The sequence below is a fragment of the Lissotriton vulgaris genome, chromosome 1_1 (genome assembly GCF_964263255.1).
Source record: "Lissotriton vulgaris chromosome 1_1, aLisVul1.2, whole genome shotgun sequence".
In the NCBI taxonomy this organism is placed as follows: Eukaryota; Metazoa; Chordata; class Amphibia; order Caudata; family Salamandridae; genus Lissotriton; species Lissotriton vulgaris.
In genome coordinates this window covers 141,935,646-142,007,734 of record NC_141685.1, presented here as the reverse complement: position 1 = coordinate 142,007,734, position 72,089 = coordinate 141,935,646, and the positions used below count along the sequence as shown (strand labels likewise).

Below are 72,089 nucleotides of genomic sequence, written 5' to 3'. Positions count from 1 at the left end.
GAACAACACTCACCCTCTTTTCCACGTGACTTTTTGCCAAGGGAAAGAACAGCATCCCACTGGGAATAGGGTGTTGCCATAGAACTGTGGGTGCCGAGCATAAGGCGCCACCAACCGGATTGTTTAGGGAACAGGACTGTGGTCTAACAGCAGAGGACTGACCGCACCCTGCAACGCGTAAGGATAAGAACCGAGCTGGACCTATAGCTCCACCGCCGGTGCTCAACAGCGCCAACGAAAGTACTCGGACTAGAGCCTACCAGTGATGGCTCACTGACAAAAAGACACTGGGACGAAGAAATATTATGTATTGAACTAAATTCCGCTCTCAACTACCTGGTCAAAACTGTTCATTGGTCACATTTTTTAAGTCGGAAAGATTTTTGCTATGTAGTGCGTTTAATTGTTAGGAACCCAATGAAAAACAATTTTCTATGTACTGCATTCTGCCCATTACCTTAACTGTCTATGATTACACGCCAAATGTTAGTATCGACAAAATGCTAATTCATCAACGATGCCTGTCTACCTGTAAACCCATCAATTGCAAATATGACTGCTGCTATGTAAAAAGGGGCGACTGTGAAAGTTGAAGAAATTGATGTACATAGACAGCATTCATTCCCCTTCTTCCCCCACTCCTCTCCCTGTGAGCACCATGAATACCGTAAACTATTGACCGTATCACTCGGCCAGTAAGAGCCCCTACCCCTATGCATATGTACAGCCAGTTTAGGCACCATGGCCTTTTTACCCATTGGGATCCCCGGCTTCCCTCCTGCGCGTATCTTAACCCCCCCCCCCTCTCTCAGGCATAGACTATGGAACCCTCTCCCTTTGCGCGACCCCGCTGTGAAAGGCAGCTCTCCCACTTGACTCGCACAAACCCCCCCCCCCATTCCTTCTTGAAGAGGCATCCTTCGCCTTAGCTGACGTAGCCCTCCCCAGCTGCACCTGACTGCCCCCGCTCTCTCATATACGGGTCATAAGATCTCTCTCTCTCTGTGTGACTCTGTCCCTGTGTCCACCCTGGCTACCCCTCCCTTCTCCTCACGTGGGCAGGTCATAAACCTTCTTCTTCTGCAAGACTCAGTCCTTGAGAGTCACGGCCGCGCCTGACCAACACCTCCTACCCTTCCATGAATGCCCCTCTGTTGACAAGCCTCCCCTCTGCGCTCGATTGTCCACACGGCATGAATACCACTCCTTTGATGACCCTTTCCCTCGAGTCCGGCTGACCACACATGTCCGAGGCCATCGCCTGGGCCAGGAGATACCATTTACTGCCCTTATTGTATGAAGTCACTCCCCTTCAAAGGATCCTCTATTGGTCTTAGCCACCCCACCCCCTGGGCTATGATCAGGCGTACACATCCTACGAAACACTCAGCTGCGTGATTGCCCTCCCCTCTTATCAGCAGGTCAAGGGTCCCCATTGTGAATGTATGTGGGTAGGATCACCACGAGGATTATAGGATCACCACGAGGATTATAGGGATGTCTTTCTTTTGCGTCATACAGTCCTGATTGTGTTATCAAGTGTTCTGTAGGGTATAAAAGCAAGAGTCTCAGCTCACTTGTTAGAGCACCTCCCGAAAAACACTGTGTTTCGTGTCCGAAATGACTGGCTCTCCTCATGAGAAATAAACTCTGTTCTTGACTCCTGCTTCCAGCGCCCGTCTCTTTATTTTGGTAACTATTCAACATGGGAACTAAGAGGCGGTTTGCGCCAGCGGCCTGGGCATCGATAGGATTATGGGCTCGTTTTCTACACCTGTTCTGCCAGTTTTAAAGCGTACTGATCCTTCACAGCCACCTGTCTATAGATTTGTGATTGACCTTAGAGAAGTGAACAAGATCGTTGTGCCCCAGTTTCCAGTTGTTCCTGATATAACTGCCCTATTGACTATGGTTCCAGCTTCAGCCACTTGGTTCTCGGTGATTGACTTGAAGAATGCTTTCTTCAGCATCCCGATTGCTGAGAAGAGCAGAGATATTTTGGCTTCAATTTAGGAGGTCGAAGCTTCCGCTTCAAACGCGCTCCTCAGGGCTACTGTGAAAGTCCATCTATATTCAGTCAGGCTCTGAAATCACAGCTTGACACAAGTGTTCTACCTGATGGTGCGACACTTATTCAGTACGTAGACGATTTGCTACTCGCTGCAGATACTGAGGAGATTTGCAAACAAGCCACTTTGTCATTGTTGCGTCATTTATGTGACATGAAGCACAAAGTCTCTCTTTCGAAATTGCAATTTTGTCGACAAGAAGTGACCTACTTAGGTCACATCTTATCGAAGGAGGGAAGCAAACTGACCCCAGAGAGAATACAGACAATTGCAAAGTTGGGTGTCCCAAGGACACAGAGAGAAGTGCGTGCGTTCTTGGGCATTACATCATATTGCAGGCAATGGATACCAAATTTCTCATTGGTGGCCAAACCTTTGGTGGCATTAACTTGCAAGGATACACCGAAACCCATCCGTGGTCTGAAGATTGTCAGAAAAGTTTTCACAAATTGCGTGATGCATTATGTTCGGCTCCTGTGTTGGGCAACCCCGACTACAGTAAGCCTTTCACGTTGTATGTCCACGAGAAAGAAGGTTGCGCATTATCAGTCCTGACACAATCCTTTGGGGACAAACAGCGTCCATGTGCGTACTTTTCAGCAACTCTAGATCCCGTAGCTAAGGCATTGCCAAGTTGCTTGAGGGCCACTGCGGCAGCAGCTGTCTGTATTCGACAGTACTGGGATAGTAATGAATAATAAATTAATAGTTATGGTTCCACATGCAGTAGACATTTTGCTAAACAGAACAAGGACACAGCACTTAACTAGTGCTCGACTGTCAAGTTATGAGCTGACACTGTTAGCGAGTCACATAGACATAAAGAGGTGTGATACACTCAACCCCGCCACGTTATTGCCCATTCCAGCAGAGACAGATGAGGTCGAACAACATGACTGCTGTTTTAGGACAGAAGAAGAGACAAAAGGGAGAGTAGACTTACAGGACACTGTGTGTGAATGTAATGATGCTTTATGGGTTGATGGTTCATGTTTCAAGTTGCCAAATGGTGATACGACTGCAGCATATGCTGTGACAACGTTGCATACGATTGTAGAAACTGCACGTATCCCACACAATTCTGCGCAAGCAGCAGAGTTGATTGCACTTACAAGAGCGTGTGTGTTGGCAAAAGGAAAACGAGTGAACGTGTACACAGACAGCCAATACGCCTTTGGCGTGGCTCACAGTTTTGGACGATTGTGGCGTGAACGTGGGTTCTTGACATCGCATGGCACAAAAATCCAACATGGTCAGTTAGTGAATGAGCTTCTCGAGTCACTGACCTTGCCACTACAAGTTGCGATTGTGAAATGCAGTGCACACAGAAAGATTCAAGATGATGTTGGTCGTGGGAATGCATTTGCAGATGAAGTTGCGAAAGAGACTGCAAGGAATGTAATGAGTCGAATGTATGTTGCAGGTCCCGCGAGATGGATTGGTGATGTGGGCAAAGAACTGTATGGTGTGTTTGAAGTACAATCCTGGTAAGGGAACCCCAACTCCAGCTGGTCATTTTGCGCCTCCAATGTATCCGTTCGAGGTTTTGCAGCTAGACTTCATCCACATGGAAAGGTGCAACAATCTGAAATACGTACTCATTGTTGTTTGTGCCTTTTCCAGGTGGGTGGAAGCGCATCCCCTTAAGGACAATACTGCCTTGTCCACAGCCAAAGCCCTTGTCAAAGAATTCTTCCCTAGATTCGGAATGCCGAGAATGATCTGGAGTGATAATGGGAGTGAATTCGTGGGACGAGTGATGAAGAGAGTGTGTGAGAGTCTAGGCATACATCAGAAGTTTCACGCTGCAAATCACCCCCAATCAGCTGGATTAGTAGAGTGCTATAACGGCACTCTAAAGTTGAAATTAGCCAAGATCCTAGCCAGCACAGACCTTAAATGGCCTGACGCCCTACCTATCTACCAGAATGACTGTCCATTCTAGAATGGGCCTTAGCCCTCATGAAATAGTATTTGGCCGCCCGGCCAACATATGGGGAGTGCCAAGGCCCAAAAAGCTCAGTGAGATAGAGCATCCTGTTCTGCTTGACTATTTGTACCAATTGACGGCTAAATTGTGTGTAAAAGGTCCGGTCTCTGAAGCTCCAGGACATCAAATCGATCCTGGATCCTGGGTGTTGGTGAAAAACTTTCAGCGAACAAAGAACGAACAGCCCAGGTGGACTGGCCCACACCTCGTCCTTCTTTCCACAAGATCAGCCTTTCGGGTGGAGGGAAAGAAGAACTGGATCCACGGGATCCATTGCAAACGGATCCCTCTGCCTCTGCCCTATGACCGGTGGGTCCAGGAAGGTGTCGCCGACTCAGAGACTGAATCTGTGCCTCGTTTCTTACCCTTCAGTGATGCACGTTTGAAAGGGACTACTACAGAAAAGGAGAGCGATAACATTCTACAAGGATTTGTGCCACCGTCAATGCAGTTGGACACTACAGAACCTGAAGTCCTGTTTGAAGACCATATCGTCCCAGGAAAACAACGGTATAATCTGAGGCCAAGAAAAACGAACTAATAAAAATGAACTAATAAAGTTTTCCTTTCCCCCAAGAACTATTTTTGATTGTGCAGCTCTCTCATCCAGGAAACTTGCTTATTTTTGATTTTCGAACCGCCATCCGGTTCTGCTGCTAGGGTCACGGTTGCCACAGTCTTTGGAGTGCAGCTGGAGACGGTTAGGTCGACAGTTCTGGTTGGTCTAAGGGAGTTACCCTGGACTGAACAGAAGCACTCCTTAGCAGAATCAATCTCCCACCGCGGGCAGCAACTTAGAGGTTGGAGTTTCCAAAGATGGAGAGACCTGCCAGATCTACGAATTTTGAAAAGACAATATGCACTTTGATGGCAAGAAAGCAATTTTTAATAATGTGCATTTTAATTTTGTGTAGCATAATGATGTTTTTGGTGGGCTATGCTCTTGTTCACCTTTCAAGTCACATTTGTACACGACACTCAGCCCACACCTCCTCCTACTGTTTCCCCGCATTCTTTTCACCCTCCGCCTGAACACGAGTCTGCCAGAAGATTAGAATTTGTAAATAACTCATTCGTCCAGATCCTACACCAGCACCAGTCTGTAATGAACACAGCAAATTGTTGGGTATGTGGACTTATGCCACACACAACAGATAAGGGTATCCCGTATTTTGTCCTTCCATTTAGTTACCATGGTTCTCTGTGGGCTTTTCAGACAATGTTCCTGTTTGCCATAGAACCGTATCCCCTGCGTCCCACAGGAAAATATTCAAGCAACAAGGCACTAGTGGCAGGAATCAGAAATATGAGCAGGGATATCGACACGGTTAGAACAATTCCCAGAGATGAGTTGACGCCTTACAGTAGATGGAATGTAACTAAGTATGGGATTTCCTTAGCTGAGAGCCAGAAAGCAAAGAAATCCTCCCCAATCTGGATAGTACCCCATCAAGGTCACCTATGTCTGCAGGGAAATGGCAAAAACCCCAGAACTCAGTTAGAGAAGAGTGTCTGTACTGAGACTTACGTTTTCTCATCTCAGACCTCTCCTTCATTCCTAGCAGCTAAGGGTACCTACTTCGTCTGCCACGATAGAGCGTATACATGGTTGCCCCCTGACTTCTCGGGCACATGTTTCATCTCGTTTCTGCTGCCACCCACCTACACGGCCGAGGCAGATTACCATCGGACAAGGACAGTTAGGGGTGTCGTGAGTAAAGACGACACTGCGGAACAGGAGTTTGGAGATTTCGCAAAAGGTTTTCTGCCAATTTGGGGGCCTAAAGTGAACAGCAGGAACATTCGCCAATTGACGAGGGTAGTTGAATCCGCCATGATTGAAACGGCTGGTGCCCTTAGTAACTTGACTGCAGAGCTCCAGTCGGACCGCCTTATGACTCTTCAGAACAGGGTTGCCCTAGATGTCATACTCGCAGACCGTGGTGGGGTATGTAAAGTGATCCAATCCAGTTGCTGGGTTTTCATCCCTGACAATGCTCCGACAGTGTACCAGGCCATCTCCAAACTGCGCAAGATCTCTGACTCCATTCATGTGGACAAAGGAGACGGGTCCTTGCTGGGGTGGTTCTGGGAACTGATATCTGCCTGGGGATGGAAAATTCTGATTTTCATTGGAATGATCTTAGCCATTCTGTTTATGTTCTGCCTGTGTGTGCAGTGCGCTCCTGCAGTATGTGGCCTCTGTAATACATCATGTGTAAGGAAGCCTGTGTCCAGGGACAAACTGAGCAACAGGATGATGCTACAGCAGCATCTCCATGACTTCATGAATACAGATTTGGGCTCAGATTAGCTTGAGTTATTGCCTATATAAGGGCAAAAGGAGGGTTGTGGTTCTGAAAATTATGGACCCTGCTATAATGTGGTACCGAAGCCCAATACCCGTGTCAGAAAATATCATCGTACCATGACGAATTTGGTATCGGCAGACCGGTAATGATTTGAACATTATACCTGTGCATTTGCGTCATGATCGAGCAATGCAATCACCTTAAAATAATAGTTTCTGTCTTGAACCCTCGAGGTTCCATTTTGTGAGCGGCATCCATCTTGTGGTTGCCCTTACATAGTCAATTGACCAAGGCCGAATTCGAGCTGAAAGGACACGTCCACCTTTCCTGACTCCTCTCTGACCTGGGCGAGCTGCCTTCACTGCCTCCAGCCAAACCCGCTCGGGCAGTCCCCAACCCACTGGCCGAGCGAGATTAGCATCAAGGCACAACATGTCATAAACTATTCACTGCATACAAACCACACTTTATCATACACACACCTGTCTCTGTTTCTTCTTTATGGCTAGTTTTACAAGGAGGAGGTGCCCGATTTTATTGGGGTTTCATCGATATCTGATGGAAGTTCTGGGCCTGGCTGGGTAATCTATCACAAATTGGACATACGAAAATGTAGGCTGGCCATCATGACTTTGCTTTTTCATTGTTGTGAAAATATGTTTATGACCATACTGTAAACTAAAGAATTCTTGCCCGAAGCTAGTATTTTTGTATAAAAGGAGAAGGCTGGTTCTGTAAAAACGAACAGTCTCCTGAGAATATACACACAGTGCTGTTGTACTTCTAGGACGCTTGTTACTGGTTGCAGCCAATAAAACTCGATCCTTGACATCACCTAGAAGACTCTGTGCTTCTGTGGTCCAGAACAGGAAGAACTCAAGAGGTCTCTGGGTGTTCCCCCTGGCACCGCTGGGTTCCTAAAAACCCGGTACCTCAACCTGTAGGAGACTGCCAGCTGAGGGTGAGGCACTCATTTAAACTCAACCACATTTACACGCTCTTCAGCATCACCTGTAGGAGACTGACATGAGGCGCTTTCTAATAATCAAATTGGTTGTATGGAGTATCGGTTTTACACGAACAATTTTAATAGAGCAAAGGCCGTGTTCAGCCCGTATTTACACCTCGTTAGGCGTCGGTCTCCAAGTGCGGGAGACCGACGCCTAACGAGGTGTAAATACGGGCTGAACACGGCCTTTGCTCTACTAACGCAACCGGACCCACCAACTAGTGCCGCGATCTTGAAAATTAATAACCACCCGATAAGGACCGGGTTGGAATTATCACTGGTTCCCCGACCACGCGCCTTGATCATTAAGATCAGCCCTGAAGAGTCACAGCCACATGCTGTGATGAAACACGTGTAGGCTTGAGTGACAGGTACAGTGATTCCCAAGAGGTGAACACTGCTGATGAATAAAACTTTTGAAAATTTACGTTTGGTTTGATCTATCCCGAATGAATGAATACTTTAACATGAGAATATCATTTAGATACATATAGTGTGCTCTGGATCCCTGCCCAATTCTTTCCGCAGTTGATAAGCAAAGACTCAATACTACTGTTAAATGATTTGCATCTGTGCAGCATTGAACCTATTAATTTGAAGTTCCTCACTAGTGCAACCGAGTAGCTAAGGCGCAGCACACACATTTCATCTTTACCCTCTCTCCCCGTATCTTCTAGAATTTCTAATCGAACTGTACATAATTCTTGTCAGAATCTCAATATAACATGAATTCTAATCGATGTCTGATGGTTAAACCTGTGCCTGAGGGGAGGAGCCTGGACGACTCATTTTGATTCTGCATGAATAGCAGAAACCGGCTTAAAGCGGGCTCGGACCCTGATCTTACATTCTTCCTGGTTATTGTTTCAAATTAGCCAAAGGACCCATATGGTTATTTACAAAAATAAATGTTTAGTCTCCTCATTCACTATTGAGGCATTTTTATTTACAGAATATATTCTCAATATTTCTCATTCAAAATGTCATTTAATATAAATGTATCCAATAAAATGGTACATGCTCTCTGGCCCTGTGAGGAACGTTATTACTTCAATACTGGAGTCGATCTCTCTAGTCTAGAAACTAACAGTTTTATCCTGCTTCAAGATTTTAATCTCCATGTGGACAGGGAGTCTGACAAGGAACTCATAGAGTTGCTATTTATTCAGCCTTTGATTTGTTGTAACTTGTACAAGGACCAACTCTCTGAGCAGGCCATATTCTTGCCCGTATCTCGTACTCCAAGCTTTCGTCACCACTCTTTCTACTTTAGAACTGACATAGACGGACGACAAAGCAATATTGTTGTCCATCAAGGAGAGAGAACAAAACATAAGCCAATGAGTCGTACAGCATTGCTTATCACCCATGGTCTAAATTGGGCCCTCTAAAATTGATCCCCTGCTTAGAGCATTCTGTGCCTGAGCCTCCTGGTAGCATCGACAACTATGTAGATTAGTTTAATGAATGGATCAATGTTAGAAATGGGGTCTCTAGTTTGGCAAGTGCTTGCACCTTTGTCCAAGTAGGGACCCTTCTTCCTAGTTAGGATAAGGGAGTTACACTCCTAAAGTGACCCCTGCTCACCCCCTTGGTAGCTTGGCACGAGCAGTTAGACTTATTCTACAGGCAGTGTGTAAAGCATTTACACATAAACAACAGTAATAAAGTGTAAGTACTACAAAAGGACAACACACCAGTTTAGTAAAATATCCAATATAGACCAAAAACGATAAAAATCCACATTACAGTACTTAGAAATCTTCAATATCAAAATAACCTTGAAAACCAGTTCCTGAAAGTCTATAGCTCCGCCCGGGGCTATCGCGGCGTCATGAACAAACAAATCCAAATAGTTCTGGCTGACTGCGGCGTTGCAAGTCAACTACCTTTCAGAAATGCAGGGCGTCAGCGACCTCTCTTGAGCTTCCGAAAGTACGGCGTCCACAGGCGTCAGTTCCGTAGGTCGGTTCACAAGTCCTCGGGCCCCACCAGCCCCTCTGTGCCCGTCACTGTGTCCCCTCACCCCGTGTGTCTCTCACCGTGATCCAAGCTCTCGTGTGCTCATTGTTATGACCCCGTGCCTTGTTAATGAACAGTGACCCCCTCCAGCCCCTCTGTGCCCATCACTGTGTCTCCTCGCCCCGTGTGTCTCTCACGGTGATCCCAAGCCCTCCTGTGCTCATCGTTATGACCCGCGCCTTGTTAATGAACAGTGACCCCCTCCTGCCCCTCTCTGCCCGTCACTGCGTCCCCTCACCTCGTGTGTATCTCACCATGATCCCAAGCTCCCGTGTGCTCATCGTTATGACCCCGAACCTCGTTAATGAACAGTGACCCCCTCTGTGCCCGTCACTGTGTCCCCTCACCCCGTGTGTCTCTCACCGTGATCCCAAGCCCCCATAGGCTCATCATTATGACCCCGAACCTCGTTAATGAACAGTGACCCCCTCTGTGCCCGTCACTGTGTCCCCTCACCCCGTGTGCCTCTCACCGTGATCCCAAGCCCCCGTGTGCTCATCATTATGACCCCACGCCTCGTTAATGAACAGTGACCCCTACGGCCCCTCTGTGCCCGTCACTGTGTCCCCTCACCCCGTGTATCTCTCACCGTGATCCCAAGCCCCCGTGGGCTCATCATTATGACCCCGCGCCTCGTTAATGAACAGTGACCCCCTCCAGCCCCTCTGTGCCCATCACTGTGTCCCCTCATCCCATGTGTCTCACCCCGTGTGTCTCTCACCGTGATCCCAAGCCCCCGTGGGCTCATCATTATGACCCCGCGCCTCGTTAATGAACAGTGACCCCCTCCAGCCCCTCTGTGCCCATCACTGTGTCCCCTCATCCCATGTGTCTCACCCCGTGTGTCTCTCACCGTGATCCCAAGCCCACGTGTGCTCATCGTTATGACCCCACGCCTCGTTAATGAACAGTGACCCCCTCCAGCCCCTCTGTGCCCATCACTGTGTCCCCTCACCCCGTGTGTCTCTCACGGTGATCCCAGTCCCCTGTGTGCTCATCATTATGACCCCATGCCTCGTTAATGAACAGTAACCCCCTCTGTGCCCATCACTGTGTCCCCTCACCCCGTGTGTCTCTCACCGTGATCCCAAGCCCCCGTAGGCTCATCATTATGGTCTGGTGTGCCTTGTGTGTTCTTGAGGAGCCTCAGATTCAGCCCCTCATGCCAGCTCTGCCTCCCTCCTTCAGTGAAATACCAGCAATTTTTTCATTTTTTAAACTTCTGCAAAGGAACAGACATGACATTCAGGAGTGAATTTAAATGAGGACTTGTATTTCATTCAATGTGTGAAATGTAGACACAGCTGCTGCAATGACACTGGGCAGCGTCTTCTAATGTTCCTGTTCCTGTCGCTGATTCTTTATATTTGACAGGGCTGTGAATCCTCAAACCATAGCTGCCAAGTTTCAGATTGCTGTGCGTGACATTTTCATAATTTCACTGAAATTATGAGTGACATTTCAATGACTATGAGTGACACTGTCTTGCGGCGGGAAAAATCAAGTAAATATCAGAAATGACCCCCAATTGAGCCACAATAAACTCTAACAAGGTCTTAAAACCGAAGAAAAGCATCAGAAATGGAAGGAAGGGCACTAACCGGAGACAGCAGCATGACTGCAGCTCACAGAGACAGACTGCATGACTGCAGCTCTCAGAGACAGACTGCATGACTGCAGCTCTCAGAGACAGACTGCATGACTGCAGGTCTCAGAGACAGACGGCATGACTGCAGCTCTCAGGGACAGAGACATTTACCCCCTGAAATAAAACCAAACACGTAGGCCCACGGAAAAAGCTAAATATCAGAAATTACGCCCTTTAAAACAGTAATAAGCTTTGGAAAGACGTTGAAGCTTCTGCACAGCCCCTGAATTGCAAACTTACTGACCTACAGCCCCTTTCTAAGATGAATGTTACTGGAAGGGGACCCGTTTTGAAACTTCATGGGATATAAATTGCACACAAATGATCAATCATGGTAATTAAGAAATCATTTTTAGAACCATTAAATGTGAACTGTAACTCGTCCAAGTTATTATTTTTTTCAAGGGACCATTTCTCCCTTTTCCGTCTTCATACTGCTTTTCAAAAAGGTTTTTGTTTCGTCATTTATAAAAACAGAAGAGTTCAGGTCTTACAAGCAATATTCTGCATTGGCCGCATGTGGAGAGCAGGGCACGTGCACACTCCAGTACGGATGACAGCGCTAGGTCAGGTGTAACATGAAAACGAAGTACAGAACTCCCATGATCGCTTTTAGGTGACCTCAAGACGCCACAATGTACTAAAATGCAATTGTTTAGACAAAAATGCAGTCATGTAGATAAGAACCGGAGTATGTGCAAAACAAGAGTCGTTCGGTATTAAAACACTTGTATCACTGCTAAACAATTTCCAAGCAGGCCTCTGCAAAAGGTTATGAAATAATTGCGTAACATTATAATGTGAATATAGATGAACAGAAGGGCCCCTGCACACATTTGTTTTCAGAAGTTGCTGTCACGGAGAGCTACTACAGAGATACTGAGTACGTGCGCTGTGCTGAATTAAGTTCGCTAGAAGAAACGAAGAGAACCTGTTTACTAAATAGATTAATTCAGTCTAAAAACAAAGCTACATTGGCACAACTTAGCTGAATAGCTTAGACAATTGTGACAAATGAGGCCTCTGTCTTTACAACAATGGAATAAGACACCTACAATGTATTCGCATGTCTTGTAAAAAGAAAAAACTCTGCCACACCCGCTAGTTACATGATGATAGAGAGCGCACGACGGGACAACGTACCACACATAAATAAAGGACAATTTGCAATTAAAAAGATTTTAACTTTTTAAGGAACGCTACAAATTGAAGATATTTTCCATTCCTATTGAACAATGCCACTCCAGTAAGCAAAAACATATCCGGGACTGCATAGAAGAGGGTTTCACTGTGAATAAGCAGCACAACCTTTTACTATTTAGTACAAACAACTCAGGTCACAAACTGGCACTGAAAGTATTAGGAACAGCAGCACTCGTAGCGCGCTAGCGCTATTAATAAAATGTAAAGTACACTTCGAAGAAAACCGATACCTCTCGAGGAGCAGAAATTGTACGGGCTCCTTCAGTCTCTCCCTCAGTGGATGGGGTCTGATGGAGGGGGTATTTCACCCACACAGGGATCTCTCACTCAGTGGATGGGGTCTGAGGACGGAGAGGGTATTTCACCCACACAGGGGTCTCTCACTCAGTGGATGGTGTCTGTGGACGGAGGGGGTATTTCACCCACACAGGGACGGTGGCGAGGGCGATGTCAGCGTGTAGAAGGTGAGTCGTTTGTTTAGGTATGCTGGTCCGGTGTTGTGGAGTGCTTTGTGAGCGTGAGTGAGGAGCTTGAAGGTGATCCTCTTGTTGACGGGGAGCGAGTGCAGGTCTCTCAGGTGGGATGTGATGTGGCTGTGGCGGGGGATGTCAAGAATGAGGTTTGCAGTGCCATTCTGTATACGTTGTAGTCGTTTCTGGAATTTGGCCGAGGTTCCTGCGTACAGAGCGTTGCCGTAGTCCTGCCTGCTGGTGATAAGGGCATGGGTGACTGTCATTCTGGTCCCGGTGGGGATCCATCTGTAGATCTTGCAGAGCATGCAGAGGGTGTTGAAGCAGGAGGAGGATACAGCATTGACTTTCTGGGTCATTGACAGCGATGAGTCCAGGATGGACCCCAGATTGCATGCGTGGACAGTGGGAGTCGGTGCAGCTCCCTGTGTGGCTGGCCATAAGGAGTCGTCCTAGGCGGACGGGATGCAGCCGTCTTGTCCGAGTTCAGTTTCAGGCGGCTGTTCTTCATCCATTCGGCGACGGCCTTCATTCCTTCATGGAGGTTGGTTTTGGCAGTGGTGGGGGCCATGGTGAGGGAGGGGATCAGCTGGGTGTCGTCGGCATATGAAATGGTGTTGAGGTCAAGCGATCGGACTTTGTGGGTGAGCGGTACCATATAGACGTTGTAGAGTGTTGGGCTGAGGGATGATCCTTGGGGTACACTGCAGATGATCTTGGTAGCTTTAGATAGGAACGGAACTATGGACAGGGGCTGGGTGGCTGGTGTCGCAACATTGTATGGGGACCCAGCCTGCTCCTGGCAACTAGGGTGCTACACTAAAAAGACCACGCTTCTGTAGTAGGGGCCAGTGGCAGCCATGTTGGAAGTAGAGAGCACCTGCACCCTAACACAGATTAGCTATGAAAAGGTGCCCGAAGACCTAAGGGCCAACAAAAAGTAGGTGGAAAAAATTAGGCAAGGGAAAAAAATCACAGGGAAAGACCACCCCAGGGCTGACAGGTCTAACACCCAGCCTTCGTGGGGTGGACATAGCGTGGTGTACAGCGGCTCGCAAAAACGTCGGGAGGAGCTGATCAAGGCAGAGGCTGAGGTGGTGTCTCTTGAGCATCACAGTCAAGAGGCGAGCGGGGGTCTGGTGATGTGTCAGCTGTTACACGCTCAGCAGTCGTACGTCTCTCTACTGTTAGACGAGACCCACCAGGTCTGGCTGGCGACACGGAGCAGAATCTGCCAATGGGGTGACAAGTCGAGTAAATGGCTACAGGGGGTTTTTCATCCACAGGTCCTTCCAAGGGTGCTGGATGCAAATGAAGCGCTGTTAACGGATCCCCGGGTCATAGGGTGAGCTTAGCCACTTATTACGTGGATCTTTATGCTTCACGGGAATGCCTCCCCGAGGAGACAGTCGAGAAGTTTATCGCGGATCTCCCGCCAAAAGCAGTGTCCGACGATACGGGCCAGCGGCTTGAGCTCCCTTTATCAGTGGAGGAGTTGAGTACCGCCCTGGGAGAGCTCAATGCAGAGAAGGCCCCAGGCCCTAACGGGTTTCCCGCCGAGTTTCATCATCGCTATAGTCTACAGTTGGCCTCTTACTATCAGGCGGCGGAGGAGGAGGCTAGGGAGATTGGCCGTCTCCCTCCACACTGGCACCATGCAGAAGTGGTGGTATTTCATAAGCCGGGCCGGCCTACGGGGCAACATGCCTCCTACCCCCCCATTTTTCTCCTTAATGTGGAGGCGAAGGTTCTGGCCAAGGCCCTGGCTAACCGCCTTCTGCCGTATATCCCTGAGTTGGTTCACCCGGATCAGGCCGGGTTTATGCCCCAAAGGGTGACGAGACATAATATACAGCGGGCCCACGTGGCCCTAGCAGCTGTCCGGCAAATAGGGGTACAAGCGATGCTCCTAGTGGCAGATATGTGCAGGGCGTTCGACTCCCTGAGCTGGGTCTATCCGTTTGCCCTCCTTCGTCGGCTTAATCTTGGCCCCCGGTTTTTGTCATATGTTAATGTTAATGTTAATGGGACTTCTAGAGCGCGCTGCTACCCTGAGGTGTCCTGGCACTATGCACTACCTACTAGAGCAGCTGTGGCAACCGCTGTGGGCGGGATTCAGTTAACTAAAAGCCAGGTTTTTAATCCTTTCCCGAACGACAGCAACTCTGTTGAGTTCCTTAGGGTGAAAGGAAGGCAGTTCCAGGCTTTGGCGGCGCAATGCCAGAAACTCCTACTGCCTCATTTCTGTTTATTGAAGCGGGGGAGTACGACTTGTTTTGCCTGCATGGAGCGCAGAGCTCTTCCGGGGACATACCATTGAATGGATTGCTTAAGGAAGTCAGGGCCAAGGCCATTAAGAGCCTTAAAAACTAAGCACATGGCCTTGAACTGGATCTGAGATTTTATAGGGAGCCAGTGGAGAGCTTTAAGTCCTGCCCTAACTGAAGAAAACTTAGGAGTCCCCAATAGCAGTCTGGCTGCCGCATTCTGCATGGTCTGAAGCAAAGCCAGCTGTCTCGTCTGGATGTTAATGAAGAGGCCGTTGCAATAGTCCAGACGTGAAGAAATGAGCGCTGTGACGGCTGTTTTCATGCTTTCAGGCGGAAGAAGGTATTTTATTTTGCGCAAAATACGCAAGATGAAAAAGCAGGAGAGACAACCTTACTGACCTGATCACAGTATGTCAGTTTAGAGTCCACAATCACTCCGAGATTTTTCGCCCCGGCGACCGGCGTGGGAAGGGCGCCCATTGTGTCTGGCCACCAATCAGGGGTCCACAAGTGTGCTGTGTTTCCAAAGTTGATAACCTCAGTTTTCCCTGCGTTAAGTTTCGGGCAGTTTGACGCCATCCAGGCAGCAACTGCCTGCATGCAGTTGTGACATTTTAAGCTGGTCTCTGCCTCATCGCCTTTTTGAATAGATAACACAATTTGTGTATCGTCGTTGTATGAGATTAGCCGAAAGGCAAAGGATCTAATCAGAAGAACCAGCGGGACAACATACACATTAAATACGGTCAAAGAACTGGCAGGCGCTCAAACTACAGCAACTGCCCGGCCTTTAAATAAGCAACAATGTTAGGACCTTGCTCTTTTTTTCAATGATAAAATTGATAACCTAATTCTAGAGATTAATAATAATAAGAGCAATGCCGCCACCCAAGGAGGGTTTGATAACACCGCAATAGCCAAGGCCACCCTAGAGTGCTGGCCTCCCATTACAATGGAGGGTCTAAAGTCCATTATAACCACCATTAAATCAGGATCCCCCAGTGACCCAATCTCCATAAACGTATTAAAACAACTCAATACACCTTTTCTGGTAATAATACTAGACACTCTGAACACCTCCTTTGAGCAATCAACGGTTCCCACACTGTGGAAACATGCTACGGTGAACCCGCTACTAAAAAAGCCAACGGCAAATCCTGAAATTTTGTCTAATTATAGACCCATCTCGCTCCTATCAGTATTTTCTAAAATGCTTGAGAGACATGTCCACTCAGCCTTGACTCAATTCATTGAAGGAAACAATCTTCTTCACCCCTCTCAGTCAGGCTTCCGAGCTGGTTTCTCGACGGAAACAGCACTGCTGGGAGTCACAGAAAAGATCCGGAAACTCCTTGACGAAGGTCAAACGGTAGACCTCATTTTATTAGACCTCAGTACGGCCTTCGATACTATATCACACAAAAGGCTGCTAACCACTCTGGAAAGCACTGGGATATGTGGGGAAGCATTGAAGTGGATTAGCTCCTTCTTGGAAAAATGGACTTTCCAAATCATATCATCCTCAGCATGCTCAGGAAACTTTGCTTCACCGCACGGAGTACCCCAAGGCTCAATTCTGAGCCCACTGTTTTTCAATCTGTATGTAAAGCCACTGGCAGATCTAGCGGATAAAGCAGGTCTAACTCTTATGACCTATGCGGATGATTCACAAATCATCTTCTCCCTTTCAGAATCTAGTACATTGTCCCCTTCACATCTCAAATAAGGTCTCAGTGACATAGTCAACTGGATGACTAGCAACCAATGGAAATTAAACAGAGATAAGACAGAGGTTATTTTACTGGGAAAACAGAAGGATGTGTGGAATGTCTCCCACTGGCCTATTCAGATGGGAAATCTCCCTACACCGACCACCCAAGTGCGTAACCTGGGGGTTATGGTGGACAGCACTCTTTCCATGAAGCCACAGGCAGGCAAAGTGGTGGCTCTATGTTTCACCATATTAAAATGGCTCAGGAAAATCCTCTGGATGCTGCCCATCTCCACCCAAAAGACCGGAGTCAACGCCCTCATTACATCTCGGCTTGACTATGGAAACATCCTTTACCTCGACGCAAATAAAGCAGTAGTGCGGAGACTACAGCTGGTTCAAAACTCGGCTGCCAGGTCGCTTTGTAGAGTCCCAAAAACCGCCAGTATCTCTGGCCACCTACGAGATCTACATTGGCTCAGGGTCGAAAACCGCATCAAGTTTAAAGCCCTGAGCTACATGTTCAGAATAAAAGCGGGTACAGGGCCTAAATATCTTCAAGTCCATCCTTACACACCTAAACGCAACCTACGATCTCAATCCGCAGCAAATTTCTGTGTACCCAGATTCAAGTTGGCAAGAATGGGTGGTAGATCCTTTTTAATACTTGGGTCCATCCCTTTGGAATACGCTACCTTCCCATATCCAAAAGGAGGAAAGCTACTTAAGGTTTCGTAAAAACATCAAAACCTTGTTGTTTGAACAATAACTTCTTACTAGGTGACCTGTAATCTGATGTGCTCAGTCGTGGCGCCGGGAAACCCTTGTTGGGTAGCTGTGCGCCTTATAAGTTTGACATATAAAAAATAAATAAATAAATAGAGTTGGGCTTAGCGAGGAACCCTGTGGGACTCCATATGTGTGGCTGCTGTACACTGACTTGACGGCGTCGGTCCGCGTGGCGGGTGCAGTGTCATCTGGGTTCTCCATCCACTGTGGCACCAGGCAGGGGTGTCCCCTGTTGCCCTATTTATTCGCTCGCGGCCTGGCTGCGCATTGATGCACAACTGAAGGGATTTGAGTGGGCGGCGGGTCCTTCGGATAGGATCACGCTCTATGCGGATGACGTCCTCTTCTTTTTAACGGCCTTGAATAAGTCGGGCCGCGGATTCTGGAGATCATGCAGATCGTTGGGGAGACGTCTGGGCTCTACATGAACCCTCGTAAATCTATGCTATGGGTACTGGGAGCGTGAGATGGGGTGGGTGCCTGGGCGTCCACGCTGCAGGTGGTGGTAGGAGGCATCAGATACCTGGGCGTTTCCTCTCTGATGTACCAGCGGTATCCTGGGAGCGGAATGTGGTGCCACTCTGGAAGCGCGTTCAGGCGGATCTCAAAATTTGGTTCTGCATGCCACTGATGATCTATGGCCGATCTGACATATTCAAAATGGTCGCACTCCCACACCTGCTCTATCAACTGAAGAATCACCCATACCCGATCACGTCCAAATGATTCCGACTGGTCAACTCTGCTTTGGGGCAGTTCCTCTGGTGGGAGGGAGCGGTGCGTGTTGTATTTTGGACGTGCATCCATTCTACATACTGTGGAGGGCTAGTGACCTTGGATATCCTTTCCTACTATCAAGCCTGCCACCTGTTGGTCCTCAATGAGTGGTGGTACAGGGACAGAGGAGACCCGGTCTATGCAGTGGAGCGACACCTGATGGGGCATTCCACTCTCCATACAATTCTCTATTCCGCTGAGCTGCGTGGCGCATTGCCGCTGGCGACAAAAGTAGTATTCCAAATTTGGCGACAAGCCCTGAGGCATATGGGGTGGTGGAACACTCTCACGGATAAGAGCCCCCTATGGCACAATGGACGCCTACCAGCCTTGGCAGCTCTTCAGGGTTTCCATTGGCGTCTCCACCCTGGGGGATGTTGTGTGTGATGGTTCCCTCAGGTCGTTTCATGACCTTCAGGTGGAATTCGGCATGCCTCAGTTGCAATTCTTCCAGTACCTCCAGCTCCGGCCGCGGTTGCCCCCAGCCTGGAGGGCCTCGACTCAATTCCTGAGTTTAGTCCACTGGAAGCGAAAGTTTTCATGGGTGACCTAGAAACCAAAAAGATATCAAGAATTTACCAGACCTTGGTCACTCACAGCGCGACTCAACTGGGGAAACTGTGGAGGCATGGGAGGGAACTGTGGGGGCTATGGAGGAAGAAGACTGGAGGGAAGCCCTTGCCGCACCACGAGGGGCGGATATAGCGGTTCGCCTCTACCTCATCCAATTTAAATATCTTCACCATGTCTACTTTACTCGGGTGCGGTTGTGGCGGGCGATGTTGGTTGCGTCCCCAGAGTGCCTTCGGTGTCGCGGGGTTGAGGGCACCTTTTTACATACTGGTGGTGGAGGAGTGTGGCTCAATGGTTAGAGCGGCAGACCCTGATGCAGAGTTCTGACCAGGGTTCGATTCCCCCCTCGGCGGGGCCTCGGGCTCAATTTCCTCGGACCTGTTAATTCTCGCCTCAGTGCCTATTCTAATCACGGGCCCCACGCTGCAACTCTGGGCAATAGCTTGCTTAGCCTCCACACCGGCCCCAACAGCGCTAAGGATGCCTGGCTTCACCCTGGGGGTGCCCAGGAGTGGACACTTCACAGGGAAAGCCAGGAGGGGTTCCACAGCGGTATGAGTATCAGTGCCAGGAAGCCGAATAGGTGACACCGCAAGGTGACCGTCTAGTGACAGTGCGCTCTATAAGTACCATGACATTTACATTTACATCCTGTCTGGCAATGCCTATCATTAGACCGGTTCTGGAGAAATATCTTTGCTTGCCTTTCTGAAGTTCTGGGGTGGTCGCTCCCACGTACGCCTCAGCTTGCTCTATTACATGTGATGGAGGGATGGGGGGTAACATTTATAAACGGCACCTTCTCCAGCTGGGCCTCACATTGGCAAAACGTGACATTGCCCAGATGTGGAAAGATGCACGAGCGCGTTCTGTGGCTGCCTGGAAAAACAGTTTGGACTTCAAAATGGGGCTGGAGCGGCCGATCATTGTGGCGCGAGGACGCCCGCGTAAGCATTAAAAAATTTGGAAGCGGTGGGTTGACTATAGGGGCCTGTGGCTGGAGCCGCCGATTGAACTAGACGATGTTACGGTGGATCGAGGGAGTGGATGGGGGGGATGGGTCTGGCTCGGGGGGAGGGTGGTCGGTGGAGTGTTTGTGCTCGGTGTGCATGGGTCTCGGTGGTGGTGGCACAACCTAGGAGGTGGGAGGGGGAACAGTTGGGGTTCAGGGGGATGTTATTCTTTGTAATACTCATGGTATTGCTTGTTTTGTTTTCGCCACAAAAAGCTCAATTGCTGCCATTAAACTATGTTATGTGATACTGCAGTAGATTCTGGTGTGCAGAGTTATGTGTTCTTGGTGCAACTTAATAAATATATATTTTTTTTTAAAGACACTCCGGCGTACCGGGAGAGACCCAGACTGGAGCACAATCACTATAATCGGAAAGTTCTAAGCAATCTTGGCAGTCAGGCCACAATTTATCCGCCATACGTAGGGTCTTTAAACAAAATTTTTTGAAGAATTTAGGAGAGCTGAATTTATATATGAAACCTGGCTCCCCTACCCCTACAAGCATAGCTTTGAACATTCGGCCTATCAAAGAGTCATCTGGGGAAAGCAATAACATCCAAGAGTTCTTTAATTAGTAGGCCCAACAGTACAACGGAAGATCTGGTAGGCCCATTCCCCCTCGCTGAAATTCTCGTGAGAAATGCGCATGCGCGGGCAGCCGCGCATGCGCATTAGTAGCAAAGATGGCGGCGTGGTTACCAGAGGGAGCTCCAGAGACGCAGCCGACAAGGTAAGTGGTGTTTATTGTTTTTAAAATCATTATTTAAGTATTTAGGGAGGGCGGGAGGGAGGCCGGTAGTATTTAGCGGTGTTGATAGTTGGGCCTTCTATCATCTGGTATTTCAATGTCCCACATAATTTGAAATGTAATTTTTCCGTAATTCATTCCTCGCACAATAACTGTGTGTTCGCTGATGTCTTTGTAGGTTTTCTAATCGACTAAAGCTCTTCACACATTCACTGCATTTAAATGCTTTTTTTCTCCTGTGTGAGTTCGCTGATGATACCTTAATGCTGAAACTACTGTCACACTCATCACAATGATAGGGTTTTTCCCCCGTGTGTGTTCGCTGATGAATTTGTAGGGATGATAATCGACTAAAGCTCTTCCCACATTCACTGCACTTGAACGGCTTTTCTCCTGTGTGTGTTCGCTGATGTCTTTGAAGGCTTGATAACTCACTAAAGCACTTTGCACATTCAGTGAACTTGAATGTTTTTCTCCTGTGTGTGTTCGCTGATGACTTTGTAGCTTTGATAATCGACTAAAGCTCTTCCCACATTCATTGCACTTGAATGGTTTTTCTCCTGTGAGTTCGCTGATGTTTCCTTAATGCTGAAGAGTCGCGAAAACTACTGTCACATTCACTACAATAATAGGGTTTTTCCCCCGTGTGTGTTCGCTGATGACTTTGTAGGTTTGATAATTGACTAAAGCGCTTCACACATTCACTGCACTTGAATGGCTTTTCTCCTGTGTGTGTTCGCTGATGTCTTTGAAGGCTTGATAACTCACTAAAGCACTTTGCACATTCAGTGCACTTGAATGTATTTTCTCCTGTGTGTGTTCGCTGATGACTTTGTAGCTTTGATAATCGACTAAAGCTCTTCTCACATTTATTGCACTTGAATGGTTTTTCTCCTGTGTGAGTTCGCTGATGTTTCCTTAATGCTGAAGAGTCGCGAAAACTACTGTCACATTCACTACAATAATAGGGTTTTTCCCCCGTGTGTGTTCGCTGATGACTTTGTAGGTCTGATACCCGACTAAAGCACTTTGTACATTCACAGCACTTGAATGGTTTTTCTCCTGTGTGAGTTCGCTGATGATACCTTAATGTAGACGAGACGCGAAAACTACTGTCACATTCACTACAATGATAGGGTTTTTCCCCTGTGTGTGTTCGCTGATGATTTTGTAGGTATGATACCCGACTAAAGCACTTTGTACATTCACAGCACTTGAATGGTTTTTCTCCTGTGTGAGTTCGCTGATGATACTTTAATGTAGACGAGACGCGAAAACTACTGTCACATTCACTACAATGATAGGGTTTTTCCCCTGTGTGTGTTCGCTGATGATTTTGTAGGTATGATAATTGACTAAAGCTCTTCACACATTCACTGCATTTAAATGGTTTTTCCCCTGTGTGTGTTCGTTGATGTCTTTGAAGGCTTGATGAATGACTAAAGCACTTTGCACATTCACTGCACTTGAATTGTTTTTCCCCTGTATGTGTTCGCTGATGACTTTGAAGGTATGATAACTGACTAAAGCACTTTGCACATTCACTACACTTGAATGGCTTTTCTCCTGTGTGTGTTCGCTGATGTCTTTGAAGGTGTGATAACTGACTAAAGCACTTTGCACATTCAGTGCACTTGAATGGCTTTTCCCCTGTGTGTGTTCGCTGATGTCGTTGTAGCACTGATAATCGACTAAAGCTCTTTACACATTCACTGCAATTGAATTGTTTCTCTCCTGTGTACGTGTGCTGATGAAGCCTGAGTAGTGATGACATACTAAAGCTCTTGGTGCATGTGCATGATTCTTCTTTCTTGGTTACTGTCTGTGGGTCGGGTATATATTTGTCTACATCCCATGACTGTATTTCCTGATGGGCCAACATGGCTGATAAAGCACTTCTGTTTTCTCACACACTTTATATGCGTGCAGTATTTTGCACATTTGATTTCTGTTTTAACAATAAATGCAATAGCCACCAAATATTTGCCACACTCCTAATATGTGGAAGAAGTCTTTGTAGGTGATTGTGCCTTCAGATTGGATTAGGGCTATGCACGCGTGAGGGTAAAAATGTATCTTCCTTCTGGCCCGCGCAAATTAGGACAGTCTATGGTATTGAAGATACAAGAACTCCTCTTTCCTTTACCCGTCAGTTGTCTGGCTCCGCTCTGTTGTGCTCTTCTCTGGTTACTGTTGTTTGTCCAGAAAGAGTTTAAAATTCACCTAGAGCACGGAATGATGGCTTGTCATCATATTAGAAAACAGAGCTCTGGTGTAATCACACCATACAGATCCCATGATCAAAGTTGGTATTGGACACTTGTTTATACAGGAGGCGGTTTGTTATTGTTGTTGCCTTAATTTTCCTAAGATCATTTCTTCATCTTGTGGCGTGGAGGTGCACAGCTCAGACTCTTACAATCACTGAACTGCCCTTGATGCTTCATCCGGGATCTGTCAGTTTGTGTGCAGGTTCCTCTGTCGCCGACTGCGCTGATGTTTTGCTGAATACTGTAGCTCATTATTTCTGCTATTATTGAAGATTTACAGCATTCGCTTCATTATTGATGGTCATTTCATACAGCCAAGGCTTGTTTTCTGTTGGATGTAAAGATATTGAAAATTACTAAATTGAAACATATTAGAATTATAATTCACAATGTTAACTGCTTGTAAAAGACATTTCGGGGGAGATTTACCAAATATCCACGCAATGCAGCACAGCCCTCCCCCCGCGAGGCTACGCTGCATTGTACGACAGGGAGGGAGTAGGAGAGCACCATATTTTCAAAGATATGGCTCTCTCCTTCCCTTTCCCTTGCGCCCAGCACTGATTACAGCAGCCCTGTGCCATGCACACACCTTTTTTTTTTCTTCAAATTATTTTTATTCACTTTTGTAGCAATAAAAAACTTCACAATACATCAATCGCTGTTGGAGGTGGTACAACAGTGCAGCCCTGCCAATAAAATGTATACATTAGTTTGCGTATATACAGACTGAGGGCATGGGGTCACACATAACTGATGCAGCGTGAGACCGGCGGGCGGTACTCGAGGGGAAGGAGGGGGGGGGACTAGGTACCAGTTGAGAGAAGAGGTAGTTTGAGACCATAGGTCATGTGACTACAGGGAGATGGGAGAGAATACCCTAATGAGGGGAGAAGCAACTAGGGGAGGGGGGAAGGAATCAAAGGGGCGAAGGCTGAGGCAGGGGGGCAGAGTTAAACGGATTGTACTAGGCATATCTGTGACGAAGGCAGCAAGGGGGACAATGAAAAGGGGGGGGAGAACGTAGGGCGGCCAGCTGGGGAGGCAGGATGCGAGGAAGGGATGGGAGATTAGGCCATGCGCGTGTTAGAGAGGCGTTGGTGCTGATGGGGACGCCGCGATGTGTTGTGAGACGGTCGGGGCGTCGCGTCTGTGGGCTTGCAGGAATTGATGGGACAGTGTGGCCCACTCTAAGGATATAGGGTTCTTCCGCTGGCCCCTTGCCTCCTCCTCCCGCAGTGTTTCTTCCTCTGCCATAGCCCATTTTTTTACCGCTCCCACCCATGTCTCAAATGAGGGGCCGGCAGCCGCCCGCCATTGCATGGCTATGTTCCTTTTCGCTAAGAGCAAGGATAGGGCTGCATATCTGACCTGTACCTTGTGTGTCTTCGGCCGGCGGAAGATTCCCAACGCAACTGCCTCCCAGGAGCGAAGGTCTGCGAGGCCTGTGAGGGTGCAAAGTGAGTCAAGAATGGCCGGCCAATAGGATTGAAGAGTCGGGCAACTCCAGAACATGTGTAGGAAGTGTGCATCCGGAGAATGACATTGGGGGCATAGGAACTGTGTGTCGGGGAAGAACCGCTGTAGGCGTGCAGGGGACTGATAGGCCCGGTGTAAAATATGGAATTGGATATTTTTTAACCTTGCGTTTCTCGAGACTTTCTTTGGGAATTCGAGCACCCTATCCCACTCCCTGTCGTGCAATTGCCGTCCGAACTCGTCCTCCCAAGTGGCCCGCAGAGTGAGTAAAGGTTTGTATGTGAGTTCCCTGATTGACTTATGGAGCCAAGTGACAAGGTGCCTTCCGCAGCCCATGTAAAGGATGGAGTGGATTACGGGGTGTGTTGCAGGTTCGCCTGCTGTTAGGTCACCATGTGGGCGGAAGCAGTCAATGAGTTGGTGGTGCGTCAGAAACTGTCCGGGCGGGAGGTCGTGGTCCTCTTTAAGTTGGTCGTACGGACGAAGTTGGCCCTCTGCAAATAGCGTCTCCGCTTCCGGGATCCCTGATTCTGTCCATACGTGCATCATGGCGCTCATGAAGTATGAGTCCCCACGCGGCCAACCCACTAGTGGTATTTGGGGGGAATAGCAAGGAGTCCCTGGCGCCAAACGGGTGTATACGTAACATACATCGGCGGGCAACCGATACCTGCAGAGGATATGTCCGGCGGGGCTTGGTACCGGGGAGCAGCAGAGTTCTGGTGTGGGGATAGGGCCGTGTGATGTGTGAGTTTCCCCAGCGTGTCTGCCAGCCGTCCAGTATGACAGCCACTGGAGGTGCGCTGCTAGGAAGTATGACTCGAAGGCAGGGGCACCCAGGCCTCCCCGTGTGGTGGGTAGTTGAAGCTTGGTGAGGGCTATTCTATGCCGGCCGTCTCCCCACACCAGTGTGCGGAGTTGCGTGTCCAACTCCCGGAAGAAGCTTCTAGGTGGGACAACCGGGAGGTTGGTGAAGTAGTACAATAGTCGGGGACGATGACCATCTTTGCAAGTGCTACACGACCGATAGGGGCCAATGGGAGGTGTTTCCAAAAGCCTACCAAGGCTCGGATGCTGGCGAGGACTCTGCGGTGGTTGCCCTCGTACATATCAGTAGGCGACCGATAGAGGCGGACTCCCAGATACCGTGAGGCGCCCTCGGCCCAGGAGAGGTGCTGCATACTGATCTGGACTTCTCGAGGGTTTAGGGAATGATGCAGGGGATACACCACCGATTTCTCCCAGTTCACTCGGAGGCCAGATGCCTCTGCAAACTCGGAAAGGATCATCCATATGGGGGTTATGTCCCTGGTGATGTCCCGGACGTATAATAAAAGATCGTCCGCATACATGGAGACACAGTGAATCGTATCAGCTATGGGAATGTCCCATGCCGTGCCCTCCTGGCGCAGGCGAATCGGCAATGGCTCTACGGCTAAGGCAAAGGTCAGTGGCGATAGGGGGCAGCCCTGTCTTGTACCTCTTTTGACTCGTACTGGGGCCGAGATGTATTTGCCAAGTCTGACCCGAGACGTCAGATTAGTGTAGAGCAGTCGAGTGTATTGTGTAAGGGTGGGACCTATTCCCGTCCGGCGGAGCACAGAAAAGAGGTATGGCCAGGTCACAGTATCGAAGGCTTTTTCGAGATCTAAGATAATACAGGCCGCGCGTGGAAAGGCGTCGCCCACTTGGTCCTGAATATGAAAGACTGGTCTGATGTTCTGGGATGTGCTCCTGCCGGGGACAAAACCGTTTTGGTCTGGGTGTATTAGGGGACGAAGTATTAGTTCAAATCGGGTGGCCAGAATTTTCACCAGGATTTTGCAGTCCGCTGAAAGGAGTGTGAACGGGTGGTAGGAGGATAGCGGGTCTCTGTGCGTTTTGAGAAAGGATATAATCACAGACTCTCGGAGAGAGCTCGGGAGCTCCTCCCGCTCGAGAGCGTCCGTGATCATGGCTGTGAACCGGGGGGTCAGCAATGTGGAGAAGGTACTGTAGTACTCGAGAGGTAGCACATCAAGGCCTGGGGCCTTGTTCCGAGCTAGGGAACGTATCGCGCTGGAGACGTCGGTCGCTGTGATTTTCACATCCAGGGTGTCCCTGGTTGCTTTCTCGATATGGGGAAGTGGCAATGAGTCTAGGAATTGTGAGGCCACATCATGCTGATAGTGTGTCTGAGTGCTGTACACGGCGGCATAATAGTGCTGGAACGCATCTAGTATGTCTTGTTGAGAGCGTACTAGAGTGCCCGCGGGGGACAGAATTTCGGTAATAGGTGTTGCATCCGAGTCTTGCCCTGCCAACCACGCCAGTAGTGTGCCCGTTTTGTCCCACTCTTTGTGGAAGCGGGCGGCATATTCTCGGAAGTTGAACTTGCGCATATCCGCCAGAGCGGTGGTGTATTTCGTTTTGGCCTCAGCCACCTGGGCCGCTGTAGCCGCTTGTGCATCCTCCTTCTTGGTGAGTGTTGCTAGCGTACGTTCTGTGTCGACGAGTGTGCGTTCAAGCGTGCGGCGGGCCCCCGTTATCTGTTGAATGCTAGCGCCCGTGCCACTACTTTGAATGCGTCCCATTCCACGAGTCTGGTGGTGGCGGTCCCGGTGTTGGAAGTGAAATACTCTTGGATCGTCTGCGCATGTTCATGTCTGAAGACCTGGTCTGTGAGACAGTCCTTCGGGAGGCACCACGTGGGTACCGGAGGGTGGGGTGGTCTCCAGCGGATGCTCAGGTTGTGTGCGTCGTGGTCTGAGATTACGCGGCCTAAGTAGTCAGTGTGTTGGATCATGGGTAGTATTGACTGGGTGCATAAAAATCTGTTGAGTCTTGTCCGCAGATTATGCGGGATGGAGTGGAATTAGTACAACTGACTATGGGGGTGGTGTGCTCTCCAAGCATCTACTAGTGACCAGTGTGTGACCCAGCTACGGAATCTTCTGGTTCGTGTGTGGGCTGGGGAATGTAGGGGAGGAGGATAGGACCTGTCGAGTGTAATGTCAAGCTCACAGTTGTAGTCGCCGCCTAGTATCCATGGGAGCGTGGCAAATTGGGCCAGTACGCCCGAGAGGGAGTCCCAGTATCTATCCTGCTCTGTGTTGGGTGCGTAGATGCTACCTAAGAGGATTGGCCACCCATCCAATAGACCCTCCAACAGAGCATACCTTCCCTCCTTATCCACCACCCTACGTGTCTCCCGAAAGGGGGTGCCTGATCGAATCCAGATGAGTGCACCACGCGCATATGCCGAGTACGATGTGGCGCATATGAGCTCGCGCCAGCGGGATCTTAATTTGTCTGACTCTACTGCTGTAAGATGTGTTTCCTGTAGGAACGCGATTTGAGCTTGTTGGTGCTTAATATATGCAAAGGCCGCATATCTCTTTCGCGGCGTATGTAAGCCGCGCGCGTTCAGGGTGATTATATTAATGTCTGCGTGCAGCATGGGATGGTAAGAAAAGAGTGGCTCGCGCCTAGAAGTGGCTGCTCGCATACGGGAGATATGGGCCTGTCTGTGAGCGTGTTGGTGCTGTGCGTGGGGATGGCCCTCGCTTGCTTTTCACCATGTGTGTCATCTGCCCATATGTGCATGCCTTCATTGGGGTGGAGGGAAGGTGAGAACAGGGTAAACGAAACCAACAACTGCATGGGAAAACTGTCCCAATACGTGGGGCGCATCGGCAAGCTCGATGCGTCCAAACCAGCTCTCCTAGAACCGGGGAGCGAACAGTTGAGTCTTGGGGGTGGCAGGCTGGGCCTGCGAGGCAAATTCCTTTTCGGGCGTTTGCAGGAGAAGCGGTCGTCCAATTAGGGTATACAGTGTACATCATGTCCTCACCAGGGTTGTGGGTGTTCTCCAGGGGGGGAGTGCCCACTCGCCTTGGTCCTCGAGCTGGGCATATTGTCGGGTTGTGGCCAGCGACATCTCTATTGAGCAGAGTCAGCGATCAAGGGTGTGACCGGGACCATGGTGATGGAGTCCGATGCGGGGTGGGGTGAATTACTGTTGTCTTCACTACTTGATGAGAAAAGGTGCGGGATCCCCTCGATGTCTTCCCCTGGTTGGGGAGCCTCAAGGTCCGTGACAGCCTGAAGGGCTCTATGGCACTCCTGCAGGAGCTGCTCCAGGTCCGGGGATTCAACTTCTCGGCACTTGGTAGGATCCCTCCAATTCTGTCGTCCCTGCTGTTGCGTTTGCTGTGTGGCACCCTTCCTATTGCGGGGTGTCCTGTGGTCGCGTTTCTGTGGCTGGGTTGCAGGCGGTCCGCGTGTGCAGTGGAGATCAGCCCAGTCGCACGCCTCCTCGGCCGTGGAAAAGAAGTGTGTGGAGCCCTCATGGATCACTTTCAGGCGGGCCGGAAAGAGCACAGAGTATTGTACTTCATTCTCCCGCAGGCACCGTTTCACCTCCAGGAATGACACCCTGAGTTTTTGTACCACCTTGGCGTAGTCCAGGAAGATCATGACATGTTGGTTTTCGACCTGCAGAGGGCCCGCACGTCTTGCCGCCCGCAGCACTGCGTCCTGGTCCTGGAAATGAAGGAACTTCGCTAGCAGGGGGCGAGGGGCGCTGCCGGGTATCCGATTCCGGTTAGGACCCGGTGGGCCCGTTCCAGTGAGAAGAAGGCGGTGCGGTCCTTTGTCGGTGAAAGATTTAACCCAGACCTCCACATATTCGATGGGGTGTGTTCCCTCGACCCCCTCCAGCAATCCTATTACGCGTATGTTGCAGCGCCGAGAGCGTCCTTCCAAATCGTCCACCCGGTTCTCTACCGCGGCAAGGCGGTCCATGGCCGAACGGAGTGTCGACTGCTGGGTCTTCAAAATGGGTTGAATGTCTGCCAGGGTCTTCTCCCCCTCTCGGACCTTATCCGCCAGCTTTCATTGGTCGTCGCGGAGTAGGTTGATGTCTGTGGTAAGAGTGCCCAGGCGTTCCTCCATGGATGCTCTGGAGAGTTCAATGGCCGCCAGGACTTTGTCTAACTTGTCCGATATGGTGGGGTCCTGATGTGGCGGGGGCGCCTTGGTGAAGGTGCTAGTGCGAGGTTGCTTTTCTGGCGCGGTTTCAGGGACCGCCGTCTGTTGTGTGGCCTTTTTCTTTCCCATGGCGATGATCTGGGGTGCAGCGTCCTCGTTCGTTTTCTTCTGGCGCGGGAGTGGCGTTGGGGTGCTGCTTCCCTGCGTGGTAGCCGTGTGGCTCGCCGCCTTCTTGTGGTAGGGGGCGTAGTGCGCCCTGAGATCGCCCGCGCCCCAGCGGGGGCTGCCCCGCTGTGACGCCAGTCGTGCTCGTTTGCTGGGGGCCACCGTACTCAGTGGGTCTTGCGTGTATCTTCTCCGTGCACCTGCGCTAGTAAAGAGGGCAGAGGGGTATCACCCCTTGATAGCAGTCTGGTGCCTGCCCAAAGAAAAGTCCAGTGAGCTCCCGGGGGGCGCCGCCAGCTGTGGAGGTGCCAGGAATGGGGCCGGATCACTGCCCAGGTCAGTCGATCCCGGCCGCCATCCTAGGGTCAGGCAAGGACTGTTGTGGCTGTTGGTGTGCCTGCAGGTCACTCAGGCCGTTGGTAGTATCCCGTGGCGGGGGGGGGGGAGGGGCATGCAGGAGCGACTGCTGGGCGCCGCACTCACCCCCAGAAGTCTGTGTGCCGGGTCAGGAGGTCTCCGCGCTCCGACGGAGTCTCGGCGTGGGCGCCATTTTGGATTCAGGTAGGCACCAATTCCAGCCGTTCCCAACCGAACTCCGCACCCCCGGTGGGGCTGTGAATTTATCCACTGTCCGCTCCTGGAAGTACGATGTATGTCGTAGTCGTAGTTCGTTGCCGGGCGGTGATTACTAGTTCCCGCCGATTGCCTCAGACTGGTGCGGGGACGTTACCGGCACTCCGCCCCTGTTCAGCGCGATTCTTGAGGGCAGGGGAGGACACCGCGACGCAGGATCCGGCTCTTCACGGCCGCCGGGCCGCGCACGTTCAGGCAGGTCGCGGCAGTCCTTCCCCGTCCCTGTTAGTAGCGGGTCGCCGCCATCTTGGCCATGGGCCCGCGAAGCTGGAGCTGTGCTGCTTCGTCGCTCCTCTGGGTCGAGGGACTCGGGTCTCTCTGGCGCTCCTGGTGCCGCCGCCGGTCCAGGGTCTAGTGGATGTGTTCTGACCCCAAAAGGATAGCGATGAATGGACAGTTGGGCCGCCCGTGGCAGAAGCCTCAGAAAGCAGCAGCCGCCATTGTGGCTCGCTAAGCCATGCCCCCACGCCATGCACACACCTTAGCACCAGAGCGCTAGGGCGTGTGTTTGTGTGAGTCCAGCACAAGTTTTGTACAGAAAGGACACCCTTCCTGTACAAAATACTATGCCAGACACGAGGGAAAGCTTTTACCACTTTGAATGTGTGTTGCAGAGTGCAGCACGCATGCAAAGTCAGAAAAGGAAGGAGAAATGAAAGCATTTCTCCTTCCTTGCACCTAGTTTTGTGGTTGCACGACAACGCCCATGCACCACCCTTGGCAGGCACCCATGGCACCAAGTAATGCGAAACAATGCTATGCACAGTGTCACATTACTTTATTGTTATTTCCAGTGCTAAACAAGTTTAGCCCTGGAAAGTAAATTAGGAAACAAGATTTTTGCCATTTTGTGCCACTTTTGTGACGCAAACAGTGCAAAATCTTAGTAAATCTCCCCCTTCTTCTTTATCGCTTTTGAAACTTAGCAAGGAATATTTCATCATACACAGATATTTAACTAAAAGTTCTGTTGATCAGGTGACATCTTATTAATGCCTGAAAAGGAGGTGATTTACCAGTGTTTACAGAGTAACTTAGCTAAGTAAGGGCACTCACGGAGCACCCAAGTGCTAGAGGTATAGCTTAAGATAGACGCATATGGTAAAGCTTTCATTTAAACAACAATAGAGTTTAGAAAAATAGCTGAATCAGGCTGGGCTGTAAAATTTCCAGTAACTCTTCATGAAGTATACAACAAAAGTAACTCCATTCACACACTTCTTCTCATTCTTTCCAATTTACTTAAGATCATCTCAAATACCAACTCCTGTCTTTACCTCACTGTTTTTAAGTCACCTTTGACACTTTCAACAGCTCTCTTGGTTCAAGCATTTCTGGTTTCTTCTAACCTGGAAGATTGGAACATTATTGTGAGTTGAGGGGGGTTTCCTATCACCATAACATCTGTCCATCTCCCTGAAACTAGTGCAGCTTACAGAGCCTGGTTCTGGCCCTGAAAGACAACTTTAAAAAGCAAGTCTTTAGTTCTTCCTAAAGTAGATAAAGTTCTGTAAGATGCAGCTCCTTCTGGGGCTTTTGTGTAAAACAGAGTGAGGGGTTCAATGTAAGCCCCATCCTTTACATTATAAGCGCAGATAAGGCAAACAAATGTTGATTCATATAATTTAATATTCAACTTTCTCAGTCATTTACTACTTATAGAGAATCCATCACAACCAATAATTTACCTGACATATCCCTGCAGCCGATGTGTGCATATTACTCTTTTCCCCCCTTTTCCAACATTACATGGCATCTGGCATGACGGTGTCCTTTTGGGGGCCAGGATGCCATTTGTGACCGGATGGGCATTTGGAAGAGCGGGAGGAGGTGTCAGTTATCCACAGGTGATGCAGCATTTCTACCTTTCCATATTTCTCATATTCAAGTTGACCTAATTTCCTGTCCTTCGCCCCCCTACTGCCCTGTGGCTGCCACTCACTCTGTGGGGTTCTTCAGAAGTCAGATAATTGCTTCATACTCACAAGGCCATGGATCTCACTTCTTCTACAATTATTGCAGACAAAGGGCCTAGTTCGGAGTTTGTCCAACAGATTATTGCCAAAAAGCTAGGGGTGGGTGAAGAATTCCGCTCTGCCGGCGGAGCTCGCGAAGGTTGCCCACTGGTCCAAAAAACTCTATGTAGAACAAAGTTCTTTTCTCAAGCGGTTCACCAACAGTAAGGTGACGAGTGCTTGTGAGAAAATATAACGCGCTAGACCTCCTCCTGGTGAGATTTCTCATTGGGGGAGGTCACAGCAGGTCACGACAACTCGAGTGTTAAAATCTGCCATTCTCGTTGATGAAGCTGCCATTCGATTAGAATATCAATTAGAGCGGCAGAAAGCAGCAGCGCCCTCTGGCATGACGCGTAGTGCTGTTCGTGCTGATTTTACAGTGGGGGTTAAATTCCTGGCACTAAAAATCAGTGAGAGCAGTGCAACTACAACCTCTGCCACTTGTGGAAGTCTGCAGAGTGCGGCGGGGTTTCCCTGGCACTTCGTGGAGTTCCACAGAGTAAAAATCTGCAAACTACACCAAGGCATTTTCAAAACGTGACAGATATCCTGTCTGCCTTATTATAATTGCTATAGGATGCAATGCATTTTTAATGGGGCGGGCAGGATACCTGTCACATTTGTGATGGAATAAACCATCCGCTGAAATCTAAATCAGGCTTTTGGTGTACATTGCGTCCAGTGTGGCTAGCTGGGCTTGAAAGATCTTGTTGTTTGTCGGTCTCTCACTGCTTTGAGTTCACCGCCAGGCAGAACTACTGCCAGCTGCACCCTGTACAGATCTTACGTACGGGCAGGACATCCGTCAGCTGCGTCTTGTGCAGATCTTCCTTCCAGTCAGGACTTCTGCCAGCTGAGCCTTGTGCAGATCTTTCTTCCAGGCAGGGCTTCTGTCAGCTGCGCCTTGTACAGATCTTCCTTCCAGGCAGGACTTCTGTCAGCTGCGCCTTGTGCAGATCTTCCTTCCAGTCAGGACTTCTGCCAGCTGAGCCTTGTGCAGATCTTCCTTCCAGACATGGCTTCTGTCAGCTGTGCCTTGTGCAGATCTTCCTTCCAGGCAGGACTTCTGTCAGCTGCGCCCTGTGCAGATCTTCCTTCCAGGCAGGACTTCTGTCAGCTGCGCCCTGTGCAGATCTTCCTTCCAGTCAGGACTTCTGTCATCTGCACCTTGTGCAGATCTTCCTTCCAGGCAGGACTTCTGTCGGCTGCGTCTTGTGCAGATCTTCCTTCCAGGTGGAACTTCTGTCAGCTGCGCCTTGTGCATATCTTCCTTCCAGGCAGGGCTTCTGTCAGCTGTGCCTTGTGTAGATCTTCCTTCCAGGCAGGACTTCTGTCAGCTGCGCCCTGTGCAGATCTTCCTTCCAGTCAGGACTTCTGTCATCTGCACCTTGTGCAGATCTTCCTTCCAGGCAGGACTTCTGTCGGCTGCGCCTTGTGCAGATCTTCCTTCCAGGTGGAACTTCTGTCAGCTGTGCCTTGTGCAGATCTTCCTCCAGGCAGGACTTCTGTCAGCTGCACCTTGTGCAGATCTTCCTTCCAGGCAGGGCTTCTGTCAGCTGTGCCTTGTGTAGATCTTCCTTCCAGGCAGGACTTCTGTCAGCTGCGCCCTGTGCAGATCTTCCTTCCAGTCAGGACTTCTGTCATCTGCACCTTGTGCAGATCTTCCTCCAGGCAGGACTTCTATCGGCTGCGCCTTGTGCAGATCTTCCTTCCAGGTGGAACTTCTGTCAGCTGTGCCTTGTGCAGATCTTCCTCCAGGCAGGACTTCTGTCAGCTGCGCCTTGTGCAGATCTTCCTTCCAGTCAGGACTTCTGCAGCTGCGCCCTGTGCAGATCTTCCTTCCAGTCAGGACTTCTGCAGCTGCGCCCTGTGCAGATCTTCCTTCCAGTCAGGACTTCTGTCAGCTGCGCCTTGTGCAGATCTTCCTTCCAGTCAGGACTTCTGAAGCTGCGCCCTGTGCAGATCTTCCTTCCAGGTGAAACATCTGTCAGCTGCGCCTTGTGCAGATCTTCCTTCCAGGCAGGGCTTCTGTCAGCTGTGCCTTGTGTAGATCTTCCTTCCAGGCAGGACTTCTGTCAGCTGCGCCCTGTGCAGATCTTCCTTCCAGTCAGGACTTCTGTCATCTGCACCTTGTGCAGATCTTCCTTCCAGGCAGGACTTCTGTCGGCTGCGCCTTGTGCAGATCTTCCTTCCAGGTGGAACTTCTGTCAGCTGTGCCTTGTGCAGATCTTCCTCCAGGCAGGACTTCTGTCAGCTGCACCTTGTGCAGATCTTCCTTCCAGGCAGGGCTTCTGTCAGCTGTGCCTTGTGTAGATCTTCCTTCCAGGCAGGACTTCTGTCAGCTGCGCCCTGTGCAGATCTTCCTTCCAGTCAGGACTTCTGTCATCTGCACCTTGTGCAGATCTTCCTCCAGGCAGGACTTCTATCGGCTGCGCCTTGTGCAGATCTTCCTTCCAGGTGGAACTTCTGTCAGCTGTGCCTTGTGCAGATCTTCCTCCAGGCAGGACTTCTGTCAGCTGCGCCTTGTGCAGATCTTCCTTCCAGTCAGGACTTCTGCAGCTGCGCCCTGTGCAGATCTTCCTTCCAGTCAGGACTTCTGCAGCTGCGCCCTGTGCAGATCTTCCTTCCAGTCAGGACTTCTGTCAGCTGCGCCTTGTGCAGATCTTCCTTCCAGTCAGGACTTCTGAAGCTGCGCCCTGTGCAGATCTTCCTTCCAGGTGAAACATCTGTCAGCTGTGCCCTGTGCAGATCTTCCTTCCAGTCAGGACTTCTGTCGGCTGCGCCTTGTGCAGATCTTCCTTCCAGGCAGGACTTCTGTCAACTGCGCCTTGTGCAGATCTTCCTTCCAGGTAGGACATTTGTCGGCTGTGCCTTGTGCAGATCTTCCTTCCAGACAAGGGCTTCTTTGCTCAATGATCAGTTCAAAGGTCGGGAGAGGTAGAACTTGTCTAGGTCATCTTCTTTATTGCAGTTCAACTGGTCAAGCCACAGAGCTCGCGCTCTGAGATGAAGGAGAGTCTGGATTTTCTGAGCTCCGTAGAGCATTGAGACAGTCCTACCGCATCCAGCACATACTACAAGACTCCTAGAGTCAACGCTCCAAGTGCTGCTCCAAGGTTTAATTCAAACACTGCATCTGAACATCCCCTGGCAAATCTCAACTAGAGAATAAACATCCTGCCTGCACCAGCAGAGCGCAGAAAGCTTCTCAAGCACCTCGAGGTACATGGGCTTTCTCTATCTGTCATAACTGAAGATGTTAAACCTTGGTAACATCAATCCCCTTTGGACAAGGTCCTCCATTTTGCTATCAGCATGTGACTCATCCTGCGCATGCACAAACCCTCTAGTCCAGAGGTCTTCAAACTTTTGGATGCCGAGACCCCCCTGTCAACATTTTCAAACGTAAGGACCCCCTCCTGACAAACATTTCTCAACCTCTGGGTTATGAGGAAGGTGAGGACCAAATTATGCGACAGGCTTGACTAAATTGTGTGAGTAGAAAATGTAAATAATGTTCTGTGATGCTGCGTATTTTGGGGTAGCATTGCTTTATTATTTAGAATGTTTTTAAACATAGTACCAGTTTATAACCAAAATACAGCAATTAACATCAGAAAGATGTGTAGTCAACCTCTGTGAAGGGCCTCCCAATCCGCAGGAATACGCGCTGCCACATTAGAAGCTCACCTGGCCATGGCCGGGAGCAGCAAGGGTGCATTCAAACGTGGCGGTCTTGTGCAGAGTTAAGGAGTTTACCCATGTCCCTTTCCTCTCACCCCCTTCCTTCCATCCCTCTCTTCTCTCCTCTCCCAACCCTGGATCCCTCTCTCACATTGCAGGCAGATGGTTATTAGCCCCAGGACACCTTTTGGTAACAGTAGCGCACTACAAATGTAAATAATAGGCAGAAGCAGGGGATCCACTAGACCCGAACTTCAGAGGGGGGAGGGGGGTTAACATTCCCAGCCAGGGCTTGTCCAAGCACTGGTCGCACACGGTGCAACAGTCTTTCCACCTTCTCCATGAATTCCCTCACTACCACTCACCAACAATATACCTCATCTCTCTATAGCACCTGTCTGACAAACATTTCATTTCTTTATAGCGCTACTCATAGTTTACTCACACTCAGTTCTGTGATGTGCATGGTACATCTTCTTTGTACCAGGCACTTTAACCTTCTGCACTGTGTGGGTGACAAGAGTGCCCATGTGACTGCACGGTGAGCAATGCAACAGTGTGAAAGTAGGGTAAAAGGAGTGACTGCAGGGTGAGTGAGGTGACCATATGAATTTGGGACGAATTAGTGCATGGTTAGTGATGGCCTTGTTTGAGTGAGAAGTAAGGGGGGGACAGGTGCGTGGAGTGTCACATGAGTGCAGGGTGAGAAGTGTGCCCGTGTGACAGCAGGGTGAGGTACAGAGTGAACAATGCAAGCAAATATTTAGTGCAGAGTGATCACTGTGACTGCAGGGTGAGTGGGTGAATGTTGTGAGTGCATGGTGATCAGTGTCCCGGCCTGGTCACCCACACGCTCCTGAGCCTCCCGCCACCCCAGCCACCGAGGGCCGCGAGCCCCCTGCCTCCCGCCACCCCAGACACCCGAGGACCGCGCCAGATTTTTCCGCCGCCCCAGCCCGAGGCCCCGCCCCCCCCGCCAGCCGATTGGCTCCTGCTCCCGCCCCCCCCCGCAGACCCTCCCTCCCAGCTCCCTCTTAAGGGGAGCCCGACCAGAGCCAGGGAGTGACCACTGCGCCTCCCGGCCTGGTCACCCACACGCTCCTGAGCCTCCCGCCACCCCAGCCGCCGAGGGCCGCCGAGCCCCCTGCCTCCCGCCACTCCAGACACCCGAGGACCGCGCCAGATTTTCCCACCGCCCCAGCCCGAGGCCCCGCCCCCCCGCCAGCCGATTGGCTCCTGCTCCCGCCCCCCCCGCAGACCCTCCCTCCCAGCTCCCTCTTATGATGCCCCCAGAGCGACCGCGCAGCGGACGCGCGCAGCGGGAGCGCCGACTGAGCGCTGAAGGCGCGCCAAAGGTAAGCCCGTCTGCGCCCGTCCGCGCCTGGACCGCGCCCAGTGCCAGGACCCCTGGCCCCCGCAGACCCCAGCCCACCCGCCGAACGTACGACGCCGCCACCCTCAACGCACTCAACGCCGGCCGAGTCCCGGGCTGCTACCGAGCCACCCCGAGACGCACCCACGGACCCTTCTGCTGCAACTCCTGCAAGTTCCCCTGCATCCGGACCTGCTCTACAACTAAACCAACCAAGACGAGCAACAGCAGCAGCCACCTGAAATGCATCCTGCTCAACACCCGCTCCATTCACAGGCACGCCATCGAGGTCTGGAACCTGCTCGACACCACAGCCCCAGACGTCGCCTTCTTCACGGAAACCTGGATGAACGCCTCCTCAGCACCTGACATCGCCATCGCCATCCCAGACGGCTACAAGATCATCTGAAGGGACCGCATCAACCACACCGGAGGAGGCATCGCCATCGTCCACAGGAACACCATCCGCATCACGACCAACACCGATGACACCCTCGCAACCGCCGAGCACCTGCACTTCCAAGTCCACATCAACCCCATGACCACCCTCAGAGGCACCCTCATCTACAGACCCCCTGGACAACGCACACAATTCAGCGAAGACATCGCCGACTTCATCAGCCCACACGCCCTCTGCTCCGCTGACTACATCCTCCTAGGGGACCTCAACTTCCACCTGGAGAACAACAACGACCGCAACACCACCACCCTGCTGGACAACCTCGCCAACCTGGGACTCAAGCAACTGGTGACCACCCCCACCCACTACGCCGGACACACACTCGACCCCGTCTTCTCATCCAGCAAGGACATCGCCTTCAGCCACGCCACCGGACTCCACTGGACGGACCACAGCTGCGTCCACTTCAGCTTTGCAAGGACCACGATCCACCACCACCAGCAACAGGCTGCACGCAGGAACTGGAACAAGATCACAGCCGACCAGCTCGCGTCCTCCCTGAGCGTGAACCCTCCCACCAGCACAACGAACCCTAGCCAGGCGGCCACCAACCTCACAAACTGGATCAGCGACTGCGCAGACGAGCTCGCCCCCCTGAGGACCCCGCCCAGCAGACCCGGCAGCAAGAAAGCCCCATGGTTCACCGACGAACTCAAGAGCTCCAAGAAGAACTGCCGAGCCCTCGAGAGAACCTGGCGCAGAGACCCAACACCGGACAACATGACTGCCCTCAAGCTCGCCACCCGAAAACACCACCAGCTCATCCGCGCCACCAAGAAAACTGCATTCAAGGAACGACTGGACAACAACGCACACAACAGCAAAGAACTCTTCAACATCGTCAAAGAGCTCTCCAACCCCAACGCCGGAAACAACGACATCACCCCTTCGCAAGACCTCTGCAACTCCCTCGCCTCCTACTTCCACAACAAGATCGCGGACATACACAACAGCTTCAGCACTCAACCGACGAACACCACGACCGAACCACTGCCCCCCACCACCATCCTCCGCGCCTGGACTCCGATCAGCACCGAAGACACCGTCCCCACGATGAACTCCATCCACTCCGGATCTCCGACCGACCCCTGCCCTCACCAGGTCTTCAACAAGGCCGCCGCTGTCATCGCACCCCACCTGCGGGACATCATCAACACCTCCTTCGACACTGCTACCTTCCCGGAGAGCTGGAAGCACGCCGAACTCAGCGCTCTACTCAAGAAGCCATCAGCTGACCCCACCGACCTCAAAAACTACCGCCCCATCTCGCTGCTCCCGTTTCCTGCTAAAGTCATCGAGAAGACCGTCAACAAGCAGCTGGCTGCCTTTCTCGAGACGAACGGATCCCTCGACCCCTCGCAGTCTGGCTTCCGGGCCAACCACAGCACCGAGACCGCCCTGATCGCAGTCACCGATGACATCCGAGCGCTGCTCGACAACGGAGAAACAGCGGCCCTCATCCTCCTCGACCTCTCCGCGGCCTTCGACATTGTCTGCCATCGTACCCTAGTACAACGCCTCAGCAACGTCGGAGTCCAGGAGAAGGCACTGGAGTGGATCATCTCCTTCCTCGCCGGAAGGACACAGAGGGTCCGCCTCCCTCCGTTCAGATCTGAAGCCACCGAAGTCATCTGCGGCGTCCCTCAAGGCTCCTCGCTCAGTCCAACCCTCTTCAACATCTACATGAGCCCCCTCGCAGACATCGCACGCCAGCACCACCTCAATATCATCTCCTACGCCGACGACACCCAGCTGATCCTCTCCCTTACCAACGACCCCGCCACCGCCAGAGCCAACCTTCACGAAGGGATGAAAGAGGTAGCCGAATGGATGAAGAACAGCCGCCTGAAACTGAACTCAGATAAGACGGAAGTCCTCATCCTGGGATCCTCACCCGCCGCTTGGGATGACTCCTGGTGGCCCCCCGCTCTAGGCAGCGCACCCAAACCAACAGACCACGCACGCAACCTGGGCTTCATCCTGGACTCCTCCCTCTCCATGACCAGACAAGTCAACACGGTCTCCTCGTCGTGCTTCAACATCCTGCGCATGCTACGCAAGATCTTCCGGTGGATCCCCACCGAGACCAGGAAGACAGTCACCCAGGCCCTCGTCACCAGCCGTCTGGACTACGGCAACACCCTCTACGCCGGAACCACCGCCAAACTCCAGAAGAGACTCCAGCGGATCCAGAACGCCTCAGCACGACGCATCCTGGACATCCCCCGTCGCAGCCACATCTCCGGACACCTGAGGGATCTGCATTGGCTCCCGGTCAACAAGAGAATCACCTTCCGTCTCCTCACCCACGCACACAAAGCCCTACACAGCCAAGGCCCAGGATACCTCAACAGCCGCCTCAACTTCTGCGCTCCCAAACGCCAGCTTCGATCGACCAGCCACGCCCTCGCCGCCATCCCCCGCATCCGAAGAGCCACCACAGGAGGACGGTCCTTCTCCTACCTGGCCGCCAAGACTTGGAACTCCCTCCCGACCCACCTCCGCCTGACCCAGGACCACCTCGCCTTCAGGAAGCAACTCAAGACCTGGTTGTTCGAGCAGTAGCAGATCCCCCCCCCAGCGCCTTGAGACCCTCTGGGTAAGTAGTGCGCTATATAAATGCAATGATTGATTGATTGATTGATTGATTGATTGAGTGTGAGTGGATTATGATCACTGTGAGTGCAGGGTGAGCGGGTGAATGGTATGAGTGCATGGTGATCAGTGTGAGTGAATTGTGATTACGGTAAGTGTAGGGTGAGCGGGTGAATGGTGTGAGTGCATGGTGATCAGTGTGAGTGCAGGGTGAGCGGGTGAATGATGTGAGCGCATTGTGATCAGTGTGAGTGCATTGTGATCACTGTAGGTGCAGGGTGAGTGGGTGAATGTTGTGAGTGCATAGTGATCAGTGTGAGTGCACTGTGATCAGTGTGAGTGCAGGGTGAGCGGGTGAATGGTATGAGTGCATGGTGATTGGAGTGAGTGCAGGGTGAGCAGGTGAATGATGTGAGTGCATTGTGATCAGTGTGAGTGCATTGTGATCACTGTGGGTACAGGGTGAGTGGGTGAATGTTGTCAGTGCATGGCGATCAGTGTGAATGCACTGTGATCAGTGTGAGTGCATTGTGATCACTGTGAGTGCAGGGTGAGTGGATGAATGTTGTGAGTGCATGGCGATCAGTGTGAATGCACTGTGATCAGTGTGAGTGCATTGTGATCACTGTGAGTGCAGGGTGAGCGGGTGAATGGTGTGAGTGCATGGTGATTGGTGTAAGTGCAAGGTGATTGGTGTGAGTACATGGTGATCAGTGTGAGTGCATGGTGATCAGTGTGAGTGCATGGTGATCAGTGTGAGTGCATGGTGATCAGTGTGAGTGCAGGGTGAGCGGGTGAATAGTGTGAGTGCATTGTGATCAGTGTGAGTACATGGTGATCAGTGTGAGTGCATGGTGATCAGTGTGAGTGCAGGGTGAGGGGGTGAATAGTGTGAGTGCATTGTGATCAGTGTGAGTACATGGTGATCAGTGTGAGTGCATGGTGTTCAGTGTGAGTGCATTGTGATTAGTGTGAGTGCATTGTGATCGCTATGAGTGCATGGTGATCGCTATGAGTGCATGGTGATCAGTGTGAGTGCATTGTGATCGCTGGGAGTGCAGGGTGAACGTGAAAGTGAAGGCGAGAATGAGAAGTGAGTAGTCTGAAAGCAGGGTGCATTCCCAGAAACTTGAAGCATAGGGTTTCAGATATAAGTTAAACTATTGCTATAATGGCATTAATCAGGGTTCGAGGAAGAAATAAATAATGTGCTGATCCTGCAACAAACTTCCAGTCTAATGATTAGGGTTACCAGCTCATTATTTTGATGGCCCAGAAATAAGCAGACACCTACAGCTGTATTTTTTGCACTTATCTGTGAATACTTAGAACAGCAAATATAAATAGAAAGCACTTTTAATTGTGTTCTAGGGATGCCTCAATGATCCATGACTAAAAGTTAAAGAGAATAAAGACAGAAAAGTCACATAACTAATTAATACATACTTTTTTATTTATAACTCAATTTAGTGTCAAGAGCAGGTCTCTGCAGGATCTTTAAACAACACATAGCAGGCATGTTTCTTTTGGCAACCCAACTTTATATTTCTTTTCATTAAATGCATTCTTACACTACAGCAGTAAGTGTAAAAAGACAAATGTAAGGACTAGGCAGAGTGGGGGCCCAGGGGGTACTGGAACCATAAAAAAACTAAGCTTTGGTAATCAGTTAACAAAGGCATGTAATATTTGCTAATGGTCTTTAAAGACCTGTGAAAAACTCGGGCCGGAGGTAAGACACCAGACACTGCCCAGCCGAGGCCTCAGGAGCGCGAGCTGCACTGCAGCAGCCCGGGCCGAGACACAGGATGGGGGAGGAGGGGGGCTGAAGCCCAGGGCAGAAGTGACACTGAGAAGGCGCGACCCCCTTTGCATCGCTCTACGGCCCCCCTGGGGTTCGCGCCCCTGAGGTTGAAAGACCCCTGTCTAGTCCGTATTGCATGAAGCTGTGTGGTTCACACCCAAAAGAGGGCCCTCCACAAATTTCTGACATTTTCCTACACCCCCTGGACAGCCGTGGAAACACAGACCAACTACACGCTCTCAGGGATCACCCGTCCATCTGCCAGGATCAAGACTCAGATCTTTCAACCTTCTCTGTTACCGTCTTTGGAACGGCCCGTCTCTGAGATTCGTGGAAGCTCCACACTCAGTGAGCTCAGAGTTGCCTTGTAAAACCATCTCATGAGAGTGGAAGAAAATAACATTAAGTGACACACACTGCACAGACATGTAAATAACTCTATCATTATCATTTCATGAACCATTGTCCTACTGCTGATGTTTCGACATGGATGTTTTGTTGTCTATCACAGCAGCTTCTTTATTTAAAATCTTACTCACTACTGACCTATGTACTGTTTCTGGCCCTACGACATCTCTGGCAGGCATGTTGTGCTGTCTCTTGCTACATAAATAGGAAGTAGATTGCTACTGCAGGAAGAGTACAGTGTCCTTGCAGTCAAATGCACTTGATTGGGATAAAAGGTGTCATGTTTGTTAGAAAAGCTGCAACTATTAGAATAATAACACACCAAAAGCAGCGCATATAATGCAATATCACAGACCATGTACTAGAAAAACATGACGCGAACAATGCAATAACACAGTCCAGGCGTTAGGAGAATACAGCACAAACAATGCAATAACACTGGCCAGGCACTAGGTGAATCTGTCGCAAAAAATGCAATAACACTGGCCAGGCACTAGGTGAATCTGACGCAAACACTGCAATAACACCGGCCAGGCACTAGGTGAATCTGATGCAAACAATGCAATAACACTGGCCAGGCACTAGGAGAATCTCACAGGCCAGGCACTAGGATTGATGCAAACACTGCAATAACACAGGCCAAGAACTATGAGAATCTGAAAGAAACAATGCAATAACACAGGCCAGGCACTAGGAGAATCTGACGCAAACAATGCATTAACACAGAACAGGCACTATGAGAATATGATGCAAACAATGCAATAACAAGGGCCAAGAACTAAGAGAATCTGACACAAACAACGCAATAACACGGACCAGGCACATGGATTGACGCAAATAATGCGATCACACAGGCGAGGCACTAGGAGAATCTGATGCAAACAATGCAATAACACAGGCGAGGCAATAGGAGAATCTGGCACAAACAATGCAATAACACAGGCCTGGCGCTAGGAGAATCTGATGCAAACAACGCAATAACACGGACCAGGCACATGGATTGACGCAAATAATGCGATAACACAGGCCAGGCACAAGGAAAATCCGATGTAAACAATGCAATAACAGAGGCCAAACACTATGAGAATCTGATGCAATCAATGCAATAACAGAGGCCAGGCACTAGAAAAATCTGATGCAGGTGAGCATGTAATAGCTGGCGGGATCTAGTGTACTGTGTGGACAAGAGGGTGGGAGGGCAAAGACTAGCTTCATATGGACTGAAACATGGGCAAAATGAGCAATATTTTAAGGAAGTATTTACCATATAGTAAATCATGCAGAGTCAGTTTTTTTGTTTTTGGGCCAGGAGTGGGATATTACGTACCAAGGGGTGTCAGAGAGATTATAATCTTCCCTTCAAGGGTCATCTGCTTTACAAAGAATTTCAATACGAGGAGTGTCTCTAAAAAGCAGCAACGGGGCATGCAGTGAGAGGGGAGAATGCAGATTGTCACTAATGTTATGGAACAGCACACAACTTTAGAGGCTACTTAGATACAAGGGAGACACCTGAAATGGGCTCTGCAACTTACATGAATCCAGAACAGGAAAGCGCCTTTACACACAGACCAATCATCCTAGGAGGGGCCGAGGGGAGACATAACATCTAATCCTGGCTTTACCACTTTACCTAAAGATGCTTGTAGGAAATGGGACCCCCGGCCGGCCAGGGCTTGCGTCACAGCCAGTCAGAGACCGCCACCCCTATGTAAAAACAACCCCCTGCTCACCCATCTAGGAAACGCGGCGCGAGCAGTCAGGCCTATCTCGGAGGACATGTGTGAAGCATTTGCGCATGCACCCACCAACAACAACGTCCCGGGCCTCCCACAAAAGGAACTCCACACCAAATATATATATGCAAAGAATCTTTGTATTAGGAAGGACACATAGGAACATACACTTTACAATGTGCCAGGGGCACTGCAGGAGTTACAAGGGAAAAAGGGTACAGGGCCAAGGGGCCCCTGCCGGGTGTAGACATATCAACTGGGAACTTCCTAGCACTAGCAGTAGAACCCACTCTGACCAGGAATCACATACATGGGACATCGGGTATTCAGGGGAGAAGGGACAAGGTACATAACACGACAGAGGCCCCCATCAGCAGGACAGCACATGATAATTCTCCGCATCACATTGATATTGGTCAAGAGCATTCCCCAGGCCAGCTGGCCTTTCTGGGGCAAGGGCACCCCACAGTCTTGATGTCCAGGGCAGGCTGCTGGTAGCCTACACTCAACCTAAACGTGGCGGCTGCCCACGAAGTGCTGGGCAACCGTGGATGATGGGGACATCACGTAGGAGCCTCGCAGGCTCGAGAGGGCAAGGGACAATGGGGGAGCCCCTCGGGGCTCGGGTTACTGGGACCCGGGGTGGAGCCTCCTGGGCTCAGGAGGAAATGCGCCAAATGGGAGAGCCCCTCTGGGCTCGAGAAGCCAGGGGCCACGTGGGAGCCATCTCGGGGCTCTTAGGACAAAATAGTGGGCGGAGCCTGGCAGGCTCGTCTGAACAGCGGCCAAAGATGGAGCCTCTCGGGGCTCGGGACCAGATATGGGCAAGCGGGGTCCCCCTCGGGGGACCTGGCATCACTGGGGGCCCCACAGGCCCAAAGGTACATCAGACGGTCGTTGGAGGGGAGGGGCGGGCACCGACAATGTGCCCCGACGCCCCCTCCTCGTAGCTGCACTCACCGGGTCGGGTGGCGGCCGTTGGAGGGGAGCTCCTGCTCCATGGAACCCTCCAGGCGTGCGGGCGGCCTTTCCTTTTCTCCCCGGGCTCGCCTTCGCTCGGGGATCTCCCTCTCTCTTCGGGGGAAGCCTCGCTGCCGGCCAGGCGGGGACGCCCTCAGGGCCGGGCCAATCCCTGCGCGGCCCCGTGATGATGTCCCGGGAGTCCCGGCGGCCAGGACCAATCAGCGGACAGCAGTGCTCTCTTCAGGGCCGCCAATGGTAGCGCGGCCCTGGGTAGGAAGGCGGGAGCAGCGCCTCCCCGGCTAACTCTGGGCTGCGGCGGTGATCACGGGGAAGTGACGGGGGCCGGGCTCCCTCGATCATGTAGCGAGGGCGGGGGCAAGCGAGGTAGGCACTCGCTGGGGGCTCGGGCCCCCTCACACGAACGGCCAATTGCCGGGTGGCACCGGCTGGTGAAAGATAGCGCTCCCAGCGCTAGAAACCTCAATGAAGCGCCCCAAGGCGCTATGCCAGCAGGAGAGCGCTCCCGAGCGCTCGAAGCATAGATGAAGCGCCCAAGGCACTAGGACAGCAGGAAAGCGCTCCCAAGGGCTAGTGGCATAGAAAGCAGAGTCCATAGGAAGTCCAGGAAGTCCGTAGTTCAGGAGCAGAGCAGGGCCCAGGGAGGCACGCCCTTCCCTGAGCCCAAGCAGCAGCACGACCCTGGCAGGGTCCCAAGCAGGAAGAAGAGAGAGAGAAGAGGGCCCACCCTCCTTTTATACATGAGCGCCCTTTGTCTCCAAAGGGGCAGGCAGGGAGAGAACCAGCTAGAACTGGTTATAAGGAATTTCTTGTTACTGGCCAGGCTAGGGACACTGGACGCACCCCAGGGGGGTGGGTCCAGCCTGGTGGGGGAAGGCCCAGCCGGCTTCAGCCAATCATACGCCAGCACACCTACTGCACAAACGCACCAAGGTCTAGAAGTGGCACTTCCCTTCTAGTCACACACATGCCGCATACATCATCTTGTAGCATTCAACCTCACGAGCGCACACATACCAAACTCGACCCGGCACGCCCCACGCATCAGGGACTACCAGAGCCACATACATTCCCCATGCATCCCTATGGGAGGCAGGTCTCTCTCACCACACACACACTCAGAAGGGGAATCACCATTCCCAGGTCACATATAACAAGCACAAAACTTCAGGGGTGGACCTGCCAGACGGGCCAAGTCCAACACATGCCCCTCCCAGCCCAAACGCAGGGCAGACCAATCACTACTGTGATGGACTTCCCTGCTGCAGGGCGATAAAAAATGGACGCGGCCCGCACTGCCGGACACCCTCCAGTTCTACGCCCCATGGACCGATAGACATACACAGACTAAAAATAATAAAAATTAAAAAAAATTAAATTAAAAAAAATGAAGACATAGGCCCAACCAGGCTACCCACCTGGTACTCCTTAGTTGTCCATGACTAGGACCAGGCCCTAAGCCATCCAGATACCACTGGTCCCTGCTAATCCGAAGTGGGGGGCGGTACCCCTAGCCCACAATAGCCATTCTCCACTCCCGTTCTCAGTGTAGCCATGACTACCACTGTTCCTTCCACCTAGGGTCCGCACCCTCAGGCTTGCCAGAGGTCACGGGCAAGAATGCCCCACCCTACCTCTACTTCTGAGGTTCCGCGTTCTCCCAGGAGAAACACCCTCAGAACACACTTTCCTGCCAGTCTTGGAACTTCCTCCCTCCACTGGTCTTCCACCTGGGAACTAAGCGTTCAGCTCTCCCCAAGGCAAGCCGCGGCCGAGCCAGCAGGTCTTCCTTGTCCGGGATACAACTTAACATAAATTCAACAAAAATGAGCCGCGGCAGCGCCAGCAGGTCTCAGTGTTCAGCTCTCCCCAAGGCAAGCCGCGGCAGCGCCAGCAGGTCTTCCTTGTCCGGGATACAACTTAACATAAATTCAACAAGATGAGCTGCGGCAGCGCCAGCAGGTCTCAGTGTTCAGCTCTCCCCAAGGCAAGCCGCGGCAGCGCCAGCAGGTCTTCCTTGTCCAGGATACAACTTAACATAAATTCAACAAGATGAGCCGCGGCAGCGCCAGCAGGTCTCAAGGTTCAGCTCTCCCCAAGGCAAGCCGCGGCAGCGCCAGCAGGTCTTCCTTGTCCGGGATACAACCTAACCCAAATTCAACAAGATGAGCCGTGGCAGCGCCAGCAGGTCTCAGTGTTCAGCTCTCCCCAAGGCAAGCCGCTGCAGCGCCAGCAGGTCTTCCTTGTCCGGGATACAACTTAACATAAATTCAGCCAGGGCGACACCTGACGCCTAAAACACATTCAGCGGGGTACGGAACACATGATGCGTCAAACACATTTAGCGGGGAAAAGGGGGGGGACACCTGGCGCATCAAACACATTCAGCGGTGTACGGAACACATGATGCATCCAACACATTCAGCGGGGTAGGGAAGGACACTATTATCGTTGATTCAGCAAGCTCCCCATCCCAGAGAACTTACACTCCATTACTCAGCACACCTCAACATTCATCCACACACCGTCCCCTAGACTGGTAAGACAGTTTTCCACCGCCCCTGATTCCTCAACCTGACCCTTGTGGCACAGGTACCATTACTCTAAGGAAGGGACAAGGACCATACACACTTGAACACAATTACGCAACTACTACTGGATCCCACCCTTCTGGTGAATCCAGAAAACCATATTGTACTAAGGAGATTATTTACCCTCCCAAGCTAGGGACACCTAACTCACAGTGTATACACACACATTTTTCCACAGAGCGGACATTTAAGTAACCTTTAAAAACTTTCCACAGAACGGGGATTTCTATTAATCTAAAACATTTCCACAGAACAGACATTTTTAGCAACCTGACCTGACCCCATGTGGCACAGGTACCATTACTCTAGGGAAAGGACAAGGACCATACACATTTGAACACAATTACGCAGCCACCACTGGATCCCACCCTTCTGGTGAATCCAGAAAACCATATTGTACTAGGGAGACGATTTACCCTCCCAAGCTAGGGACACCTAACCAGAACACATTTTTCACAGAACGGACATTTAAAGAACCTTTTAAAAACAATAATCTCCTTTCTTTGCGACCATTCACAATGCAGAGTTTTGTAGGGAGGCCAGTTATCGTTGTGGTACTGCGCAAAAACAAGTCCGGATCCCACCGCTGCCACCAGTGTAGGAAATGGGACCCCCGGCCGGCCAGGGCTTGCGCCACAGCCAGTCAGAGACCACCACCCCTATGTAAAAACAACCCCCTGCTCACCCATCTAGGTAACGCGGCGCGAGCAGTCAGGCCTATCTCGGAGGACATGTGTGAAGCATTTGCGCATGCACCCACCAACAACAACATCCCGGGCCTCCCACAAAAGGAACTCCACACCAAATATATATATGCAAAGAATCTTTGTATTAGGAAGGACACATAGGAACATACACTTTACAATGTGCCAGGGGCACTGCAGGAGTTACAAGGGAAAAAGGGTACAGGGCAGGGCCAAGGGGCCCCTGCCGGGTGTAGACATATCAACTGGGAACTTCCTAGCACTAGCAGTAGAACCCACTCTGACCAGGAATCACATACATGGGACATCGGGTATTCAGGGGAGAAGGGACAAGGTACATAACACGACAGAGTCCCCCATCAGCAGGACAACACATGATAATTCTCCGCATCACATTGATATTGGTCAAGAGCATTCCCCAGGCCAGCTGGCCTTTCTGGGACAAGGGCACCCCACAGTCTCGATGTCCAGGGCAGGCTGCTGGCAGCCTACACTCAACCTAAACGTGGTGGCTGCCCACGAAGTGCTGGGCAACCGTGGATGATGGGGACATCACGTAGGAGCCTCGCAGGCTCAAGAGGGCAAGGGACAATGGGGGAGCCCCTCGGGGCTCGGGTTACTGGGACCCGGGGTGGAGCCTCCCGGGCTCAGGAGGAAATGCGCCAAATGGGAGGGCCCCTCTGGGCTCGAGAAGCCAGGGGCCACGTGGGAGCCATCTCGGGGCTCTTAGGACAAAATAGTGGGCGGAGCCTGGCAGGCTCGTCTGAACAGCGGCCAAAGATGGAGCCTCTCGGGGCTCGGGACCAGATATGGGCAAGCGGGGTCCCCCTCGGGGGACCCGGCATCACTGGGGGCCCCACAGGCCCAAATGCACATCAGACGGTCGTTGGAGGGGAGGGGCGGGCACCGACAATGTGCCCCGACGCCCCCTCCTCGTAGCTGCCCTCACCGGGTCAGGTGGCGGCCGTTGGAGGGGAGCTCCTGCTCCATGGAACCCTCCAGGCGTGCGGGCGGCCTTTCCTTTTCTCCCCGGGCTCGCCTTCGCTCGGGGATCTCCCTCTCTCCTCGGGGGAAGCCTCGCTGCCGGCCAGGCGGGGATGCCCTCAGGGCCGGGCCAATCCCTGCGCGGCCCCGCGATGACGTCCCGGGAGTCCCGGCGGCCAGGACCAATCAGCGGACAGCAGTGCTCTCTCCAGGGCCGCCAATGGTAGCGCGGCCCTGGGTAGGAAGGTGGGAGCAGCGCCTCCCCGGCTAACTCCGGGCTGCAGCGGTGATCACGGGGGAAGTGACGGGGGCCGGGCTCCCTCGATCATGTAGCGAGGGCGGAGGCAAGCGAGGTAGGCACTCGCTGGGGGCTCGGGCCCCCTCACACGAACGGCCAATTGCCGGGTGGCACCGGCTGGTGAAAGATAGCGCTCCCAGCGCTAGAAACCTCAATGAAGCGCCCCAAGGCGCTAGGCCAGCAGGAGAGCGCTCCCGAGCTCTCGAAGCATAGATGAAGCGCCCAAGGCGCTAGGACAGCAGGAAAGCGCTCCCAAGGGCTAGTGGCATAGAAAGCAGAGTCCATAGGAAGTCCAGGAAGTCCGTAGTTCAGGAGCAGAGCAGGGCCCAGGAAGGCACGCCCTTCCCTGAGCCCAAGCAGCAGCACGACCCTGGCAGGGTCCCAAGCAGGAAGAAGAAGAGAGAGAGAAGAGGGCCCACCCTCCTTTTATACATGGGCTCCCTTTGTCTCAAAAAGGGGCAGGCAGGGAGAGAACCAGCTAGAACTGGTTATAAGGAATTTCTTGTTACTGGCCAGGCTAGGGACACTGGACGCACCCCAGGGGGGTGGGGCCAGCCTGGTGGGGGAAGGCCCAGCCGGCTTCAGCCAATCATACGCCAGCACACCTACTGCACAAACGCACCAAGGTCTAGAAGTGGCACTTCCCTTCTAGTCACACACATGCCGCATACATCATCTTGTAGCATTCAACCTCACGAGCGCACACATACCAAACTCGACCCGGCACGCCCCACGCATCAGGGACTACCAGAGCCACATACATTCCCCATGCATCCCTATGGGAGGCAGGTCTCTCTCACCACACACACACTCAGAAGGGGAATCACCATTCCCAGGTCACATATAACAAGCACAAAACTTCAGGGGTGGACCTGCCAGACGGGCCAAGTCCAACAATGCTGGAAATAAACACCAAATGTTACTTCTCAACAGGGCCACTATACAGGTTCTTATTCTGGGATTGTAGTCCCTCGGCCTCTCCCTCACAATCTCCACCACCCCACGTGTGGTTTATTGCACTAGGAAACTGTGCAACCAGGAGACTCTGTGTTTAACCCTGACCTACAATTTGTGAAATAGTGCGCTTCAGGAATCACTAAGTAAATGTATGCCTCTCCCCCCATTTATGTCCAAGATCGGGTATTTACAACCATCCTAAAGCTGTGCTTTTAAAAATGGGCGCAGACTGTGGTGATGCGTCTTTAACTAAAGATTCCTTCCAGCGGCTCCTGGAATGTTGTTGTTGATGCATCGCCAGGAGTGTTGTTGATGCGTTGCCAGGAGTGTTGTTGATGCGTTGCCAGGAGTGTACCCGACAGTTACGTTCCTGGTGCAGTTGGGTGAGTGGTGAATAAATCTTACCCTTAGCCTACCGATGACACAAGAGTTTGATTACCACATAGACATTGCTGGGGTGGGGGGTACAGAGAGCCCACTCTCATGGACTATTCACCAGAATGTAACATGGCGAAGTAATAACCTTTGGAAAAAGTAGTTCTGTGTTCATCAGACTTAAACTGTTTAGTACTAGGCAAATCCTCCTCTTTCTGTGCCTCTGTCCCCTTATCTGACAATGTATGTACCGAGAAGGAGGCTGGATGGAAGAAATAAACATGAAAGGCATCTTCCCAGCTCAAACCACCAGCATGGATTTCATGAACTCGTTCAGAACTGCTTAACTGCAGGTCTCCGCACTGCATATCAGCATCTCTAAAGGCGAACACTGACGAAGCAAAGGGAGGGGGAGAGCCCTATGATCCTCTAGAGCCTAGGCCGCTCACTAGAAAACGACAACGAAGGACAGGACTCTAACAGGATAAACCGATCCAACTCAAATATAAGGGCAACGTATTATTTATCGCCTTAATGGTGCAAAAGTCACTCTGGAATGAAATCAATACTATTCGAATAATCAATGTTCGATTTATAATAGAGGCATTGTTGTGCTGCAATAAAGGATATCAGCGGCAACAATAGCTATTCTCACAACAAAGTGTACGTATTTAAAGTTTGGTTTGCATATTTTACAAGAAGGGGATAAAGCGACAACTAATAGACAACATTATAAAGCTTACTAAATTGCCTTATAAAGGTTACTGGTACATTTAGAACCACACAAAGGTTAAGGAAAAGCAGAAGTATCAAGTTAGACAGTGTATCCGCAATGACGGACAATAACCCCTTATTAATAGTGAGCACATAACAACAGTCTCCAGGTAGGAGCGCCTAATTACAAAAGACCTGCTAATACCGTGAACGACTACAGTGATTATGACATTGGTCTATCAAAACATTTGAATTCTGCGTTTGTTCTTTTCATTAGGTGTTGATCCTGGAAGATATAGTCAGATGGGTTTCGGGCTTGTGCTTTATGCACGCTTCGGGAATTTGCAGAACGAATGTCACCCAAATATCGCACCATTTGAGGAGGCCATTGGGGTGAGAGTTGGTCGCTTAAAATGGAGCGCCATGATAAAAGAACTGTTCGAAGAAGCACTGGGGTTACCAGCTTCTCAAAAGGGCATGTCCTCTGTTTAGATAGCTGTCCAGAGGGCCAGAGACCTGGCTGGGGCCATCAATGTAAGCAATGGCCCGGAGCCGCCATGGCTAACTTGTAACTCCTGGGTCAGTTTGCTTGTTTGGTGGCTGCAAAGAATCGTAGCATGCTGATATGGTTGGGTTGCTAACACGATCCACAAACTGGCATGTGGACACTCACTTCGGGATCCTTGCTGCCTGGCAGCTCCTGCCACCCAACGAGCAGGACTTTTATAGCTGAGATGTGTGTGCCCAGCCAGGCTGTTCCAGTTGAGCAGGCTTCACCCAGTTGCACTAGATGAGTGCAGACAATGGAGCAGACCATCCGAGGGAGCGATAAACCTGGAGGTTCACGGTGACAAAGAGTAATTCTTTTTAAGATTACTGTGAGGGTGTTACCAGTACTTCTTTAATGCAGTATTTTCATGGAAACCTTAAAAAAGGTTAACGGGAGGAGCTACGACGGCAAGCAAGATGGCCGCTTGATCTCCCGGCTCCGCTGACCTCCGTCTTTCGCTCAATGATCCTGTCATCTATCCTGATTTCCCGCCCCATATCCGTGTGCGTGAACTACTCTGCTTCGGATGGAGCAATCCCTAGAATTTTCCGACATTGTGGAGTGGAGAAATGACGTGCTAAGATTTGAGGCCTAACCCAGCCTGGAAGCCGGGGTCTCGAGTGCTGATCTAGCCGGGCCCGAGTTGAACAACAACGGATTGGTGAGGGTGGCAGGGTCCGGTCCATGGAACTTATGACATCTTTCGGACTGCTTAGCTACTGATCGGCTGCCTGACGCTGTACCAGAGGTGGGGGGGGGGGCGAGCGACGCCCGAAGCAGTGTTTGGTGGGGGTCCCCGACCCGGTGGACTGGCGATCGTATTGCTGGTTCCGTGGAGTTGGAGACTTGGCGCGCACTAGCGCTTGTTTACGATCTGACCCTCACGGTCTATTCCGCTCCGGCTAATCTTACCCCGGGGAAGGCGCCTCTCAGTTGGGATAACGATGCCAGATGTCAGGCGAAAACTGGCGGAGCGGGCTGATTGCAGCCCGACACTGCGGTCAGTGCTGGCAGCCCTTGAGGAGCTTCGGCCGACTATGGAGGCCCAGGCCTGTAACCTGATGTCGGCAACGGATGGAATTGGCGGATTGAGACCGGACCCAGCCTTGCTGCCCGAGGCCCGGCGGCCAGTTCACTTTTCGATAACTACCTCGGCGGCGCATTTGGACCCGGTGCTTGGAGTTGTGCCTGCCCCCACAGAAGTGGACCGACTTGAATGTGCGGAGATAGGCGTTTTCACCATATGGTCGGAATCTCTGGTTACCCCTCTGGCGGAACATTTAACTGCTGTTCCTGAATTGGAGACTTTTGGTCGACAGGGTGAACTTTGTCGGACAGTATTGCACCCTCTCCCCAAGTGGACCATCAAGATGGCAGACGAGACGGAGCCTGGCCTTGGAGTAGGGGAGAGGCATCGTTGGAACCGATCGTCTGCTTTGGGTTTTGTCATCATTTATTCATCTATCAGACTATGTTTCGGTAACTTTTGTGTAACTTTGGATAAATTGATGATGGGGCTCTATTCGTCGGAGGGAATCAGCAAAATTGATCGACGGGGCCAAGGCTGAGACTATTGTCTGGGGATGTAAATTATGGTTCCACTGGTAACGGGATTGCTTCATTTGATTAACGGAGACCGGGGCAGGGTTCATAGTTTCCTCCGGTACACATTTATTGTGTTCTGTTTGATTGTGTCAGTTTAGTGGGGGATTCTCCGTTAAGACGGAGGGGAGAGACCGGGATTGTTTATGATATAGCCCTCCTCCACTTTTCCTTTTAGGTGGGGGTTTAGTCCCTTCTTTCTTTCCCTTGTTTCTTCCTATATTTCGGGTTCCGTTTTGGGGCGACAGGCACGCTGCTAGGGGGGTAGGCCCTAGTCATCTGCAGGGGTGCAGGGTGGGGGGTTGGGGGAGGGGACTTTTGTTTTTCTGTTTGTTTCTATGGCCTTTTTTCTCTTTCTTATCCTTTCTCGCTTTTTCTTTCGTTTCCTTCTTTTTCGGGTCAGTGTAGTGGTTCTGTTCTTCTGTCAACAGCTGACTTTCTATCTGTGCCTATACGTTTCGCGGTATGTTAGTATTACTGGGCGGGTGCTTATCCGGTGCGAACGGTGTTTCTTTGCTTGTTTATCCCGAATTGTATGCTTTTGCGCCACTGTCTCAAGTGAGATAGAGTTAATTGTGAACTTCCTATTTTCCTGCCCGCCCACTATGCGCTTTCGTGATATTGTATGGCACCTGATCCTTCTATATTATATTATAAAATGGAACCTTGAATATCCTGTTATTCGCATTGTATGTTCAACGACCAGTGTTAATTGACGTAGTGATGCATTCGCCCTCCAAGAGGCTGAGTTTGGTCCTAACTAACTGACTTGCTATGATGGTACTGATTAGCGGCCGGCCCTGGTGGTTGTAGGCCCTTATTTGTAACTGGTTGAAATATCAATAAAGGTTTTCAAACAAAAAAAAAAGGTTAACACTAGCTACAGTCTGATTGCGGTTACTAAACATGTAATATCTGATAGCACAGTAAGAATTTACACTTTTTCTCTTTTTACAAATTATGCTCGACTGATCTTATACTCTGTACAGCCCATCCTATAATTTGTGTAGCCTATTTTATATTTTGTTTAATTCTTGCTGTCTGTCACCGGCAGACGTCACAGCACTGTAAAAATATACAAGTCACTATTCCCTAGTGTACCAACCAGGATTCAAATTAGCGACCCTCCAGTTTGAGACAAAGACATCAGAAATTATAACACTAAGCCCAGTGCCCCAGGCGATCTGAATGGCGTCTGAGTTGAGCCCATTTATGTAAACGCAGGCCATAGGCTGTGTGCCCAGCAGCTACATGAGTGATCTCAAACTCCCTGACATACCAAGCCGCCTAAACGTCTCGATCACAAAAGGCTACTCCAGGGAGTCAAACGCCTTATCGGCATCAGCTGACTTCATGTTTGGGTTTACCTAATGCAGCACTGCGAATACCGTCTGTAGATAAACCGCTGTGGATTTATGTGGGACAAATCACCAACTGTACAGGGGAGACTATTTTCTCTAGTAGGAGGGATAGCCGAGTCGCATCACCTCAGGCAGGAATTTATTATCACTATTACGCAGTGGCAGAGGGCGATTAGATGTATACTTACAGGGTCTTTCCCAGGCTTAGGGGGCACTGATATGACTGCATCACTTATAGACGCCAGCGACACACCGCCCTTCAATGCCTCAGCATAGACCTCCTGGATAGGCCGCACCTCGACTGCACCCCCGGCCCAGGACAGGCCTCAACTCCTCTGCACTCCCTGAACAGGTCTCACCTCCTCAGCACAGTACAGGCCTCACCTCTGCTGCATCCCCTGGACAGGTGTCAGGGTGCAGGAAAAAGGAATCAAAGCTCTTCTTTGTCTCGCAGTATCTGCCATTGAACCAGCATTGCAAAGATCACCCGCTCGCAAAAGGTCGCAGGTGATTATAGCACGGACCCGGGCCTTCTCCACTGTACTACCAACAGGGAGGACCACGGTGGAAGTTGCCGGTCTAGTCCTGAGTTCCTGGACATGGGCATGAGGTCTAGACCAGCTGTGAAGTGCGCCGGTTGATTTTAGAACCGAGGCACTTCACCAACGGATTTTCAGAGATTAGTCACGTTCTTTCTGTAGTCTAGTTTGATAGAAATAGTGCAATTTTGTGCCAGGCTTAGGCGCAGGTTAGAGCACTTCGGTGCGTCGGTTAGTTAGTTCGATAATTTAGAACTAGAGAGAAATACCAATTTAAAGTAAATAGGAAAAAAGAAATATAAAGAGAATAATTAATACTTACCCATTGAATACTTCAGCTCCTGATTTCTTCGTCACTTGGTTGAGAGCGGAGGCTCCAGAAGGTTTCTAAGGGAGAAGAAAGAAGAATTCAGAAGGTAAGAAAGTAAGGCAGAGAGTGAATGAACGAATGAGTGAAAAATAATAAATGAACTCACAGAGTTAAAGGGTGCTAAAATTTTGTTTATAATGCAGGTTACCAAAGAATAAAATACTTGTATTGAAGAATAGATGAGGAGTAAAAGCCACAGGCACTCTGGGTAAAGAAATAGAGAGAGAGAGAGAGAGAGAGAGAGAGAGAGAGAGAGAGAGAGAGAGAGAGAGAGAGAGAGAGAGAGAGAGAGAGAGAGTGTAAGAAAGTGGAGAAGGAATTGAAGGAAATTAGTAATGGTGCTTGAAGAGAGAGAGGGAGTAAAAAAGGCATAAAACGGAGTACGGCAGAAAGTAAGAAGTAGAGTGGAAGAGCCAGAAGGTCAGGCAGTCTCTTCTCTGTCCCATTCCCCTTTCCTCCGGCTGGGTTCGCACGGCCACTAGTTATCGCTTCAGTTGGTGGCTGGGCTGTGGGAAAACCAGTGGTGGAATTTGGAAAATCTCATTGTTCTGCTCCTGGGACTGTCGGCACTGTGAGTAACCACGACCCTTGACAGAGTGAAGTGCCCACGTCAATACTCACCGAGCAGAATGGCTAAAGGGATCAATTAAAAAAAATTAGGAAATATACTTAAAGAGATTCAACAAGAGTTGATAGGAGTCAGGGAGAAAAATAAGGTAATCAAATTTGTAATGAAGGCCCAAATTTTCTTAACTCAGTGCTCATTGTACTTCATGTGTCGGCCCACTGTCTTCCCAGATGCACAATCTCAGTTTGGCTTTCATCTTGTCGTATCTCAATGGAGATGCAGCTTTGTGGTCAATGCCCCTGGTCACCCAAGATTCACCCATTTTATATAACTTTGAGAGAATTCAAGAAAGAGTTTTTGCGAATTTTTGATCATCGGAAGGAGGCACAGGCTACGGATAATGAATTACTGGAGTTGAGGCATGGAAATCGAGAGCTTGTCACTTACCTGGCCCAATTTAACAAACTTGTTGTGGAAACTGAATGGCCGAAGGCCAAAAGGGCAGCCTTGTTCTATTGGTGTTTGAAAGATGACTTAAAGGATGCTTTGTCACAGATCCCAAATCGCCGATCGCAGAAGTACCAGCTTTGATTGATCTCGTTTAAGAGATAGACTATCGACAAACGGAAAGAAGGGGTGAAAGACGCCGCGACTTTCGGCCCAGTGTACCACGCTTTGACCGGGTCAGAGCAGAGGTTGTTAAATCTGGAGATAAATAACATGGAGTCGAACCTATGCAAATTGGAACTATTAGAGGCCCCCTTTCCAAAGAAGAGAAAGAAAAGCGTCGACAGAATAATCTATGGCTTTATCGTGGTATAAGTGGACATTTTGTAAAGGAATGTCCCAAGAAGCCAAAAATCTTCAAGAAGGAAAACTCTCTGCACCACCAGTAGAAGGAGTTGGGCTGGTGGTTGCTAACAAGGATACAACTTCAATTTCTCATCAAGTGGCTAATACTCTACAATCTTCCGCTCCACACCTCATTCTGACGATGACCCAAAGATTTCGAGACAGAGTTCTTTCAGGAATGGCCGTGATGCTGGACTCCGGTGCTACGGGGTAGGTTTGTCACCTTAAATATGCCTCGGAAATTGGTCTGAGGCATCACCTAAAAAGAGAAGTGAGGCAGTTAGGGCTGTTGAGGGTACAAATGTATCTTCCGGCCCAATAACCAGTCACACGGAAGTTGTGGAACTTGTCTCTGTCGAAGGTCAAAAGGAAGAGATTCAATTTAACTTGATCGATGCTCCGCAGTTTGGAATCATCCTGGGTTTGACTTACTTAACTGAACACAACCCAACAATTAAATGGAGTGATCGAACCGTGAAGTTTAACTCAAGTTATTGTTTGGATTGGAGAATTGCTTCTGAGAAAAGCAAAAAGAGCAAGATCGAAATCCAGCAGCTTTATTATGCGAGCAAAAGATGATGGTGTGTGAGGTGCAAACTGTGAGTCTTCCAGTAGAATATCAAGAGTTTGCTGAAGTTTTCAGTGAATTGGATTCAAAGAAGTTGCCCTCACATCGGTCGTATGACTGCAAAATTCGATTTGGAACCTGGATCTAACCTTCCTTATAGCCAAATGTATGCGCTTACTGAAGCTGAATACCGGCATCTTAAAGATTACATTCAGAAATACTTAGAAAACGGGTTCATTCGACCATCACAGTCCCCCGTTTCTTCACCGTTATTTTTCGTTCCGAAACGTGACGGAGATCTGAAAATGTGTATAGATTATTGTGCCTTGAACAAGATTACAATAAAGAATCGTTATCCTCTTCCCATGATTTCAGTTCTTCTTGATCAACTAAAAGATGCCAAAATCTTCATGAAGTTAGATTTACAGGGAGTGTGCCATTTAATTTGAGTGAGAAGTGGAGACGAATGGAGAACAGCATTCAGAACAAAGTATGGATTATATGAGTACCAAGTGATGCCCTACAGTTTGAGCAACGCTCCTGCAGCGTTCCAGTACTTCATTAATGATGTCCTGAAGGAGTTCATTGATCAATGCGCGATTGTTTACATCAAAAACACTTTGATTTATTCCTCATCAGAAGAAGATTGGCAACAGGTCAAAAGAGATTTGCATTGCCTGAATGAAGCGTTCTTAAATCGGCCTCCTCCAACCTCAGTGAATGAAATACAGAGCTTCCTCGGGTTTGCAAATTTCTATCGCAGATTCATTCGAGAATTTTCCCCGAAGGTACCTCCAATTACTAAATTGCTATGGAAAGGAGTACCTTTTTAATAGTCGGCCGAGGCAGAAGATGCTTTCCAGTTCTTAAAGAAGAGTTTTTCCACTGCGCCAATTCTGCTGCATGCGTATCCTACCCAACCGTTTTACTGATGCTTCTGAACAGGCCATCGGAGGGGTACTTTTACAGAGACACTAAGAGACCGAACAGTTGCATCCGGTGGCATATTACTCTAGAAAATTGCAACCAGCGGAAATAACTGATACTATTTCAGATAAAGAACTCCTCGCTTTCAAAGATGCCTTCCAAGAATGGCGACATTACCTTCTGAGAGCAAAACATGTGGTGCATATGCTCTCCCTATTATAAATTAATGTATTAATCAGTGGTTCCATGTTTGGCTTTTTGGTTTACTTATCAGACCCTAGTCTAGTGCACTAAGTGTGCCCAGGGCGTGTAAATCCAAATGCTGCTGGTGGGCTTGCAGCACTGGTTGTGCCACCCACAGAAGCAGCCATGTAAAATGTGTCTAAGGTCTGCCATTGCAGAGCCTGTGTGCTGGTACTGTCATGCTGACTGGGCAAGTGCACCCACTTGCCAGTCCCTAAACCTTCCCTTTTCTTCAGATCAGACACCCCTAAGGTAGGCAGGGTGCATTGTAAGTGTAAGGTAGGACAATCCCTGATATGTGTGGCATGTCCTAATAGTGAATTACAGCCATTTTCGTTTTTCACTATTGCAAGGCTACCTGTTCTCCATAGGCCAGAATGGGCTGTTAGACTTGTTACATTTTATAATCCTAACAGACCCCGAGAACATGGTGGAAAATGGAGTTTAGTAATAGTATGCCTGAACTCAGAATAATAAAACACATCTTTTAGTGAAGGTTATTTTAATATTCTGTGTTTGCAAATACCACTTTTAGAAAGTAGGTATTTGCTTGTCTAACTATTCAAACCTGCCTCTGCTAGTTTGTGTATTCCTTTGTCTGGTTTTGTGAGTGACAGGGCGGGGGGCTTCCAAGAGACAGGATGAGTCACCCAGTGGTGAATAGAGAGATCTGGATCTAGATGGGAGAGAGGAATTGCACCTGAACTCTGAAAAGGCTGTGCCTGCCTTCCACAATGCTGGCTCCATCGCCTTGTGGGGCGTCTGAAGTGCATGCCCTGCACTGTGAAAGGAAAGGAGAAGTCTGGTAAACAGAGTGCTTCAGAACTGGTTTGGATTGGGCAAATGCCCCTCTCTACTCAGAGAACAAAGGATTTTGGGGTATAAATATTGGGACCCTGATCCCATGGAATTAGATCACTTTGGACTACAAGAAGAAACCTTTACTGAAGAGAGGAAGCTGAAGAAACCGAGGAGAGACTATTCCCAAGCTGAAGTGCTGCTTGGGGGATTGGCCTGCAGTGGTTGCCTGACTGCCAAAGGAAGGAGAAAGGAACTTTGTGTACTTTGCTTTCAACTTGTGAAGAATCTCCAAGGGCTTGGAAAAGAGCTAGCCTCCTGCTGAAGTCTCAGGGACAACAGACTTCAACCCCCAGCTCCCCAGAGTTTTTGTGGAAGTGCCTGCTGCTGTTTCGGGCCTTCTGAGGAACTGCGTGTCGCAAGGAGCTGGAAGCGCGACTCATCGAGAAGAAGCGTGTCGCCGTCACTGTGCCTGCCATCGCAACTCCAAAGGAGGGTGTCACCGCTGGAACTCTCGCATTGCACCGCATCGGAGAGAAGCGTGCTGAAACGAAGAGGAATCGTGTCGCCGTTGCTGCTGCCGTCGCAACTCTGAAGGAGGGTGTCGCCGCTGTAGTTGATGCACTGCAACGCATCAGGAGAAGAATCTCGCAACGAGGTCGGAGCGTGTTGCCGTTGCTGTGCCTGCCGTCGCAACTCTGAAGGAGGGTGTCGCCACTGGAACAGTTGCATTGTACCGCATCGACCAAGAGCACCTCGCATCCCCCGAGAAGCCCGCCGCCATCGGAGCTGCTGCCGTCGCATCTTGGATTTCGCCGCTGTAGTTGTCGCATCGTGAGGAAGCTCCACGCATTGTGGAAGAAGAGCGTCGCCGCTGGAGCTGCTGCCGTCGCATCTTGGATGTCGCCGCTGTAGTCTACGCATGGAATCGAGAACTTCTCGCATCCCCGAGAAGCGTGCTTCATCTGGAAGATCTTCATGTCTTTATTTCTTTGCACCTGAACTTTGTCACATTTCCCATCACTGCGACATTGCTTGTCGTGGAAGCGCAACGCAACCTAAGGTACTTGACGCAGAGTGTCGCATCTAAGAACTGAACTGAACTAAGCTTAAATCTACCATCTTAAAGTAATCATAGTGTGTAGTTTTGTCGTTTATGGTCTTGTAGTAACTCTATATAAAGTCTACTTATTATTTATATAAAACCTGTGTGGTGTCCATTTGTAGTGTTGTCACTGGGTTACCGTATGTGGTCACAACAACTTAACTTACAACGCCTCTGAAATAAGTCTTGACTGCTCGTGCCAAGCTACCTAAAGGGTGAGCAGAGGTTATTTTAGGAGTGTAATCCCCTTGTCCTGACTAAAGGAGAGGGTCCCTGCTTGTCACAAGTACCTACCTGTGCCAACCAGAGACCCCCAGATCTAACAGAGATTAAAAGATAGTTCCTGAAACTAAGATCATTGGAACCACTAGTGAGAAAACTCTCGTAGACAAGGTCAATGAAGCCTTAACTTCTGAAGAAATGCAGACCTGGGCAGAGAAGGAGTCAACTCGAGAAATTGTTGATGGATTACCGTTTCATTCCAAGGCCTTGTACTTACCAATCAAAGAACTTCAACAACAAGCATTGATCGACTGTCATGACAGTCCATTGGCTTGTCAACCTGGAATCCATCAAACCAGGAGTTGTTAAGGAGACAGTTTTGGGGGCCAGGGTTGTCCAAAGATGTTCGAGTTTATGTGGAAGGCTGTGAGATTTGTGCAATGGGAAAGACAGATAAGCTGGCTCCTCAGGGTTTATTGAGACCTTTGCCTACCCCACCATTTCCCTGGCACACTGTGACTATGGATTTGATTGTTGAATTGCCTTCTAGTCAGGGATTCAGTTCAGTATTGGTCATAGAAGACGCCTTCTCAAAAATGGAGCATTTTGTTGCCCTGAAAGGGAAGTCATCTGCAAAACAAATATTCACACAATTCAATCAAAGTGTTATTAAGATACATGGCATTCCAAAGGTTTTGGTCACAGATCATGGATCTCAATTTCTATCCCATTTTTGGAAGGCTTACACAAGGGGTTTGGGAATTGAGACACGTTATTCAACGAGTTTTAATCCACAAACAGATGGTCAATCTGAAAGGGCCAATCAAGAGTTAGAAAAGTATCTCATACTGTTTCTCTTGGATCAAGAGGGAGAGTGGCCTGATCTTCTTTGGACCGCAGAGTTTGCACATAATAATGCTAAGAATGCCAATACTGGTTTTTCCCTTTTCTACATGAATTATGGAAGGCATCCAAATTCCTCTGCAGCACAAAACTTTGTACAGCATCTTAGCAAGGTACACGAGTCTGCCACCAAGAACTTAATGAAAGCTAAGGAACGCTACAAGCAAAGTGCAGATAAAAAAAGAAGACCTGAACTAGATTTGAGTACAGGGGACAGGGTTTGAATAAGCACAAGAAACCTAAAGCTTAAAGGAAATAGAAAGTTTCAAACCCGATTTATAGGTCCATTTCTTGTGGAGCAAGTAGCGAATCCAATGACTTTCAAACTAAAACTACCAACACAGCTAAAAAAACACCCAGTGTTCCATGTTTCACATCTTAAAAAGGTTTCACCCCATTTGAAAGAATTGAGAAACAGAGAACCTATTTTAGTGGAAGGACAAGAAGAATTAGAAGTTAAAACAATCCTAGTTTCAAAGTCCATTCGAGGGAAAATCTTCTATCTTGTAGACTGGAAGGGTTTTGGCCCAGAGGATAGGTCGTGGGTGGAACAATCAGATGTTCATGCTCCCTGATTAACTAAGATTTTTCACTTGTAAAATCCTCACAAACCTCAGCCCGGAGGCTTAACCTTGCGAGGGGGTACTGTCAGGGTGCAGGAAAAAGGAATCAAAGCTCTTCTTTGTCCCGCAATATCTGCCATTGAACCAGCATTGTAAAGATCACCCGCTCGTAAAAGGTCACGCGTGATTATACTGTGGAACCGGGTATTCTCCCCTGTACTACCAACAGGGAGGACCGCGGTGGAAGTTGCCGGTCTAATCCTGTTGTCCTGGACACGGGCGTGAGGTCTAGACCAGCTGTGAAGTGCGCCGGTTGATTTTAGAACCACGCACTTACCAACGGATTTTCTGTAGTCTAGTTAGATAGAAATAGTGCAGTTTTGTGCCAGGCTTAGGCGCAGGTTAGAGCGCTTCGGTGCGTCGCTTAGTTTGGTAATTTAGAACTAAAGAGGAATACCAATCTAAAGTAAATAGAAAAAAATATGTAAAGAGAAGAATTAATACTTACCCATTGAATACTTCAGTTCCTGATTTCTTCGTTGCTTGGTTGAGGGCAGAGCCTCCAGAAGGTTCCTAAGGGAGAAGTAACAAGAATTCAGAAGATAATAAAGTAAGGCAGAGAGTGAAAGAATGAAAGAGTGAAAAACAATAAAATAACTCACAGAGTTAAAGGGTGCTAAAATGTTGTTTATAATGCAGGTTACCAAAGAATAAAATACTTATATTGAAGAATAGAAGAGGAGCAAAAGCCATAGGCACTCTGGGTAAGGAAATAGAGAGAGAGAGAGAGAGAGAGAGAGAGTAAGAAAGTGGGGAAGGAATTGAAGTAAATTAGTAATGGTGTGCTTTTCTTTTACAGCAATTTCTACTCATGCTTAAAGATAGAGAGGGAGTAAGAAAGGCAAAAAAACGGAGTATAGCAGAAAGTAAGAAGAAGAGTGGAAGAGCCCGAAGGTCAGGCAATCTCTTCTCTATCCCATTACCCTTTTCCCCGGCTAGGTTCGCACAGCCACTCGTTAACTCTTCAGTTGGTGGCCGTGGGAAAACCAGTGGTGGAATTTGAAAAATCTCATTGTTCTGCTCCTGGGAGTGTCTGCACTGTCAGTAAACAAAACCCTTGACAACAGGCCTCGCCTCCTCTGGACAGGCCTAACTTCCTCGGCAACACCTTGGACAGGCTCACCTCCTCATGCACAGCTCCTCTTCTCCCCAGGACAGGCCTCACCTCCTCTGCACACCAGGACAGGCCTCACCAAATCTAGACACCCTGGAGAGGCCTAACCTCGTCTGCACCCCATGGATAGGCCTCACCTCCCCAGCTCCCGCTGGAGAGGCATCTTCTCTGCACCCGTCAGGATAGACCTCACATCCTCTGCACCCCTGGACAGGCCTCTCCTCCTCTCTATCTAAGGACAGGCCTTACCTCCTGTGCACCCCCTAGACAGGTCTCACCTCATCTGCCCCCAGGACAGGCCTCCCCTCCTCTGCTACCCATGGACAGGCCTCACCTGATCTGCTCCTCCTGGACAGGCCTCACCTCCTCACCTCCCCCTGGACAGAACTCACCTCCTCTGCACCCCCTGGATAGGTCTCACCTCCCCAGTTCCCGCTGGAGAGGCGTCTTCTCTGCACCCCTCAGGACATACCTCACATCCTCTGCACACCTGGAGAGGCCTCCCCTCCTCTGTACCCCAGGACAGGCCTCACCTCCTCTGCTATCCATGGACAGGCCTCACATCCTCTGGACCCCTGGACAGGCCTCATCTCCTCTGCACCCCTAGACAGGCCTCACCTCCTCTGCAGCCCTGAACAGGCCTCACCTCCTCCGCACCCCTGGACTGGCCTCACCTCCTCTGCACCCCTGGACAGGCCTCTCCTCCTGTGCACCCCTAGACAGGCTTCACCTGCTCTGCACCCGTAAACAGGCTTCACCTGCTCTGCACCCCTGGTCAGGCCTCGCTTCCTCTGCACCCCTGGACAGGCATCACCTCCTCTGCCCCCCTGAACAGGCCTCTCCTCCTCTGCACCCTGGACATGCCTCTTCTCCTCTGCACCCCTGGACAGACCTCACCTCTTCTGGACCCCTGGACAGGCCTCACCTTCTCTGCACCCCTGGACAGGCCTCACCTCCTCTGTACCCCTGGACATGCCTCACCTCTTCTGGACCCCTGGACAGGCCTCACCTCCTGTGCACCCCTGCACAGGCCCCTCCTCCTCTGCCCCTCCTCTGGACATGCCTCTCAGTGATGGATTCTCATTAAGGACAGAGGAGCCCAGAGTGCATTCCACCCCATCCAGTGCCTCTGACTCCGCCCTGAGTCTCGGGCGCTATGCACATTCTCTGAAGGAAGACACTGCACCCATGGGCAGGCCTCGCCTCCTCTGCACCCCTGGCAGGCCTCAGCTCTCATGCACCCCTGGAAAAGCCTTTCTTCCTCTGCACCCCTGGACAGGCCTCAGCTCCTCTGGACAGGCCTCTCCTCATCAGACCCCGTGGAGAGGCCTCTCCTCCTCTGCAGTCCTAGACAGGCCTCTCCTCCTCTTTTCCCCAGGACAGGCATTACCAAATCTGGACCCCATCGACAGGCGTAACCTCATCTGCAACCCCTGGATAGGCCTCACATCCTCTGCACCCCTGGACAGGCCTCTCCTCCTCTGTATCCCAGGACAGGCCTTACCTCCTGTGCACCCCCTAGACAGGTCTCACCTCATCTTCCCCCAGGACAGGCCTCCCCTCCTCTACTACCCATGGACAGGCCTCACCTGCTCTGCTCCTCCTGGACAGGCCTCACCTCCTCACCTCCCCCTGGCCAGAACTCACCTCCTCTGCACCCCCTGGATAGGTCTCACCTCCCCAGTTCCCGCTGGAGAGGCGTCTTCTCTGCACCCCTCAGGACATACCTCACATCCTCTGCACACCTGGAGAGGCCTCCCCTCCTCTGTACCCCAGGACAGGCCTCACCTCCTCTGCTATCCATGGACAGGCCTCACATCCTCTGGACCCCTGGACAGGCCTCATCTCCTCTGCACCCCTAGACAGGCCTCACCTCCTCTGCAGCCCTGAACAGGCCTCACCTCCTCCGCACCCCTGGACTGGCCTCACCTCCTCTGCACCCCTGGACAGGCCTCTCCTCCTGTGCACCCCTAGACAGGCTTCACCTGCTCTGCACCCCTAAACAGGCTTCACCTGCTCTGCACCCCTGGTCAGGCCTCGCTTCCTCTGCACCCCTGGACAGGCATCACCTCCTCTGCCCCCCTGAACAGGCCTCTCCTCCTCTGCACCCTGGACATGCCTCTTCTCCTCTGCACCCCTGGACAGACCTCACCTCTTCTGGACCCCTGGACAGGCCTCACCTTCTCTGCACCCCTGGACAGGCCTCACCTCCTCTGTACCCCTGGACATGCCTCACCTCTTCTGGACCCCTGGACAAGCCTCACCTCCTGTGCACCCCTGCACAGGCCCCTCCTCCTCTGCCCCTCCTCTGGACAGGCCTCTCAGTGATGGATTCTCATTAAGGACAGAGGAGCCCAGAGTGCATTCCACCCCATCCAGTGCCTCTGACTCCGCCCTGAGTCTCGGGGCGCTATGCACATTCTCTGAAGGAAGACACTGCACCCATGGGCAGGCCTCGCCTCCTCTGCACCCCTGGCAGGCCTCAGCTCTCATGCACCCCTGGAAAAGCCTTTCTTCCTCTGCACCCCTGGACAGGCCTCAGCTCCTCTGGACAGGCCTCTCCTCATCAGACCCCGTGGAGAGGCCTTGACAGGCCTCTCCTCCTCTTTTCCCCAGGACAGGCATTACCAAATCTGGACCCCCTCGACAGGCGTAACCTCATCTGCAACCCCTGGATAGGCCTCACATCCTCTGCACCCCTGGACAGGCCTCTCCTCCTCTGTATCCCAGGACAGGCCTTACCTCCTGTGCACCCCCTAGAAAGGCCTCACCTCATCTGCCCCCAGAACAGGCCTCACCTCCTCTGCTACCCATGGACAGGCCTCACCTGCTCTGCTCCTCCTGGACAGGCCTCACCTCCTCTCCTCCCCCTGGACAGGACTCACCTCCTCAGTTCCCGCTGGAGAGACATCTTCTCTGCACCCCTCTGGACAGACCTCACATCCTCTGCACCCCTGGACAGGCCTCCCCTCCTCTGTACCCCAGGACAGGCCTCACCTCCTCTGCTACCCATGGACAGGCCTCACCTCCTCTGCTACCCATGGACAGGCCTCATCTCCTCTGCTCATCCTGGACAGGCCTCACCTCCACTAATTTATTTATTTATTTATTTATTTATGGGCTTATAAAGCGCTATGAATAAACTCCCGAGGGAGTATCTCCGCGCTGTAGCTGCCAGTGCAATACTGAAAAAGGGAGCGGAAGTTGAGAGTGCTGTAAACAAGGAACACTTTAAAATGAACCAAACAGAAACGTTTTTAAATGTTTTCTAAATTGACAGTGGTCATTACATTGCCTTAGTGACAACGGAAGTGAGTTCCACAATTTGGGACCCACAACAGATAATGCTCTTCCACCCAACCTGGTTTTCGTGATCTTGGGAACATTTAGTAGCAATTGGTCACTAGATCTAAGGGCACGGATGGGAACATAAGGAATAAATTTGTTCGCCAAATACTCAGGTCCCAATTGGTTGAGGCCCTTGTGTATCGTACAACATGTTTTAAACTTCACTCGTTGACGTATTGGCAACCAGTGAAGCTCATGAAGTAACGGTCTGGAGGGGGATCTAGGGGGTGCATTTAACACCAGCCTAGCTGCCGTGTTTTGCACCACCTGCAAACGGTCCAAAACCTCCTCGTTTGCACCTGCCAGAAGACCGTTACAGTAGTCAAGCCGACTAATGATCAAAGCCTGGACCAGAGTTTTCCTATGAGAATCAGGGAGGAAAGGAAAGATTTTACGAAGGAGGCCAATCACATGAAAGCATGCTCCAACAGTGATGTTAACATTTTGCTTCATGGTTAGCTCTGGTTCAAGTCTGACACCCAAGTTCTTGACCATAGTTTTTGGCACAGGGACTGGCCCCAATTCAGAGGGCCACCATTCAGGGGACCATTGAATCCTGGCTTCACCAAAGAGCATCACCTCTGTCTTTCCAACATTGCATTGTAAAAAGTTGGATGACATCCACCTTGCAACTGCCTTCATCCCATCGGAAAAAGATTGTAAAATATCCGAGGTGAGAGTTTTAAAAGGGAAGAGCAGTTGCGTATCGTCCGCGTAGGACACTGGACAGAAACCAAAAGCTCTAGTAACATCTGCCAAGGGGGCCACATAGGTGTTAAATAGCGTAGGGCTCAAACAAGAGCCCTGTGGAACCCCCTTGGAAATGCTAACTTCCTCCGATTTAAAATCACCCATGATGACAGATTGGGTGCGATTGGAGAGGAAGCTTCTGATCCAGTCCAGTGCCCTTCCGCCGATTCCACTCGCAGACAGTCGTTCGATCAAGATGGTATGGGAAATCGTATCGAACGCTGCCGATAGATCCAGTAACACCAGGACAACAGAATAACCTCTGTCCTGGTATAACCGTAGATCGTCAGTTACCGACATTAAAGCTGTTTCAGTACTAAATTTAGGTCTGAAACCTGACTGCGAGGGATCGAGACTACCGGAATGTTCTAGGTAGTTAGATAGGTGTTTATTGGTGTGCTTTTCGATGATTTTCCCTAGGAAAGGTAGAAGGGAAATAGGCCTCAAGTTGGACATGTTAGACCAAGGAATAGATGTGTTCTTCCTAATAGGTCTAACTAGGGCTTTTTTCCAGGCCAATGGGACCACTCCAGAAGCCAGTGATAGATTTACCAGTCTCTGTACATCAGGACCTAGTAAACTCCCCAGCGGACCCATAAGTCTGGCTCCTCCTGGACAGGCATCACCTCCTCTACAACCGTGGACAGGACTCACCTCCTCTGCACCCCTACACAGGCCTCTCCTCTGCACCCCTGGACAGGCCTCACCTCCTCTGCATCCCTGGACATGCCTCTCCTCCTCTGTACCCTCTTGGACAGGACTCACCTCCTCTGCACCCCTGGAGAGGCCTCACCTCCTCAGCACCCCTGGACAGGCCTCTCCTCTGCACCCTGGACTGGCTTCTCCTCCTCTGCACCCCTGGACAGCCCTCACCTCCTCTGCACCCCTGGACAGCCCTCACCTCCTCTGCACCCCTGGACAGGCCTCATCTCCTCTGCACCCCTGGACTGGCCTCACCTCCTCTGCACCCCTGGACAGTCCTCTCTTCCTCTGCAGCCCCTTGGACAGGAATTACCTCCTCTTTCATTCCGGGACAGGCCTCTCCTCCTCTGACACCTGGACAGGCCTCACATCTTCTGCTCCCCTGGACAGGCCTCTACTCCTCTGTACCCCTGGACAGGCTTCACCTCCTCTGCACCCCTGGACAGGCCTCACATCCTCTGCCCCCTGGACAGGCCTCTCCTCCTCTGCACCCTTGAACAGGCCTCTCCTCCTCTGCCCCTCCTCTGGACAGGCCTCTCGGTGAAGGATTCTCATTAAGGACCGAGGAGCCCAGAGTTCATTCCACCCCATACAGCGCCTCTGACTCCGCCCTGAGCCTTGGGGCACTATGCACAGGCCCCGAAGAGAGACACTGCTCCCCTGGACAGGCCTCACCTCCTCTGCACACCCTTCAAAAGGACTCACCTCCTCTTCACCCCTGGACAGGCCTCTCCTCCTCTGCACTCTGGACAGGCCTCTCCTCCTCTGCACCCCCTTGGACAGACCTCTCCTCTGCACCCCATTGACAGTCCTCGACTCCTCTGCACCCCTGGACAGGCCTCACCTCCTCTGCACCCCTGGACAGGCCTCACCGCCTCTGACCCCTGGACAGGCCTCAACTCCACTGCGCCCCGGGATAGGCCTATCATCCTCTGCAACCCTGGACAAGCCTCACCTTCTCTGCACCCCCTGTACAGGCCTCACCTCCTCTGCAGTCCTAGACATGCCTCTCCTCCTCCTCAGACCCTTGGACAGCCCTCACCTTCTCTTTTCCCATGGACAGGCCTCACCTCCTCTGCACCCCCTGGACACGCCTCACCTCCTCTGCTCCCCCTGGTCAGGCCTCACCTCCTCTGCTCCCCTGGACAGGTCTCACCCCCTCTGCATCCCTGGACAGGCCTCACCTCCTCTGCATCCCCGTAGCTATGGCCCTTCCTTCCAACTATGCGATTGTCAGAATGGATAGAACTCGCAAAACGGGGGGTGGAATCGCGATTGTTTACAATAAAAAATTTAAATGTACATTTGAGCCATTAGTCATACCTGAGTGTGAAGCTGCATTTTTTAAAATCTGCCTAAATCCCAATTTCACATTATCCGGCATCCTTATGTACCGGCCTCCCGGAAATGGCACTAAATGGGCTGCGGAATTGGCCAATCATATTACCCCTTTTACTCTAGTATCTAAAAACTTCTCTATCATCGGAGATCTAAATCTTCACTTAGAAGACAAATTAAATACAACATGTGCCAATTTGTTGGAAGATCTCACAGCACTTAATATTCATCTCATCAACTCAGGGCCTACCCATAGGGCAGGACATTTACTTGACCCTTTATTTTCGAATCTCCCTCTACTCACCTGGATGGATACCATCCCTGTATGCTGGTCAGAACATTTTTTAATCAAATTCAACCTCAAATCACTCAGTACCTCCACTGACCAAACCATGTTATTGCCCTCACTAAGGAAAAATTGGAAATCCTTAGACATCTCCAAACTTAATGTAGAACTCAGCATGTACCCGCCTAATAAAAACCAAACTATGGAAAGCATTGCTATGGCCACTCAACAATGGCTTACAAATGCGGCAGAGTCCTGTCTATCCACCACTAATACCAAGGGTAATATACATCGTCCCCCTGCCCCATGGTTTAATGATTCACTTAAGGAGGAAAAAACTAAATGCAAGGCACTTGAAAGAGGATGGCGTAAAGATTTCGATCCTGACAAAAAAAACAGGTATCATACAGCTAGAAATCTCTACCACAATGCATGCAAAAAAGCATGTGTTATGTTATGTTATAAAATGTTTTGTAGCGCGCTCTGCTACTGCAAAGTATCCTGGCCACATATGTAGCCAATACCATTATGGGAGCTGCAAATAAAGCCAAAATACTGTTTAATACAGTTAAAGATCTTGCGGGGGCTCAAACTACTGCCCCATCGCGTCCTTTAAATGTGAAGCAATGCCAGGACTTAGCCCAATTTTTCTCCGATAAAATCGATAAATTAATCGTTGAGATAGATAAGAACATTCCTGACACTGCCTCTAAGGAAGAGTGGGAGTATACTCCGACCGTAAATCAGACCCTCCAAAAATGGCCACCTATTACAACTGATACTCGTATTTCCATTATAAAAACGATTAAATCTGGCTCTCCACAGGATCCCATTCCCATCAACATAATAAAATTATTGGACACGCCCGCCCTTGAAATTATTGCAGACACCTTAAACTCATCTCTAGAGCTTTCCACAGTACCCACTGTATGGAAACATGCCATAGTGACTCCACTGCTGAAAAAACCTACAGCAGATCCGGACAAATTGGCCAATTATAGGCCAATTTCACTTCTCCCAGCTTTTTCCAAATGTTTGGAAAGACATGACTCAGCCTTAACTCTTTTTTCGGAAGAGAATGCCCTTCTTCACCCTACCCAATCAGGATTCCGAGCGGGTTTCTGTACAGAAACTGCCTTATTGGGTATCTCTGAAACTATTAGGAAACTTCTCGACGATGGTCAGACGGTTGCGCTTATTTTACTTGATTTAAGCGCAGCCTTTGACACTGTGTCGCATAAAAGGCTACTCACCCTGCTGGAAAAAAATGGAATCTGTGGAAATGCTCTGAAATGGATTAGATCCTTTCTGAGCCAACGGACATATCAAATAGCATCGACTGCTGCATGCTCTGGACATTTCAATTCCCTTCATGGAGTACCACAGGGCTCCATCCTTAGCCCGCTCTTTTTCAACCTCTATCTTAGACCCCTAGCGGATCTTGTGGAAAAAGCGGGACTCACCTTCATGACGTATGCAGACGATTCTCAAATTGTCTTTTCATTGTCTGAACCC

The 72,089-nt window shown here is 50.5% G+C and overlaps 1 protein-coding gene across 1 annotated transcript; it reads right to left on the bottom strand.

Moving 5' to 3' along the window:
- Positions 1 to 21,102: 21,102 nt before the first annotated feature.
- LOC147737820 (uncharacterized) lies at positions 21,103 to 63,541 on the bottom strand. The gene is made up of 3 exons (XM_086945723.1): positions 63,485 to 63,541; positions 56,180 to 56,244; positions 21,103 to 23,204 (listed from the first exon to the last, which is right to left on the bottom strand). The coding sequence occupies exon 3, from the start codon at positions 22,486 to 22,488 to the stop codon at positions 21,142 to 21,144; it is 1,347 nt and encodes a 448-aa protein (XP_086801849.1). The 5' UTR covers positions 22,489 to 23,204; positions 56,180 to 56,244; positions 63,485 to 63,541; the 3' UTR covers positions 21,103 to 21,141.
- Between the last annotated feature and the right edge of the window lie 8,548 nt (positions 63,542 to 72,089).

Bases quoted from the DNA above. Each gene is read 5' to 3' on its own strand.
- LOC147737820 (XM_086945723.1), bottom strand. From the start codon at position 22,488: ATGTTGGCCCATCAGGAAATACAGTCATGGGATGTAGACAAATATATA.